General features: G+C 49.4%; 2 protein-coding genes across 5 annotated transcripts in view; both read left to right on the forward strand.

Moving 5' to 3' along the window:
• The first annotated feature begins 15,071 nt into the window (after nucleotides 1-15,071).
• On the forward strand, nucleotides 15,072-53,363 carry LOC147100238 (interleukin-18-like). Its single transcript, XM_085968222.1, has 7 exons — nucleotides 15,072-15,288; nucleotides 28,125-28,315; nucleotides 28,869-28,937; nucleotides 37,092-37,235; nucleotides 40,203-40,229; nucleotides 45,383-45,534; nucleotides 46,578-53,363. Exons 2-7 carry the CDS (start codon nucleotides 28,312-28,314, stop codon nucleotides 46,803-46,805), a joined length of 624 nt encoding a protein of 207 aa, XP_085824348.1. The 5' UTR covers nucleotides 15,072-15,288; nucleotides 28,125-28,311; the 3' UTR covers nucleotides 46,806-53,363.
• Nucleotides 53,364-67,989: 14,626 nt separating this feature from the next.
• The window catches only part of LOC147100239 (uncharacterized), a 7,705-nt gene continuing 4,015 nt past the window's right edge, over nucleotides 67,990-71,679 (forward strand). The window contains exon 1 of one of the 4 annotated variants that reach the window (XM_085967701.1): nucleotides 67,990-68,091. The gene's annotated coding sequence lies outside the window, so the exon portion shown is untranslated. Of the gene's footprint in view, nucleotides 68,092-69,175; nucleotides 71,627-71,679 lie in introns of those variants that run through there. The other 3 variants (XM_085967704.1, XM_085967702.1, XM_085967700.1) reach the window with 3 other exon arrangements.

Consider the following 71,679-nt stretch of genomic DNA (forward strand, 5'->3'; position numbering starts at 1 on the left):
CTCTTCTCAGGTTTTACACTCCAGCTTAACTTAAATTGTAATAGGTTTTTTTCATTCTGAGGGCACAATCTTATTTGCACATTCTTAAACTTCCAAAATCCCCGACAAGACAAAGGGGTTAAATGCTTTTACTTTAACACAGAGAAGTGGGTGGAGCTACAACACACAGCAGACAGTTCTTTTTCTTAACGGACAGATTTTCAGACAAAGGAATATTGAATCCTCTTAAACATTCCTAATCAGGAAAACACCCACACTCACACATTTTTATACAAACTGTAATTTCAGCATATGTCTAAGGTTCCTTTCACTCAGCAAATCTCGTGTTTTACTTGTCTTGGTACAGATGCTAATAACTTCCATGTTGGTAAAGCTTTAAGTTTATCTTTTCCTTCCTTTTTAAATCTGTGACTCAACAGCTTTCCCTAGTTTCCAAATCCCTGTTTGTTTGTTTGTTTTTTTTTTGCTGGGGTTTCCAATTGGTTCGCCTGCAAATTAGATCTTTTTCCTTCTTTATCTCTCCCTTCTGTTTCAATTCCTTACATTATCTGTTGCCTCTTTATCTTTAGCTCCTCCCCACCAAGCCTTTGGCTCTCTGCACTGTTTTTTTTATTTTCCAGGAGTCGGGTTATAGAATCCAGGTCCCTTGAGGATTCTTCTTCCACCCTCTTATTCATAACTAACTGCTATGTTTAATGCTTAATTCACGGTATTGGTGAATTAGGTTTGTACGCTACGTTGTTCGCCCCTATAGCGTCACCTTAGTTAGTTTCTTGCTTTCTGTTTGTCACTTCGTTTCGTTAGACACACACCAACCCTTTAGTCCCGAGGTTTCGGTACTGTGGGGTCTGTAGCTCCCGGCGTCCTACTTGATCCTGGCCGTCACGTGGGACTACTGTCCTCTTAATTCAGGCTCAGGCTAGGTGCTGGGGCAGACCTCACCCTTGTCCGTTCTAACCTCTTTATGACCGTAGGGTTTTATCTCATTCACTCACCACGGTGCACCCATTCATTCAATTGTTAAGATTTCGCCGTCTCACGGATAAAGAGGATTTCCCGCCTCCCAGGGTAGGGGTCTTTCCGCCCCTGTCGGTTTGCCGCCACACGGCTAAATGAGGATTTCCCGCCTCCCGGGGTAGGGGTCTTTCCGCCCCTGTCGGTTTGCCGCTATACGGCTTAGGGAACACCTTATCCCTATCTTTTTAACCGCCTTCAATTAAGGGTGTCTTTCTCCTTATAGTTCTTTTATACGTCGATTCTGACTCAATGTCTCGCCAGCGATTAACCCCTAATTTTACAGGTGGTAATTAAAACATACTCACCCGTCTTAGGTTAACGCTGTCCGAGAGTCTGGTTCAGAACGCGCATCCCATCCTCGTCGCCAATTGATGTAAGCCCCCAAAGTGTGGACTGAGTGATATACAAAGTCAACAACACTGGCTTGTTGTAAGAAAGACAGACCCAATAATTGAGGTAAAACGGTTTATTCAGGCCTGGGGAGCTATGGCTCTTGCGTCCCAACACAAGGCTCCAACTCCACCGAATCTCTTGAGGTTTACACAGTTATACACATATTCCGAGACCTCCTACTCCAGAGGTCCAATCGATTTAAAAGTCTATACATTAATCACTAACTAGGTGTGCCTAACTTCTACAAGGTAACCAATAACATAAGTTTCACTTTTCACTGCAGGGGCCTGTGGACCCTCTGATTTCTTGGAAATGAGTCATCAGGTCATGTGATTTCTGAGAAACGAGACCCTCTCTCTCTCTTGACCACTACTAAGTTTCGTTTTTCCAGAAAAGGGTTATGTCAGTGTCTCTTTTTGTAAGTTTCATCTCTCTAAACTGGTATGGTCATTTCTGCAATTAAACATACGAATAATTAGTACATTTCATCTTTAAACATTTTGCTGCGCAATTGCGTTCTACTAAACGTGCCCTGTTACGCTCATTTTTAAATCTTACTTCAATATCTTAGCAGGTTCCCCTAATGAGGCCATATGGGTAGAACTTAAAAACAAAAAGGGGGCAAGCACTTTGCTGGGAGTGTACTATAGGCCTCCAAACATTCAGGGGGAGATAGAGGAACAGATATGTAGGCAAATCTCAGAGAGGTTTAGAAATAATAGGGTAATAATAGTAGTGGATTTCAACTTCCCCAATATTAACTGGGATAGTCAGAGTGTGAAAGGCTTAGAGGGTGCAGAATTCTTAAAGTGCATCCAGGAGAGCTTTTTGAGCCAGTATGTAGAAAGTCGTACAAGAGAGGGGGTGGTACTGGACCTAACTCTAGGGAATGTGGCCGGGCAAGTGGTAGAAGTGTCAGTAGGAGAGCATTTTGATGACAGTGACCATAATTCAGTGAGATTTAAGGTGGTCATGGAAAAGGACAGAGATGGACCGGAAATAAAGGTTCTAAATTGGGGGAAGGCCAGTTTTAATATGATAAGGCAGGATCTGGCCAAAGTGGACTGGGATCAGCTACTTGTAGGAAAATCCACATCAGAGCAATGGGAGTCTTTCAGAAAGGAAACAGAGAGAGTACAACGCCAACATGTTCCCGTAAAGGTCAAGGGTGGGACAAACAAGCCCAGGGAACCCTGGATGTCAAGGGATATACAAGAATGTATATCCCTTGACATCCCTTGATATACAAGAATTGATTAGGAAAAAAAGAGAGCTTTTGGCAGATCCAAAGGACTAAAAACAGTGGAAGCCCTAGAGAAGTATAGAAACTGCAGGGGGGTACTTAAAAAAGAAATTAGGAGAGCGAAGAGGAAGCATGAAAAAACACTGGCAGGCAAAATAAAGGAAAATCCCAAGGTATTTTATAATTATATTAAGGGCAAGAGGATAACCATGAAAAGAGTAGGGCCCATTAGGGACCAAAGTGGCAATCTGTGTGTAGAGCTGGAAGATGTAGGTGAGGTTTTAAATGAATATTTTGCATCTGTGTTCACTATGGAGAAGGACGATGTAGGCATAGAAATCAGGCAGGGGGATTGTGATATACTTGAACAAATTAGTATTCAGATTAGATTTATTTGCCATATGTAACAAGTACAATGGAATGCTTGTTCCCCGTGGGGACGCGTCAGCTATACATACATCGCCGCGTTCAGAGTCAATACAATGGCTTCCCGTGGCAGTGGGAGCACGATGTCCCTCAGCCGCTCCGTCCTCCTCTTCACCGCGGCCTCCTCCTCACTGTTGCCGACTCCACGTGTGGTGGCCTGCTTCTCCCGCTCTGGCCACCATGCCCGGCTCCCCTCCTCCCATCCGGACTGCGAGTTACCCGAAATGGAGCTGCCTAGCAGTTTTAGCAGGCTTAAAAGTGGATAAATCCCCAGGCCCAGACAGAATGTATCCCAGGCTGCTGTGTGAGGCAAGGGAGGAGATTGCAGGGGCTCTGACACAAATTTTCAGAACCTCTCTGGCTACAGGGGAGGTGCCAGAGGACTGGAGAACAGCTAACGTAGTACCATTGTTCAAGAAGGGTAGTAGGGATAAACCAGGGAATTACAGGCCAGTGAGCCTAACATCAGTGGTAGGGAAATTATTGAAAAAAATTCTGAGGGACAGAATTAGTCTCTACATGGAGAGGCAGGGATTAATCAGGGATAGTCAGCATGGCTTTGTCAGGGGGAGATCATGTCTGACCAATTAGATTGAATTTTTTGAGGGGGTAACTAGGTGTGTGGATGAGGGTAGCGCAGTTGATGTAGTCTACATGGACTTCAGTAAGGCTTTTGACAAAGTCCCACATGGGAGACTGGTCAAGAAGGTAAGAGCCCATGGGATCCAGGGCAATTTGGCACATTGGATGCAAAATTGGCTTAGTGGCAGGAGGCAGAGGGTGATGGTCGAAGGTTGTTTTTGTGACTGGAAGCCTGTGTCCAGTGGTGTACCGCAGGGATCGGTGCTGGGTCCTTTGCTGTTTGTAGTGTACATTAATGATTTAGATATGAATGTAGGAGGTATGATCAGTAAGTTCGCAGATGACACGAAAATGGGTGGAGTGGTAAATAGCGAGGAGGGAAGCCTCAGGCTACAGGACGATATAGACGGGATGGTTAGATGGGCAGAACAGTGGCAAATGGAATTTAACCCTGAAAAGTGTGAGGTGATGCATTTTGGGAGGACAAACAAGGCAAGGGAATACACAATGAATGGTAGGATCCTAGGAAGGACAGAGGATCAGAGGGACCTTGGTGTGCATGTACATAGATCCCAGAAGGCAGCAGGACAGGTGGATAAGGTGGTTAAAAAGGCATATGGGATACTTGCCTTCATTAGCTGAGACATAGAATATAAGAGCAGGGAGGTTATGATGGAGCTGTACAAAACATTAGTTAGGCCACAGCTGGAATGCTGTGTGCAGTTCTGGTCGCCACACTATAGGAAGGATGTGATTGCATTGGAGAGGGTGCAGAGGAGATTCACCAGGATGTTACCTGGGCTGGAGCGTTTCAGCTATGAAGAGAGACTGGGCAGGCTGGGGTTGTTTTCCTTAGAGCAGAGAAGGCTGAGGTGGACCTGATTGAGGTGTACAAAATGATGAGGGGCATAGATAGGATAGATAGAAAGGAACTTTTCCCCTTTAGTAGAGGGGTCAATAACCAGGGGGCATAGTTTCAAGGTAAGGGGCAGGAGGTTTAGAGGGGATTTGAGGAAAAACTTTTTCACCCAGAGGGTGGTTGGAATCTGGAACTCACTGCCTGAAAGGGTGGTAGAGGCAGGAACCCTCACAACATTTAAGAAGCATTTAGATGAGCACTTGAAATGCCAAAGCATACAAGGCTACGGACCAAGTGCTGGAAAATGGGATTAGAATAGATAGGGCTTGATGGCCGGCGCGGACACGATGGGCCGAAGGGCCTCTTTCTGTGCTGTATAACTCGATGACTCTATGACTCTAATGAGAGGTGATCTCATTGAAACGTGTAAGATTCTGAGGGGGATTGACAGGGTCGATGCTGAGAGGATGTTTCCCCTGGCTGGAGAGTCTAGAACCAGGGAGCACAGTCTCAGGATAAAGGGTCATAAGAACATAAGAATTAGGAGCTGGAGTCGGCCACTCGGCCCCTCGAGCCTGCTCCGCCATTCATTGGCCCAGAACTTGGTGTCGGGGGCTTGCCGCGCGTGCAAGCCCCCGATCTGCACTCACCCTGCGCGCCGACATCTGAAGCCCGGGCCTGCTTGCATTTCCTGTCACAGGCCCGGTTCAGCTGTCGGCGCGATGTGCTTACCTGATCCAGCGGCGTAGTTAGTGCGATGTGCTGGCTGGGATCAGGTGAGCACTGTACAACCAATCAGGGGAGGGGAAGGTTCATTCATGAGTTTGAGAGTAAGAACTGTCAAACTCATGAAAACTACGGGGGCCCAAAACACTATTTAAACTTTAAATAAAAATTTAAAAAACATCCCAATCATTAAATTAAGTATAAATAAGTTTAAAAAAATAATTTAAACAATAATTTTTTGTTTTGAAAAAAATTAATTTTTAATAAAAAGGGTCTAAAACTAAACTTACCTTATTGTAGATTCTTTAAAATAATAAACCTGTGGGGAAAAAAATTCTAAATTGCACTAAAACACCACTTACCTGTAAAAATAAATACTTACGTGTGCTTTTTACAAGCGTAAAGACCGGAGGCCTTTACACATGCGCAAATCCCCCAAAACAGAGGAAATCCAAGATGCACGCGCTGCCCCCTACAGCGCACGCGCTAGCCTCTTCACCTCTTGGGTTAGAGGAGAGGAAATGTCGGTTTTCAGCGCATGCGCTGTGCATGCTGAAAACCGGCATTTCCTCCGGCCAGACGCGTGAGTACCCCTTCCGTACTCACGCGTTTGGGGAGGAATTACTGCCCCAATAAGATCATGGCTGATCATCAACCTCAACTCCACTTTCCCGCCCGATCTCCATATCCCTTGATTCCCCGAGAGTCCAAAAATCTCTCGATCTCAGCCTTGAATATACTCAACAACTCAGCATCCACAGCCCTCTGGGATAGAGAATTCCAAAGATTCACGACCCTCTGAGTGAAGAAATTCCTCCTCATTTCAGTCTTAAATGGTCGACCCTTATCCTGAGACTCCCTCAACGTGCAGCTGGTGTGTGACCACAAGAAGGAAATTTTGCATGTTTGTGCCATGTACCCTGGCAGTTGCCATGACTCCTTCATACTGCGCCAGTCTAGTGTGCCTCCGCTATTCAGTCTGCCAGACCAACTTAACGGATGGCTACTTGGAGACAAGGGCTATCCCCTGAGGACGTGGCTAATGACGCAGTTGAGGAGGCCAGCCAACGAAGCTGAGGAGCGCTACAACTCCAGCCACATGTCCACCAGAGCCATAGTTGAGCAAACCATCGGTTTGCTGAAGATGCGCTTCAGATGCCTGGATAGATCAGGTGGAGTCCTGCAGTACTCAGCAGCCAGGGTCTCCAGAATCGTTGTGGTTTGCTGTGCACTTCACAACATGGCACAGCGTCGTGGCTTGCAGATTCCTGAGGACCAAGTGGCTCCTCACATATCCTCCTCCTCCTCAGAGGAGGAGGAGGGGGAGGGCGAAAACGAAGATCCTGCAGAGGCCCATCAACCAGCGGCACGCGACAACATTGCTGCCCGGGATGCAAGGAACGCACTCATCTTGGCCAGATTTGCTTAGCCTAGTCAATCAAACACTTTTGCTTCACAGCTTCTTACCTGAGCATCGACAATGGCCAAGCCCTGCGGATTCCTAGCTATTTGACCAGCATACTGACAAGTGCAAGTAATCCTAAGCCCTCAATGTGAAAGTCCCATTCACGAAATGACACATGCCAGAACTGCAATAGTTGCCATCAGAATTTTTATGTACAAGAACCAACTGATGGCATTTTTACAATAAACACAACATTTCACCCAAGTGACTACCCTTGTGACTACTTGTGCAGAATTTTCCTCTTACGCATGTTCCTACATAGTGCTTTCCCCTGTGGCTTCAGCAGATGTGGAGGCCCCTTGCTCACTTTCCTGCTGCTCCTGTCTCGACACCTTTGGCGGGCATCCTCTGGCGTGGCGAGCCTGTGAGGGCTCGTCAACCGTCTGCTGCTCCTGCGGCTGTGCAGGGGTTGAGACACCTATCTCACTTGGGTGTGGACTCCGGTGGGGCTCTGACCGAGGCCTCTGCAGTGGCATGGAAGTGTGAGCGCTTGGAGAGGAGCCCCCACTTCCCTGAGGTATACCACCAACCTCCCTCTCATGGGTCAGGTCCCCCTCCGCGCCTGCAAGTGCCTGGAGAGCACCTTGCTGCACATCAGGGGGGCCATGGGGACCCGTATCTGCAATGGCAGTCCTACTCAGAAGGACTTCCATGAAGTTCTGGTTTCTCTGTTCAATAGATGCCCATCGCTCCTCAAGAGATGTCATTCTATTCTGAACAATGACCATGTTTTCCATACCCTGGCGACTAAGCTCCTCCATGGCCGTAGCCCTCCTCTCCTCTACCGTAGCCCTCCTCTCCTCTACCGTAGCCATCCTCTCCTGCACGGTAGCCAGCCTTAACATGGAGGTAGCCATCCTTTCCGTGTTGATGCATTCATGCGCCAATGACTCCACAAAGCTCTGCTCATGTTCGCTATGGACTCCTCCATTCGCTCCACACTCGCAGCGACCCTAGAGACAAAACCTGCCAGAGACTCCTGCATCTGTGCCTGGAATTCCATCACCTCTGATCTTATGGATGGACCCAGAGGCAGAGGGTCGACATGCTGCTGAGCCGAGCTGGCAGAGTCCTGCGCCCTCCGACTAGGACTCTCCATTGCTGTCCCTGTCTCCACAATCTGCTGATGCTCACTTGTGAGCTGTGATACACCAGGTGACAACACTACTCTATGTCCCGAAGGTCCCCCCGAGGTGTGAGTGTCTGCGCTGGTGCTGGGTGCGCAGAATTCTGCTGACGCTACGTCCTCAGAGGTTGCAGCTTCCTCTGAGGAGTCTGGCTGCTCAGCCTCTTCTTCCTGGCTAGGGGGGACGGATGCATGTGATGGTCCTGTGGGGGAGTAAAGGAAAGAGTTACAGATGTGATGCCAAGGCTACATGCACATAGCTTTTTGCAGATGCTCATAAGTCCATCTGTTACAGCTTGACAATCATTATCAGCGACTCATGCAATGTCAGAGACTAGCTTGCTGTGTTACACCCATCTGTCCATCCCCCACGCGCGAATCATCCTCAATGCCCATGATTTCCAGGACGGCCTCCTCCCAGGGGGTCAGGTGGACTATTGAGGGTGGACCTCCTCCTGCCCTGGCTCACTCTCTTTTGTTGTGAGCTCTTTTCCTGCAATGAGGGAGACAAGTGGAGGTTGAGTGAGAATGAAGGAGTGAGTGTAGAGATTGCATAGCATAGACACTTAGAAGGAGACAAAGATGGAGTGAGGTTGCAAGACCAAGGGCCCTCCCTGTGTGTTGTCAGTTGTGTTCAAAGCATCAGAGTGATGGGGAGTGTGAGGGCTGCATGGTCGAATAGTTATGTGATTGTGAGCATAGAGAGAGAGGGTAAGGGTGCATGGATGTCAGTGTCAAGTGGGATGTGGAGGAAGAGATTGCTAAAGCTGAGTGCTGGTGAGGAAAGGCAGTGGGGATCAGATTGAGGGTGATGGGAAATTCATACTCACTTTTCCAGTGCGCTGAAGGTCATGAAATCTTTTCCTGCACTGTATCCAGGTTCTGCGGGTGACTCCCAAGGAGTTGACCTCCTCAGCCGCCTGCATCCACACAGCCTTGGTCTGAGTGGGAGGCCTCTTCCTCCCTGATGAAGGGAACAGCACCTCCCTGTTGGCCCTAGCCCCATCGACTTAATGCCTGCAGTGCCGCCTCGTCAAAGTGAGGAGCAGCTTTTGCCCTCCCGCTTGTCATCTCTCCTGCAGGTCCCTCTGACACCAAATGGAGAAAGCTTGGAAGCCTGCAGAAGAAGCAAGGCTTGCTGTGGACCTTAAATGCAGCAGCAATGATGATGTCATCGGAGGGGACTTTCAGTCATGAAAAACCCATTTGCAAAGGCTTCCCACATGTTGGAAATCAATTGGCCAATTGAGTTAAAATTGCATCAATCTCCCACATCCATTTAGATTCGTATGGGAAACACGAAATTCGGATAACACGACAACAGCCCGCACCCGAGTTAAAATCACCCCCTTTGTGTTCTCCTCACAGCTTACTGTCCCACATAGTTTTGTATCATCAGCAAACTTGGATACATTACACACTGTCCCTTCATCGAAATCATTAATATAGATTGTAAATAGTTGAGGCCCAAGCACTGATCCCTGTGGTACCCCACTAGTTACAGCCTGCCAACTGGAAAATGACCCATTTATCCCTACTCTCTGTTTTCTGTCCATTAACCAATCCCCTATCCATCCATGCTAATATATTACCCCCAACCCCATGAGCCCTTATTTTGCATAACAACCGTTATGTGGCACCTTATCGATGCCTTTTGGAAATCCAAATATACGACATCCACTGGTTCCCTTTTATCCACCCTGCTATTTACATCCTCAAAAAACTCTAATAAATTTGTCAAACACGATTTCCTTTTCATAAAACCATGTTGACTCTGCCTAATCATATTATGATTTTCTACATGCCCTGTTACCGCTTGGTGGTTACACCAGGCTTGGAGCCAGAGTCACATCCCGCACAGAGAGAGGAGGCGAATGTCAGAACTGTCACTTGTCCAAATACTCAGCTTGGGTGCAGAGTCCCAGTGTGTGGAATGGGGAGCCCTCTTGTGGCAGCACACAGTAAGGGCAGGAAAAGACCCATTCGCCCCACAAGCTCATCCCTATTGATGGATCTCAGTCCCACCTCACCACCTCATCGCCATATCCCTCAGTGCCTTCACTCTGCAGAAACTCATTTAATTGCCTATTCGACTCATCTGCACTGTCCATTTCAATGTCGTTCCCTGGTAATTTATTCCACAACTCTAAATAAAAATGTTTCTCTTTACTCACAACATCCTAATTTTTAGCTTATGCCCCAAGGATTTGAATCCTTCACTATCGGGAACAACTTGCCCAGATTCAGGTTGTCAATTTCTTGACAATCCCCCCGCCCTACCCTCCACCCCCCCGGCCCCAACCCCCCTGCCCCCAATCCCCCCGCCCTACCCTCCACCCCCCCGGCCCCAACCCCCCTGCCCCCAATCCCCCCGCCCTACCCTCCACCCCCCCGGCCCCAACCCCCCCGCCCCCAACCCCCCCGCCCCCAATCCCCCCGCCCTACCCCCAACCCCCCCGCCCCCAATCCCTCCCAACCACCCCCCCATCCCCCTGCCCCAACCCCCCCGCCCCCAATCCCCCCGCCCTACCCTCCACCCCCCCGGCCCCAACCCCCCTGCCCCCTATACCCCGCCCCCAAACCCCCCGCCCCCAATCCCCCGCTCTACCCTCCACCCCCCCGGCCCCAACCCCCCCGCCCCCAACCCCCCCGCCCCCAATCCCCCCGCCCTACCCCCAACCCCCCCGCCCCCAATCCCTCCCAACCACCCCCCCATCCCCCTGCCCCAACCCCCCTGCCCCCAATCCCCCCGCCCTACCCTCCACCCCCCCCGGCCCCAACCCCCCTGCCCCCCATACCCCGCCCCCAACCCCTCCCAACCACCCCCCCATCCCCCTGCCCCAACCCCCCCGCCCCCAATCCCCCCGCCCTACCCTCCACCCCCCCGGCCCCAACCCCCCTGCCCCCCATACCCCGCCCCCAACCCCCCGCCCCCAATCCCTCCCAACCACCCCCCCATCCCCCTGCCCCAACCCCCCCACCCCCAATCCCCCCGCCCTACCCTCCACCCCCCCGGCCCCAACCCCCCTGCCCCCCATACCCCGCCCCCAACCCCCCCACCCCCAATCCCCCCGCCCTACCCCCAACCCCCCCGCCCCCAATCCCTCCCAACCACCCCCCCATCCCCCTGCCCCAACCCCCCCGCCCCCAATCCCCCCGCCCTACCCTCCACCCCACCGGCCCCAACCCCCCTGCCCCCTATACCCCGCCCCCAACCCCTCCCAACCACCCCCCCATCCCCCTGCCCCAATCCCCCCCATCCTCCCGTCCCCAACCCCCCCCCCGCCCCCAATCCCCCCCAATCCCCCCGTCCCTACCCTCCACGCCCCCCGGCCCCAACCCCCCCGCCCCCTATACCCCGCCCCCAACCCCCCCGCCCCCAACCCCCCCCGCCCCCAATCCCCCGCCCCTACCCTCCACCCCCCCGGCCCCAACCCCCCCCGCCCCCAATCCCCCCGCCCCCTATACCCCGCCCCCAACCCCCCCCGCCCCCCCATCCCCCCGCCCCTACCCTCCACACCCCCGCCCCCAACCCCCCCCTGCCCCCAACCCCCCCCGCCCCCAATCCCCCCGCCCCTACCCTCCACCCCCCCGGCCCCAACCCCCCTGCCCCCCATCCTCCCGCCCCCGCCCCCAATCCCTCCCAATCCCCCCGCCCCTACCCTCCACCCCCCCGCCCCCAACCCCCCCCGCCCCCAATCCCCCCGCCCCTACCCTCCACCCCCCCGGCCCCAACCCCCCTGCCCCCCATCCTCCCGCCCCCGCCCCCAATCCCTCCCAATCCCCCCGCCCCTACCCTCCACCCCCCCGCCCCCAACCCCCCCCGCCCCCAATCCCCCCGCCCCTACCTTCCACCCCCCCGGCCCCAACCCCCCTGCCCCCTATACCCCGCCCCCAACCCCCCCGCCCCCAATCCCTCCCAACCACCCCCCCATCCCCCTGCCCCAATCCCCCCCATCCTCCTGCCCCCAACCCCCCCCGCCCCCAATCCCCCCACCCCTACCCTCCACCCCCCCGGCCCCAACCCCCCCCCCGCCCCCAATACCCCCGCCCCTACCCTCCACACCCCGCCCCCATTCAGAAACAGGAAGATAGAGCAGATGAATGCGTGGCTGGTGTAGGAGGGAGGGCTTCAGATTCCTGAGGAATTGGAACCGTTTCTGGGGGAGGTGGGACCTCTACAAGCCAGACAGGTTGCACCTCAACGGGAATGGGACCAATATCCTCGCGGGAGGGTTTGCTAGTGCTGTTGGGGAGGGTTTAAACTAGCTTGGCAGGGGGATGGGAACCTAAGAATAGAGTGAATAGGGAAGGAAGAAAAACTGGAATTGGAAAACAAAAACATAGAAAGTAAATTGGAAGGACAGAGGAATCAAGGGCTAGATAGCAGTCAACAAGGAGGTTTGCCTGTACTAAATGGTATATACTTCAATGCAAGGAGTATAGCGAACAAGGCAGAGGAGCTGAGGGCACAGGTAGATACTTGGGACTATGATATTATAGCTATTACAGAGACGTGGCTGAAAGAGGGGCAGGTATGGCAGCTCAACATTCCTGGTTACAGGATTTTCAGACAGGAGAGAGAGAGGGAGGTAAAAAGGGAGGGGGGGTCGCGGTATTGATTAAAGAAACTATTACAGCTGTGAGGAGGGATGATATGTTGGAGGGATCATCAAACGAGGCTATATGGGTCGAACTGAAAAACAAAAAAGGGGCGATCACACTGCTGGGCGTGTACTACAGACCCCCAAACAGTGAGAGGGAGATAGAAGAACAAATATGTAGACAAATTTCTGAGAAGTGCAAAAACTGTAGGGCAGTATTAGTAGGGGATTTCAACTACCCCAATATTAACTGGGATAAAATTAGTGTGAAGGGTATAGAAGGTGCGGAATTCCTAAAATGCATCCAGGAGAATTTTTTTTAGCCAGTATGTAGCAAGCCCAACAAGGGAGGGGGCGGTTCTGGACTTAGTTTTAGGGAATGAAGCTGGGGGAGCATTTTGGTGCTAGTGTCCATAATTCAGTTAGATTTAAGGTAGTTATGGAAAAGGACAAGGATAGACCAGGAATAAAAATTCTAAATTGGGGAAAAGCAAATTTTGCTAAGCTCAGAGGGGATTTAGCCATAGTGGACTGGAAACAGCTACTTGAAGGTAAATCAGTGTCAGAGCAGTGGAAGGCATTCAAGGAGGTATGTGCCCTTAAAGAAAAAAGGTGGGACTAACAAATCTAGAGCCCCCTGGATGGGCGTCCAATCCGCTCACTGCCTGCCTTTGTTTTAACAGCGATTTATTTTTAATCGCAGGCGGGCCGCGGGGAAACCCGGAAGCTGAAAGCAGGCGAGAAGGGCTGAATCCGTGAGGTGAAAGCTTTTTCAGCGGTGCTTGTGGGCCAGGAGGAGCCGGAGTGTTCCCTCCCCGCCCGACAGGCTACCCAGTAAACCCCGCCCCCGCAATCTGTCTGCTCCCCCCGACCACCATCAGGCCACCCCGGCGATCGCCCCATCCACTCCCCCGCGATCTGTCTGCTCTCCCGACCACCATCAGGCCACCCCGGCGATTGCCCCACCCACTCCCCCGCGATCTGTCTGCTCCCCCTGACCACCATCAGGCCACCCCGGCGATCACCCCACCCACGCCCCCGCGATCTGTCTGCTCCCCCTGACCACCATCAGGCCACCCCGGCGATCACCCCACCCACTCCCCCGCGATCTATCTGCTCCCCCTGACCACCATCAGGCCACCCCAGCAATCGCCCCCCCACTCGCTCCCCCACGATCTGTCTGCTCCCCCGACCACCATCAGGCCACCCCAGCAATCGCCCCCCCACTCACTCCCCCGCGATCTGTCTGCTCCCCCGACCACCATCAGGCCACCCCAGTGATCGCCCCCACACCCCCACTGCGATCTAGAGCCCCGCCCGTGATCCGGACCCCACCCCCCACCCACCCCACAATCTCTCTCACTCCAATACACCTACTGGCTCTTACAAAAGAAAATACTGCAGATGCTGGAAATCTGAAATAAAAGCAGAAAATGCTGGAGATACTCAGCAGGTCAGGCAGCATCTGTGGAGAGAGAAACAGAGTTAACGTTTTAGGTCGATGACCTTTCGTCAGAACTGGAAAAAAGCAGGAAATGGAACAGATTTTAAAGCAAGTGTAGGGGCTGGGAAAGGGGGGAGGGGATGAAAGAACAAAAGGGAAGGTCTGTGATAGGCTTCAGCCTTGGGCACCAGCCTTTCCCGTCGGAAAGCCCTCCTGTCTGTCAATCAGGCCGCCCATGAGCGGGAACCCGAAGGGAAAAATTTAAAGAGGCCCTGCAGCGGGTAGTCAAAACTGCCCAACGCATTACTGGCACCTGGCTACCGACCATAGAGCACATATACCAGAAACGCTGTTTACGGAGGTCACGGTCCATCATCAAAGACCCTACCCACCCCAGCCACAGTCTGTTCGCCCTCCTGCCATCTGGGAGACGCTACAGATGCATTCGCACCCGTACGACCAGATTTAGGAACAGCTTCTTTCCCAGGGCTGTCATCCTACTGAACTCCACAAATAAACTCTAAAGCCTGCACATCTGCCAATGCACTTTATTATGGTTATGTTTATGTTAATGTATTACAAGCCAAATGTATGTTGAATGTTTAAATGTCTTAATCAAAATGTACACTGTCGGGAGCTGCAAGCCTACATTTCGTTGTACTGCACTTGTGCACTAACAATGACAATAAAAGTTGATTTGATTTGATTTGATCTGTTAAATTCTGCAGGACGTTCGGGAAACCCGTTCTTCTGGGTTTCCCGACCTCACGACAGCGTCCCCGCTCTCCCCACACAGAACACATCTCGCGCTCGGGTGGCCCTGGAGATGGAGCACGCGGAATCCGCCGGCACGCTCGAGGCCTTCTGCGACCGGCGGGTGCCGCGGGGACTGGAATGCATCGTCACCCCGGCCAACGCAATTTTAATTTAATTTGTTAAGTTTTAAAGTTTTATTAATTTACAGTTGATTTGATTAATCAAAAGGTTAAAAAGTTGATTTGTGCAATCAAAAGAAGCACGGAACACATCTCCAGGCTAAAATCCAGGCCCTTGAGTCCCCGGCCCGCCTCAGACAACCCAATAAATTCAGCCCCACTTGTGGTAATTAATTTGAACCATGCAATGCCACAGCTGCCCAACAGATGGCAGGCAGGCAGGCTCTGTTTAGGAAGTGTGAATGGAGAGACATGCCAGGCCAGCAGGATGTGACTCTGCTCCTGAGAAAGTTTCCACCGCTTGCGGTTAGGGAGAGGAGCAGAGTGCCGCAACTCATTAAAAGTCAAGGTCAGGTTTTTTTTCCCCAGCAGCAGCAGCCAGTAGAGGTGTAAGAGTGACTTAAGGAAGCAGCTGCCTCGGGGGAACGTCAGCACGAGCTCGCGGTTTATCGCTGCGTCTGTGGAGAGGTTAGTGATTAAAGTCAGGGGTCAGGAGGGACCGAGTGTTGGGCACCAGTGGCAGGAAGCCCCACCACCCCAGCAACAGCAACAACAACTTGCATTTATGTTTTTTTATTTGTTTATGGGATGTGGGCATCGCTGGCAAGACCAGCATTTATTGCCCATCCCTAATTGCCCTTGAGAAGGTGGTGGTGAGCCGCCTTCTTGAACCGCTGCAGTCCGTGTGGTGAAGGTGCTCCCACAGTGCTGTTAGGGAGGGAGTTCCAGGATTTTGACCCAGCGACGATGAAGGAACGGCGATATATTTCCAGTCAGGATGGTGTGTGACTTGGAGGGGAACTTGGAGGTGGTGGTGCTCCCATGCGCCTGCTGCCCTTGTCCTTCTAGGTGGAAGAGGTCGCGGGTTTGGGAGGTGCTGCCGAAGAAGCCTTGGCGAGTTGCTGCAGTGCATCTTGTAGATGGTACACACTGCAGCCACGGTACACCGGTGGTGGAGGGAGTGAATGTTTAAGGTGGTGGATGGGGTGCCAGTCAAGTGGGCTGCTTTGTCCTGGATGGTGTCGAGCTTCTTGAGTGTTGTTGGAGCTGCACTCATCCAGGCAAGTGGAGAGTATTCCATCACACTCCTTACTTGTGCCTTGTAGATGGTGGAAAGGCTTTGGGGAGTCAGGAGGTGAGACACTCGCCGCAGAATACCCAGCCTCTGACCTGTAATGCCTTTAATGTAGTAAATCTGGTAGGCAGGAGGTTTAAAGGAAGAAAGGCTAGCATTTCTAAAGCGCCTTTCACAACCTCAGGACGTCCCAAAGTGCTTTACAGCCACTACTGTTGAAGTGTAGTCACTGTCGTAATGTAGGAAATGCAGTTGATGCAGCAAGTTGTTGTGATCTGGAATGCGCTGCCTGAAAAGCCGGTGGGAGCAGATTCAATAATAATTTTCAAAAGGGAATTGGATAAATACTTGAAAAGGAAAAATTTGCAGGGCTACGGGGAAAGAGCCGGGGAGTGAGACTAATTGGAGAGCTCGTTCAAAGAGCCAGCACAGGGATGATGGGCTGAATGGCCTCCTGTGCTGTGTCAGTCTATGATTTCTAGGTGGAGTGACTGAACAACAATCTGGATCAGAGCCATGACAAAATAGGACAAAGCAGCAAATACACAACAGGACTCATCACCAGGGGAAGAGAGAAAGGCTGGTTAACAATAGATGTAAATCTTTCAGCAGAACCTGCAGATCTAAGAAAGGGCCTCTATCTGAAACATCAACTTTACTCTTTCAGATAACTCAAGGATATGCTGGCGCTTTTCCAGAAATTTGTGCCGTGGTTTCGTATTTCAGCATTTCTAGTTCCTCCTGTCCCCTCCTCCCTGGCTGAGGAAATATTCCAATTGGGATCACAGCTCCGCGAAGCATCAGCTAATTCTCCACATGTCTCCGCGCCGGGCAATGTGTTTACTCACTGGGCCAGCAGCGAATACATCATTTGATGGTAATTCGGTTCAGAGCAGTGGAACAATCTCGAGAATTGTAGGAAAAAAGAAAGATTTGCATTTCTATAGCGCCTTTCACCACCTCAGGCCAGGGGCGGGGGTGGGGGGAAGGCTCTGTTTCGGAAGTGTGAATGGAGAGTGTGAATGGAGAGACGTGCCAGGCCAGCAGGATGTGACTCCGCTCCTGAGAAAGTTTCCACCGCTTGCAGTTAGGGAGAGGAGCAGAGTGCCGCAACTCATTAAAAGTCGAGGTCAGGTTTTTTTCCCCAGCAGCAGCAGCCAGTAGAGGTGTAAGAGTGACTTAAGGAAGCAGCTGCCTCGGGGGAACGTCCGCACGAGCTCGCGGTTTATCGCTGCGTCTGTGAAGTTTTGTATATTGAGGTGCTAAGCCTGTTGTAGGCCCCCGATTGCAAATTTCAAATGGAAATGAGCGATTTATCAGTCCCAGTTCCTGAATTGTGTATTTGCGGCTTTGTCCTATTTTGTCATGGCTCTGACCCAGATTGCTGTTCAGTGACTCCCCCTAGAAATCATAAAGTGACACAGCACAGGAGGAGGCCATTCGGCCCATCGTGCTTGTGCCGGCTGTTATTGAATCTGCTTCCACCGCCCTTTCAGGTGTTGACAGGGCATCCTTAAGTTTCCTCCGGGTGCTCCGGTTTCCTCCCACAGTCCAAAGATGTGCGGGTTAGGTTGATTGGCTATGATAAATTGACCCTTAGTGTTAGGGGGATTAAATGGGAATATGTGTTGGTGTAGGGGTTACGGGGATCGGGTGGGATATGTGTCGGTGCAGGCTCGATGGGCCGAAATGGCCTCTATCTGCACTGTGGGGTTTCTGTGATTCTGTGAACAGCTTGCACTTATATAGCGACTTTAACGTAGGAAAACATCCCAAGGTGCTTCACAGGAGCGTAAATCAGATGAAATTCGACACCGAGCCACATGAGGCGATATTAGGACAGGACTGGTCGGAGGTAAGATGTTGAGGAGCGTCTTAAAGGAGGAGAGAGAGGCGGAGCGGTTTAGGGAGGGAATTCCAGAGCTCAGGGCCCAGGCAGCTGAAGGCACGGCCGCCAATGGTGGGACAATGAAAATCGGGGGATGCGCAAGAGGCCAGAAATTGGAGGAGCGCAGAGATCACGGAGAGTTGTTTTTCAGGGGCACACATTTTAAGATTTTTTCTGTGGGGTCATGAGGATCTCCTCTGGGCCCCAGAAGAATCTTCCAGCCCACTTACGACCCATTTTCATGCCCCCCCCCCAAATAACCCCTCCCCCCTTCAGTTGCCAACCCTCCAGGATTGCCCTGGAGCGTCTCCTGGAAGTAATCACTGCTGCCATTTAAATCCCGGGGAGAAAAATCACAGGGGCGGTACATAAAAATACTTTTTTTCCTATTTTCTTTGAATGCTTTTGTTTAATAGTTCTAAAAATATTCGAGAGGGGTGGGGGGAGAAAGGCAGTTCGACCGAAGGAGGTGGTGGGAGGCAGGAGGCCAAGTGACAAAGCCTCCTGGAATAGGTCTAGAGTTGGCAACCCTTGCTCCCCATGCCCCCTGCCCACGACGGGCCTCCCGTCCTATATTACGTCAGCAAAATGTCAATAAGTCCGCATTCGAAAGTCTCCTCGCCGCGTGGGAGGGGGGAAAAACTCTCAATCAAAGGATGTCAGATAAGGAAATGAATCAGCGGAGGTCTGTGGTGGGTGGTTTAAAAAGAGAGACTGCTTATCAAAGCAGCCAGACGTTTCATGGTGATCGCGCTGTGCCGAGCACGCTGCGTGTGGGCATATTCATCCAGGTCAGTTCTCACACAGGTATGTGACTTTTCTCTGAGAAAAAGCACTAAGGTTAATTTCAAGAAGGATAGAATTGAAAAGCCGGGGCACTGTGAACAGTTCTGGTCTCCATATTACGAAGAGGATATCTTCTTCTTCTCTTAGGCAGTATAGAGGCACTGGAAAAGGATGCAAAAAAAGGACTGAGAGGTTAGAACCCATCAGGAAAGATTGAACAGGCTGGGGCTCTTTTCTCTGGAAAAGAGAAGGCTGAGGGGTGACCTGATCGAGGTCTTTAAAATAATGGAAGGGTTCGATAGGGTAGACGTAGAGAAGATGTTTCCACTTGTGGGGAGACCAGAACTAGGGGCCATAAATATAAGATAGTCACTAATAAATCCAATAGGGAATTCAGGAGACACTTCTTTACCCAGAGAGTGGTGAGAATGTGGAACTCGCTACCACAGGGAGTGGTTGAGGTGAATAGTATCGATGTATTTAAGGGGAAGCGAGATAAACACATGAGGGAGAAAGGAATAGAAGGATATATGTTGATCGGGTGAGATGAGGAGGGGTGGGAGGAGGCTCGTGTGGAGCATAAACACCGGCACGGACCAGTTGGGCCAAATGGCCTGTTTTTTGTGCTGTAAATACTTTGTAATTCCATGTAGAAATCTTTTGAAAGTTACGTGCAATAACTAGCACCTTACAAAAAGCAGGCAATGCTGAAAATGCGCAGCATCTGAGAAAAGAAAGATTTGCCTTTCTATAGCGCCTTTCACGACCACCAGATGTCTCAAAGCGCTTTACAGCCAATGAAGTACTTTTTGAAGTGTAGTCACTGTTGTAATGTGGGAAACACAGCAGTCAATTTGCGCACAGCAAGCTCCCACAAACAGCAATGTGATAATGACCAGATAATCTGTTTTAGTGATGTTGATTGAGGGATAAATATTGGCCCCAGGGCACCGGGGAGAACTCCCCTGCTCTTAGAAAGAACATAAGAAATAGGAGCAGGAGTTGGCCATTTGGCCCTTCGAGCCTACTCCGCCATTCAACAAGATCATGGCTGATCTACCTCAACTCCACCTTCCCGTATTATCCCCATTGCCCTTAATATCCTTTGTTCCCAAAAATTTATCGACCTCTGTCTTGAATATACTCAACGACTGAGCATCCACAGCTCTCTGGGGTAGAGAATTCCAAAGATTCACAACCCTCTGAGTGAAGAAATTCCTCCTCATCTCAGTCTTAAATGGCCGACCCCTTATTCTGTGACTGTGACCCCGTGTTCTAGATTCCCCAGCCAGGAGAAACATTTTCCCAGCATTAGCCCTGTCAAGCCCCTTAAGAATGTTATATGTTTCAATTAGATCACCTCTCATTCTTCTAAACTAAGGAATATAGGCCTAGTCTACTCAATCTCTCCTCATAGGGCAATCCCCCCATCCCAGGAACCAGTCTAGTGAACCTTCGTTGCACTCTCTCTAAGGCAAGGATGTCTTTCCTTAGGTAAAGAGACCAGAACTGTACACAGTGCTTACTCCAGGTGTGGCCTCACCAATGCCCTGTATAATTGTAGTAAGACTTATTTACTCTTGTACTCTAATCTCTTTGTAACAAAAGCTAACATACCATTTGCTTTCCTAATTGCTTGCTGTACCTGCATGTTAACTTTCTGAGATACATGTACAGGGACACCCAGGTCCCTCTGAGTGCAAACATTTCCCAGTCTCTCACCATTCAAAAAATGATCTGTTTTTTTGTTTTTCCTACCAAAGTGGATAACTTCACACTTCCCCACATTGTATTCCATTTGCCATGTTCTTGCCCACTCAGTCAACCTGTTTATATCTCTCTGCAGCCTCTTTGTGTCCTCCTCACAGATTACTTTCCCACCTAACTTTGTATCATCAGCAAACTTGGATACGTTACACTCAGTCCTTTCAGCTAAGTCATTAATATAGGTTGTAAGTAGCTGAGGCCCAAGCACTGATCCTTGCGGTACCCAGCCCGCCAACCTGAAAAAGTCCCGTTTATTCCTATTCTGTCTTCTGTCTATTAACCAATCCTCAATCCATGCTAATATATTACCTCCAATACCATGAGCCCTAATTTTGTGGAATAACCTTTTGTGTGGCACCTTATCGAATGCTTTTTGAAAATCCAACTACACTACATCCACTGGTTCCCCCTTATCCATCCTACTACTTACATCTTCAAAACACTAACAGATTTGTCAAACACGATTTCCCATTCATAAAACCACGGTGACTCTGCCTAATCATATTATGATTTTCTAAGTGCCCTGTTACCACGTCCCTAATAATAGATTCTAGCATTTTGCCTACTACTGATGTCAGGCTAACTGGCCGATAGTTCCCCATTTTTTCTCTTCCTCCTATCTTAAATAGCGAGAATATGTTTGCTACCTTCCAATGCTGGGACTGTTTTAGAATCTAGGGAATTCTGGAAGATCCACTATCTCTGCAGCTACCTCTTAAAATCCTAGGACACAGGTCAGCAAGTCCAGGGGATTTGTCACCACTTAGTCCCATTAATTTCTCCAGTACTATGTCTTTACTTATACTAATTTCTTTAAGTTTCTCATTCTCACTAGACCCTTGGTTTTTCATTATTTCCGGAATGTTTTTTGTGTCTTCTACCGTGAAGACAGATACAAAGCATTTGTTTAATGTCTCTGCCATTTCCTTGTTGCCCATTATAATTTCTCCTGTCTCTGCCTCTAATGGGCCCACGTTTACTTTCACTAATCTCTTCCTATTTACATCATATAGAAACGTTTACAATCTGTTTTTATGTCGCTTGCTAATTTACTCTCTTTTTTCTCTTTCTTGATCTATTTCTTGGTCCTCCTTTGCTGAATTCTAAAATCCTTCCAATCCTCAGGCTTACTATTTTTGGTAACATTATAAGCCTCTTCCTTTGATCTAACACTATCTTTAACTTCTCTTGTTAGCCACAGTTGGACCACTTTTCCTGTGGGGTTTTTGTGCCTTAAATGAATGTATATTTGTTGTAAATTATGTAGTAATTCTTTAAATGCTAGCCATTGCTTGTCTACCATCATACCTTTTAATGTAGTTTCCCAATCTACCTTAGCCAACTCGCCACTCATACCTACGTAGTTTGCTTTGTTTGGATTTAACTAAATCACTTTCAAACTCAATATAAAATTCTATCATATTATGGTCACTCTTCCCTAAAGGCCTCTTTACTACAAGGTTATTAATTAACCCTTTCTCATTGCACAATTCTAGATCTAAAATAGTTTGTTCCCTAGTTGGTTCCTCAACATACTGATCTAGAAAACTATCTTGTATACATTCCATGAATTCGTCCTCCACACTATTACTGCAAATTTGGTTTGCCCAGTCTATATGTAGATTAAAGTCCCCAATGATTACTGTATTACTTTTGTTACATGCGCCTCTAATTTCCTGATTTATACTCTGCCCTACATTACAACTACTGTTTGGGGCCAAAAACAACTCCCACCAGTGATTTCTGCCCCTTGCTGTTTCTTAGCTCCACCCAAACTGATTCTACTTCTTGATTTTCGGAGCTAAGATCCTTTCTCTCTGCTGTCTTTATCCCATTCTTTATTATCAGGGCTACCCCTCCTCCTTTTCCATTCTGCCTATCTCTTCTAAAAGTTAACTATCCTGGAATATTTAGTTCCCAACCTTGGCCACATTGCAACCATGTCTCTGTTATGGCTATTAGATCAAACCTATTAATTTCTATCTGCGCTATTAATTCATCTATTTTGTTGCGACTGCTTCGCGCACTCAGATATAATGCCCTTAGCTTTGACTTTTTTCTATTTTCTCCTGATGTTACCTTAGTCACTGATGCCCTATTACCTTTGTTACTCTCTCTGTCCCTTCCTGACCCACTCAGCTTATTTTTTAACCCAAAACTCTACTCTGCTCTAGAGCCCTGGCAGGTCCTGTTGGTCAGACACTATTCTCTTCCGCACCCCTTAGACCAACAACTGCTCTCGGGATTCTACAAAAGCTGCTCTCAGGACAGAAAGCGGTGATATAATCGCAACTCAGTGTCTCCCAGAAGGAATGGATCTCTCATCCATCCAACCAACTGAGTTTGCCTGAGTTACAAACAAAGAATCCTTACCGCTGTACGTGTGGGAAACACACAGTCAAACATGTCACAGCCCAGAGCCCCACACACCACCAGATCCGTTGCATACCTGGGGGAAGAGAGAGAGGACCACAGACCTCAAATACATGTTTTACAAGGTTCTCATCACTTTAAGCAACACACTGTCATCTATTGGACTGTTCATATGGTGAGAAGGTGGGTAGAGGGGGCTGTGAGAAACATACACACAACAGGAAAATTCTCCCAACCCCATCTCCCCTCCCTATCCCCATCAACCTTTGTGATGAGAGATTATTTAAAATACTCAAACTCGCAATGTGGATTTCCAACAGGAAGCCCACCCTTGATGGTAAAACACAGCGTGGTCCAGTAGTACCACTGATCTATACACATACGTGCACACAGACACAGACAGAGCCACGCATATAGACTGTCTCGTACCCCACTCCCATCAGGTAGCGTGGCTTGTCCCGTGGGAGGTAATCCGTGCTGAGCATCACCATTCTCCAGAAATGGTCCTTCTCCTCTCCACCACTCAGTCCCCCGATGGCAAAACCAGGGACAACACGCTTGATCAAAATAGTGCCGTGGGATCTTTTACATCCACCCGAGAGAGCAGACAGGGCCTCAGTTTAACGTCTCATCCGAAAGACGGCACATTCGACAGTGCGGCGCTCCCTCAGTACTGCCCCTCCGACAGTGCAGCGCTCCCTCAGTACTGCCCCTCCGACAGTGCGGCACTCCCTCAGTACTGCCCCTCCAACAGTGCAGCGCTCCCTCAGTACTGCCCCTCCGACAGTGCGGCACTCCCTCAGTACTGCCCCTCCGACAGTGCAGCACTCCCTCAGTACTACCCCTCCGATAGTGCGGCGCTCCCTCAGTACTGACCCTCCGACAGTACGGCGCTCCCTCAGTACTGACCCTCCGACAGTATGGCGCTCCCTCAGTACTGCCCCTCCGACAGTGTGACGCTCCCTCAGTACTGCCCCTCCGACAGTGCGGCGCTCCCTCAGTACTGCCCCTCCGACAGTGCGGCGCTCCCTCAGTACTGCCCCTCCGACAGTGCGGCGCTCCCTCAGTACTGCCCCTCCGACAGTGCGGCGCTCCCTCAGTACTGCCCCTCCGACAGTGCGGCGCTCCCTCAGTACTGCCCCTCCGACAGTGCGGCGCTCCCTCAGTACTGCCCCTCCGACAGTGCGGCGCTCCCTCAGTACTGCCCCTCCGACAGTGCGGCGCTCCCTCAGTACTGCTCCTCCGACAGTGCGGCGCTCCCTCAGTACTGCCCCTCCGACAGTGCGGCGCTCCCTCAGTACTGCCCCTCCGACAGTGCGGTGCTCCCTCAGTACTGCCCCTCCGACAGTGCAGCGCTCCCTCAGCACTGCAGTAGAGTGTCAGCCTGGATTTTGTGCTCAAATCCCTGCAGTGGGACTTGAACCCACAACCTTCTGACTCAGAGGCGAGTGTGCTACCCACTGAGCCACATCTGACACAAAGGCACACATGAGGGAGTCGGCTTCTACACTCCGACAGTTCCCTACCATATCTCCTCTCCAATGCATACTGTGTATTTCCAGCATTGTCTGTTTTTATGGCAGATTACCAGTGGCTGGCGAATGCGAATCGGCTGCCCATTTCACACCAGCAGCCCAATGGGCGGTGTGTTGATTCATTATTTCCATCAGGCGCTTCTCCCTGAGATGGATTTCAGCAATTTTTTGTGTCTGACCTCACACAAATCTTGCTTAGCTTGTGTATTAGTTTTGTGGGTGAAGTGTTGCGGAGGAGAGTGATAAAGATTGAGGAGTTTTACGATACGAGAAAATCCCAGGCTACATATAGGCTTTCAATGCAATTATAAATACATTAAATGAGCCCAAATAAAATGAGCTGGGTTGGGTTTCTGTGGGCTGTATTGGTCGATCTGGCAGGTGTCTCTGTACAGTGTTTAGTTGAGTTTGTATTGGCCCAGATTTCGCAGGAGCGGGACATCTCGCGATCTGTCCCAATGGTTAGACTAGTTTGTGCACATTTAGGTTTTTTTCCCCACGAAGTCGCTGGGAGTGCGAGCTGATAACGGCGCAGGGAGGGCAACGGGGCATCTGGGGCCTCGGTGAACGACGGGACCAACAGTCTATCTCCTTAACCCATGGGATTCAAGGATTGAGAAAGAAACAGAGGAACGACGGAGAAGGAAATCGGGCGAATTAGAGTCAAATCAGGTACAGAAAGAGAAATAAAGAGGGAGAAAGGAAGATGGGATTACGAGAGAGAGAAAAAGAGACAGAAAGGAAAAGTAAGAAAAAAATAATTTATTTGTTATTTTATAAAATCTCCTAAAACAATTCACAACCTGAAGGAATCAGACTCCACACTTATAATTATTCACTTTCTGGGCCAGAGAGGTTGATTGACAGTCAATTATCATGTCCTTAAAAGGATACTTATGCTGTTAATTATGAGACTTAAATTTCTGCGGCGAGTTTAACGGGTAATTAATGCACAAATGCAGCAACTTCATGAATCTCACGGGGAAGTTGAGCACGATGTCATTTTCGCGAGGCTAACGGCAAATTGTCCAGCAACTTGTGGCATTTCGCAACTCACGGCGAATCTCTCCCTCGCCATAAGTTGCTGACGATTTGCACATTAATAACGGTGAGCGTCATCCACACAACGTTCCATTTTTCAGCAAAATCTGGGCCATTGTTTGAGGTGCATTGGCAGGGCTATTCCAATACGACAAATCAAATATGGTTGCAATGTAATCCATTTACTATGTTTGACCAAGTCATTGACACACGCAATGTCTTTGAGCAGTAGACATACGGAGAAATAAACACAACTACCCCATTTCCCTAATACGATAGCAAAATACTGCGGATCCGAAATAACAACAGAAAACGCTGGAAAAACTCAACAGGCCAGAGCAGCATCCGTGGGGAGAGAAACAGAGTTAACGTTTTGGGTCAAAACCCTTCGTCAGAACTGAGAAAAAAGCAGGAAATGAAACGGATTAAAAAGCAAGTTTGGGGGCTGGGAAATGGGGGAGGGGATGAAAGAACATCCCACGTAGAGACGTAGGGCTCGATTTTCATTGGGCCATTGAGGCGGGATTGGAGGCGTGTGGGGGGTTAAAATCCCGAAATCGGGGGGCACGAACCCATCCCGCCCCCAACCCGCCTCCATGCCAGTTTCAAAGGAGGCGGGTACCCGCCCTGTGCTGGGACCCGCCTCCCCGAGGCGGGAAGGGGATTAGTGACAATTAACTGCCTGTTAACAGGTAGTTTAACAGGCAGTTTTTAGCCTAATCCCTATTTTTATCCCTAAAGTGTGGGATTCCCGACGGCTCCAAACCACACCAAGTTAGCGAGGCGGACCGTCTGGCTGAAGGGCTTGGAGGGTTCGAGATGTCCGGTGTTCAGGTGAGTGATGTGTGCATGAGTGCAGAGGTAAGTGTGTTTGGTGTGTGTAAAGTGTTTAAATAAGTTTTACTTACCTTTACTTACCTTTACAGCCTTCCTTCCTTCAGGTCTCGGGAGTCCCTCATCTCACCGGCACAGAAAGCAGAATGGCCGTTGCAGAATTCAGCTTTCTGTTCTGGGGAGATCTCTAAATCAGCCTGAGAGGAAGGAATTAACCTGGAGTACAGATTGTCAGTGTTTGACAGCTTCAAGCACCTGTGAAACGTTGATATTTCATCTGTCAAAAGGTCTTGACAGATGAAATGTCAATCTGTGATGTCACCTGTTGCCGGGTGGCCCTTAATTGGCCTGCTGAGCCCGCTGGGCGGGCTCAACAAGGTCAATCAAGTCAAAATCGCGTGGGTTGGCCACAACTCGATGGAGGCGGGACTACAACCCCGAAAGTTGTCGTCCCGCCTCCATTGATAAAATCCAGCCCGTAACCTTCATCGATCCTTTCAATCTTGGTGCTCTCTATAAATTGTGAAGGGAAGTTCAAGATCTTTATAAGTCTGATACATTATGGCCTGACGAGTGTTATTGTGAACAAGACTTCCAGAAATGAGATCATTCCTACAAAACTCCAGATGCCAACTTGTTTATCATCCTGGCCTATTGTCCCACTTCCTATCTCAACACTGTTTTGGCAAAAAAACCTTAATCATCTGAGATTAAACCAAATCCTAATTCTACGTATATATGTACGTAAACTTGAGGTCATCCAAAACTCTGCCTCCCATATCCTAACTCGCACCAAGTCCCTAGTCAATTTCTTTCATGGGGACTTTATCAACTCTATTTCTGCCCTGGGTTGGGTAAGCTGACTCGCTTGGACCCGAGAGCTACCTGAGTCTATAACTTGCTACTGTGTCCTGCCCTGCACTATGCACAGGCTCTGGCAAGTTTACACCAGTTCTGCTGCTGGTTTCATTGAACACCCACTCGCCGCAGGAGTGTGAGATACCCCAGGTGTGCATACAACAACAACTTGTATTTATATAGCACCCTTAATGTAGTAAGATGTCCCAAGGCTCTTCTCAGGAGTATTAAAAGACAAAAAGCCTCTGGCCTGCTCTTGTTGCCACAGTATTTATGTGGCTGGTCCAGTTCAGTTTCTGGTCAATGGTGACCCCCCAGGATGTTGATGGTGGGGGATTCGGCGATGGTAATGCTGTTGAATGTCAAGGGGAGGTGGTTAGACACTTGCTTGTTGGAGCTAGTCATTGCCTTGCGCTTGTGTGGCGCGAATGTTACCGGCCACTTATCAGCCCAAGCCTGAATGTTGTCCAGGTCTTGCTGCATGCGGGCATGGACTGCTTCATTATCTGAGGAGTTGCATTTATATAGCACCTTTTCTGTGGCGAGTGTATCACCTCCTGACTCCCCAAAGCCTTTCCACCATCTACAAGGCACAAGTCAGGAGTGTGATGGAATACTCTTCACTTGCCTGGATGAGTGCAGCTCCAACAACACTCAAGCAGCTCGACACCATCCAGGACAAAGCAGCACGCTTGATTGACACCCCATCCACCACCTTAAACATTCACTCCCTCCACCACCGGCGCACCGTGGCTGCAGTATGTACCATCTACAAGATGCACTGCAGCAACTCGCCAAGGCTTCTTCGGCAGCACCTCCCAAACCCGCGACCTCTTCCACCTAGAAGGTCAAGGGCAGCAGGCGCATGGGAACAACACCACCTCCAAGTTCCCCTCCAAGTCACACACCATCCTGACTTGGAAATATATCACCGATCCTTCATAGTCACTGGGTCACATCCTGAAACTCCCACCCTAACAGCACTGTGGGAGTACCTTCACCACACGGACTGCAGCAATTCAAGAAGGTGGCTCACCACCACCTCCTCGAGGGCAATTAGGGGATGGACAATAAATGCTGCCCTTGCCAGCGACACCCACATCCTGTGAACGAATAATTAAAAAAAAGTTATTTCCTTCTTTACCAGCACATGTGAAGGACGATTGTTGAAGTCTCGGAGCCTGTTGCCTGTGGATCCACTCCCAGTATTCCCTGAAGTCAAGAGGGATACATGAAACAAATCAGAGGAGAAAATTAACGTCCCAACGAGCACACCAACTAGAGAGAGAAAACTAAACACTTGGATTTACAAAAGGCCTCATCACATCATTGAAATGGGTAAATTATTTTCCAGAACTACTTTTTTGGAGTGCAGTGACTGTTGTTATGCAGCCACAGATCTGACCAGTCATTTTACCACATGTGTCACTGACAAGACCAGATTGTCAGGGGCCATTACACCTGGACAGGTGATTCCTGGGCAGGTGATCCCCGGGCAGGTGATTCCCGGGCAGGTGATCCCCGGGCAGGTCCAGACCCTCTAACCCTGCCTCAGCTGAAGACTGCACTTGGTCCTAACTCCCTATGCACAGTGCCACAGGAGGTTGACTAGAATTAGACAAAAACAGTAAATGTACACATTTAAGCCCTCTCAGGTGGATGGAAAAGGTTCCATGGGGCAGGGGAGTTCTCCTGGCCAATATTTATACCTCAACCAACTTAAAAAAAGCAGATGATCTGGTCTTTATCCCATTGCTGTTTGTGGGCAGCTGCAGGTAGCTAGTTAGGAGCAAGAATATTCAAGGTGTTATCGACAATGAAAAAAATAGAGTCTTATTTTAATTCTTCTTGCCATTATTTTTCACTGTTCTCCTGTCTTTTATCTTACAAGAGACAGAAATGATGCATGAACTGAGACCGGTTGAATTCAAGGACGGTGTCTTGTGGCTTGAAGGTAAGTGTTGTTGATTGATTCGCAACTAGTTGCTGGGGAAGGGTAATGAAGTCTATAAACAGTGACATGAATCAGTCATTCATGAAAGAAAGACTTATAAAATAATACTGAGCAGCCTGCGGGTGGCGCTGTCCAGGGAGAGTATAAATACTCGGGCACGGGCCCAGCTTGCGCAGGACATTCTTAACAGGAACTAGTGAAGGACACAACTAGACCTCCATGTTGTAAAACAGTTGCTTAAAGCCTTGTTTAACGCTTAGACCAAGTGCCTAGTAGTTTTCTTACGTCACACAGGCTCCGAGCTCTCCCAATGGAGGGTGGGTAAGCTCACCACGCAGTGTGGTACTAAGCCATATCACCCAGACGGATCGATTCCAGTCCGTGCTGAGTTAACTGCTGCGCCAGGAGTAGGCTAGCTACAGTTTGGCCGTAGCGTCTCTGGGCTGAGGAGAGAGAAGTATTGGCCAGGGTTCCAAGTCCCGATTGCTGTCCAATGACCTCTACTAGAAAAGAAAGATTCCTACAGTGCCTTTCATGACCTCAGAATGTCCCAAAGCGCTTTACAGCCAATGAAGTAGTTTGGAAGCGTAGTCCACTGTTGTAATGTGGGAAACGCGGCAGCCAATTTGTGCACAGCAAGCTCCCACAAACAGCAATGGGATAAAGACCAGATCATCTGTTTTTTTTAGTTGGTTGAGGTATAAATATTGGCCAGGAGAACTCCCCTGCTCTTCTTCAAGATAGTGCCATGGAACCTTTTCCATCCACCTGAGAGGGCTTAAATGTGTACATTTACTGTTTTTGTCTAATTCTAGTCAACCTCCTGTGGCATTGTGCACAGGGAGTTAGGACCAAGTGCAGTCTTCAGGTGAAGCAGGGTTAGAGGGTCTGGACAACTGGACCAGAGCGCGCAGACGTAATTCAGTTGCCACTTTTAAGACACACATTCTTCCTGTGTAAACTTATCGATCTCTGACCCCAGCTCCTATCTAGTGAGTCTACACTCTGGGAGCCTCACCTCGCTCTAATGCCTATAATCTTTGCTCAGGTTCAGACGAAGGTTATGAATTACATTGAATTTACTGCACAGAAACATGCCATTCGCCCCCTACTGATCCGTGCCGGTCTTTATGCTCCACACGAGCCTCCCCCCACCCTACTTCACCTCCCCCTATCGGCATAACCTTCTGTTCCTTTCTCTCTCGTGTACTTATCTAACTTCCCCATAAATGCGTTCTATTTTCCCAGTTCATGAAGGCAAATGAATCCCATCACCAAGATTCTGCCTTGTCCTCACTGTCTAGTTCCTGCTGGTCTCTTGTATAAAGAGAGAAGTATGTGGAACAATCGACAGCAAAGATGTTAAAATAATCCTAGAATCATAGAATGGTTACAGGACAGAAGGAGGCCATTTGGCCCGTCGAGCCCGTGCCGACTCTCAGCTAGTCCCACTCCCTCGCCCTTTCCCCGTAGCCCTGCAAATTTTTTTCCTTCCGGTACTTATCTAATTCCCTTTTGAAAGCCATGATTGAATCTGCCTCCGCCACCCTTTCAGGCAGTGCATTCCAGATCTTAACCACTCGCTGCATAAAAAGGTTTTTCCTCATGTCGTCCTCTGGTTCTCGACCCTTCCGCCAATGGGAACAGTTTCTCTCTGTCTACTCTAATATCATGAACTGTTACTTTGTAAAAGTAACCAACCACTGTATTTCTAAGAGTAACGTTTCATGATTTCACTAAATTTGCTGCGTGAAAATTGGCATAAACTGACAACCTTCTGACTCAGGGGCAAGAGTTGTACCAACTGGGCCAAGCCCAACTCATGGGGGCAATTGGGTTCCTTGCAACTTAACCAGAAATTGTCCCAATGTCATGTCTTTGTTAAATTGAATGAGGCTCTGACCTCTACTGCCGCTCACAGGAAAGTGTTGAATATTTATCCGCTCTCTCTGCGTGCACAGGATGTGAACATGACCAGCTCTGGAAAAAGAGAAAATAATTAAAATTTACTGTGGAAACCCCCCGACCCCCAAACACATCGACATCTGATCGGATGTTGGGCACCAATGGAAAAAAACTATATGCAAATATGAACTGATCAGAGAAAGAAAGAGACAAAGAACATAAGAACATAAGAAATAGGAGCAGGAGTTGGCCATTCGGCCCCTCGAGCCTGCTCCGCCATTCAATAAGATCATGGCTGATCTTCTACCTCAACTCCACTTTCCCGCCTGATCCCCATATCCCTCGATTCCCTTAATATCCAAAAATCTATCGATCTCAGTCTTGAATATACTCAATGAAGAGAGAGGCACAGAGAGAGAGAGCAAGGCAATTTGGAACAAAATTAAATTAAAATTGTGATTTCTAACTTGACGAGACGGTGCTGGGTGTTTTGGGCTGCTTGGGCACTCTCTCATTTTGAGCTGGCCGAGGGGTCACGTGGGTCTGAAATGATCTCATTATATTCCAACTTGGATCAGTTCGGATTGGGATATGATTTTCTCCCTTGCCTCAGCCAGTGGCTCAGTGGGCAGCACTCTCGCCTCTGAGTCAGAAGGTTGTGGGTTCAAGTCCCACTCCAGAGACTTGAGCACAAAAATCCAGGCTGACACTCCCAGTGCAGTGCTGAGGGAGTGCCGCACTGTCGGAGATGCCGTTTGTCGGATGAGACATTAAACCGAGGCCCCGTCTGCTCTCTCGGGTGGATGTAAAATATCCCACGGCCACTATTTCGAAGTAGAGCAGGGGGAGTTCTCCCCGGTGTCCTGGGGCCAATATTTATGCCTCAATCAACATCACAAAAAACAGATTATCAGGTCATTATCACATTGCTGTTTGTGGGAGCTTGCTGTGCTACATTACAACAGTGACAGTACTTCATTGGCTGTAAAGTGCTTTGGGACGTCGGGTGGTGGTGAAAGGCGCTATAGAAATGCAAGTCTTTTTGTATTTTCTTTCCCCAGACGTCCGTGGGTTTACGCTTTAGGGTTAGTTTACTGTCCCAACGAGTCACCAGCGAGAACTTTGATTTGGATTGCTGCCTTTTACTGCTCTTTGACCATCTGACACCAGCCTCGGGCTATCTAACAGACGGTGCGAATCACCCTGTTGTGGGCCATTTCTACCACTGGTTGCCCAGGACCCCACCCGCCTCCCCCCCCCCCCCCCCCCTGCCTCCGCCGCCCCCCCCCCCCCCCAACCCATGACTAAAAAAAAAAGACAGGAACCAAAAACAAAATTCTCGCTGGTGACTCGTTTGGACAGTAAACTAACCCTAAAGTGTAAACCCACGGATTTCCTGGGCTGAACGAGAATCATAAAGATTTCTCACAATGAGTCTGAAGCACAAAACCACAAGCTGAGCTCAGATTTAAACATTGCATATTGATTGCAAAATGCCATTTAAGGTACAGAAAACATCCCATTGTTTTTTTTTTCGAAACATGTTTTCAATTGAAACGAGTAATGGCTTTATTGTTGTTACACAATGCAGTCTCTGCCCCCCCGCCCCGTGACCTAACTCGCACCGAGTCCCGTTAACCCATCACCCCCTGTGTTCGCTGACCTACATTGTTTCCCGGACCGGCAATGCCTTGAATTTAAAATTTTCATCCTTGTTTTCAAATCCCTTCACAGCCTCGCCCCTCCCTATCTCTGTAACCTCCTCCAGCCCTACAACCCTCCGAGATCTCTGCGCTCCTCTAACTCTGGCCTCTTGTACATCCCCCCGATTAATCACTCCACCATTGGCGGCCGTGCCTTCAGCTGCCGGGGCCCTAAGCTCTGGAATTCCCTCCCTAAACATCTCCGCCTCTCTACCCTCCTTAATACCGACCTCTTTGACCAAGCTTTTGGTCACCTGCCCAAATATCTCCTTCTGTGTCTCGGTGTCAGATTTTGTTCAATAACGCTCCTGTGAAGCACCTTGGGACGTTTTACTACGTTAAAGGTGCTGTGTAAATGCAAGTTGTTGTTGTTGTTGTTGTTGCAGTCTGGTACTCACTGGCTACAGCACAGAGTGGGTCAAACACCACCTGCAGCTCCCTCACCTGATGCAGTCAGTGTCAGTTAAACCCCTTCAGCCTGTCCTGTGCACTGTGTGTTTACCAGACCGAGGAAATAAGATAGAACGTTATCTTTATATTTAAGTGTCAGCGGCGGCTCATTAGGTATCACTTTCGCCTCTGAGTCAGAAGGTTGTGGGTTCAAGTCTCACTCCAGAGACTTGAGCACAGATATCTAGACTGACACGCCAGTGTAGTACTGAGGGAGCGCCGCACTGTCGGAGGGGCAGTACTGAGGGAGCGCCGCACTGTCGGAGGGGCAGTACTGAGGGAGCCCCGCACTGTCGGAGGGGCAGTACTGAGGGAGCGCTGCACTGTCGGAGGGGCAGTACTGAGGGAACGCCGCACTGTCGGAGGGGCAGTTCTGAGGGAGTGCTGCACTGTCGGAGGGGCAGTTCTGAGGGAGCGCCGCACTGCCTTTCGGATGAGATGTTAAACCAAAGCTCTGTCTGCCCTCTCAGGTGGTCGTAACAGATGCAAATTGGTTGTTCCAATTTTGTGGCATAAACAGGTAGGTAAAAAATTGATAGAACAGTGTAGCGCTCCCTCAGTACTGCCCCTCCGACAGTGCGGCGCTCCCTCAGTACTGCCCCTCCGACAGTGCGGGGCTCCCTCAGTACTGCCCCTCCGACAGTGCGGCGCTCCCTCAGTACTGCCCCTCCGACAGTGCGGCACTCCCTCAGTACTGACCCTCCGACAGTGCGGCACTCCCTCAGTACTGCCCCTCCGACAGTGCGGCGCTCCCTCAGTACTGACCCTCCGACAGTGCGGCGCTCCCTCAGTACTGCCCCTCCGACAGTGCGGCGCTCCCTCAGTACTGCCCCTCCGGCAGTACGACACTCCCTCAGTACTGCCCCTCCGACAGTGCGGCGCTCCCTCAGTGCTGCCCCTCCGACAGTGCGGTGCTCCCTCAGTACTGCCCCTCCGACAGTGCGGCGCTCCCTCAGTACTGCCCCTCCGACAGTGCGGTGCTCCCTCAGTACTGCCCCTCCGACAGTGCGGCGCTCCCTCAGTGCTGCCCCTCCGACAGTGCGGCGCTCCCTCAGCACTGCACTGGGAATGTCAGCCTGGATTTTATGCTCGAGTCTCTGGAGTGGGACTTGAACCCACGACTTTCTGACTGAGAGGCGAGAGTGCTGCCCACTGAGCCATGGCTGACAATACATAACATAGTTTTATTTTATAATTAATTTTGGAATGTAATCACTGATGATAATTATGAACAGAATCAATATTGAGAGACAGTCAGACTGCTGCTGTGGCTGGGATCGGAGGGACGGTGGTCAGTGTTTCACTAATTCTTTTTTTTTCTTTTGTGACCTGCGCTGAAACATGAAGAAATTGCAGGAGGTAAGATATGGAAATTTTCAAATATTCTAATGTTAAAGGGGATATATTCCTGGTTCGATTCTGTAACACTGCTGGGGATTTAATTCCCTCTCTTGACATATCTGCAGGAAGTAGCTTTTCTCCACTATTCCAGTGCAGTTGATTTTCCGTTTAAATTAGATGTAAACACGTTGAAGAATGATTTGCTTTTATATAAAACCTTTCACAACTTCAGGGTGTCTCAAAGCGCTTTACAGCCAACTAAGTACTTTTTTTGAAGTGTGGTCACTGTTGTAATGTGGGAAACGCGGCAGCCAATTTGCGCACAGCAAGCTCCTACAAACAGCAATGTGATAATGACCAGATCATTTTATTTTAGTGATCTTCGAAATAGTGCCATCTGAGAGGATATTGGGGCCTCAGTTTAACGTCTCATCCAAGATGGCACCTCCGACAGTGCAGCGCTCCCTCAATACTACCCCTCCGACAGTGCAGTGCTCCCTCAGTACTGCCCCTCCGACAGTGCAGTGCTCCCTCAGTACTGCCCCTCCGACAGTGCGGCGCTCCCTCAGCACTGCCCCTCCGACAGTGCGGCGCTCCCTCAGTACTGCCCCTCCGACAGTGCGGCGCTCCCTCAGTACTGACCCTCCGACAGTGCGGCGCTCCCTCAGTACTGACCCTCCCACAGTGCGGCGCTCCCTCAGTACTGACCCTCCGACAGTGCGGCGCTCCCTCAGTACTGACCCTCCGACAGTGCGGCGCTCCCTCAGTACTGACCCTCCGACAGTGCGGCGCTCCCTCAGTACTGACCCTCCGACAGTGCGGCGCTCCCTCAGTACTGACCCTCCGACAGTGCGGCGCTCCCTCAGCACTGCCCCTCCGACAGTGCGGCGCTCCCTCAGTACTGCCCCTCTGACAGTGCGGCGCTCCCTCAGCACTGCCCCTCCGACAGTGCGGCGCTCCCTCAGCACTGCCCCTCCGACAGTGCGGTGCTCCCTCAGTACTGCCCCTCCGACAGTGCGGCGCTCCCTCAGTACTGCCCCTCTGACAGTGCGGCGCTCCCTCAGCACTGCCCCTCCGACAGTGCGGCGCTCCCTCAGCACTGCCCCTCCGACAGTGCGGTGCTCCCTCAGTACTGCCCCTCCAACAGTGCGGCACTCCCTCAGTCTCTAGAGCGGGACTTGAACCCACAACCTTCTGATTCAGAGATGAAAGGTCTCACCACTGAGCCACAGCTGACACCTCATGACTGAGCAGAATAGAATCGATACAAGAATGATGGTGTCATTCGGGGAGGGGAAACAGAGAACAGAAGCAAACAGAGATGCCTGCGGGGTGGGGTGGGGGGGCGGCAGTTTATGCGAATGAGCCCGAGAGATGCCAACCGCACAATTTGCAGCCCTCGCCTGTTATTAGGGTTGCCAACTCTGGTTGGACATATTCCTGGAGTTTTCATCACATGACCTCCCGCCGCCCCGCCCCCACACTCCCGCCATTGGTCGCCTGACACGTCCATCCTCGCAGGGCCCACGGCCAATCGGAAAGTGTACAGTCTCTTCGTTATCCGATTGACTGAGAGTCAAAAATCATCCAAACAGCCATTTTCCCATCTCAGATATTTTTATTTACTAATAACCAAAGTGTTCAAAGATTTGTTTTTTAAAAACACAATTTTTTAGAATGCCCTCTCTATGATTTTTCTCCCGAGTGTTGCTGGCAGCAGTGTCCTGGAGATTAATCTTTAGTTCCTAGAGACTCCAGGGCAATCCTGGAGGGTTGGTGACCCCACGTGGTGCGTGAGTGACCCGCGTGCTTTATTCTGTGTTAAACACCCCCCAGATTGTGTTCTACTCCATGACTGACCAAACCTGTGGGCAGGTCCCGTCCCTCGCCTATGAATCCCAGGGCCGCTCAGTCCTGATTGCGTTTATATTTTTCACTCGCTGGTTGGCCCTTTTAGTACAAATTAATTCTCGGGATGTGGACGTCACTGGCAAGGCCGGCATTTATTGTCCGTCCCGAGTTGCCCCTTGAGAAGGTGGTGGTGAGCCTTCCTCTTGAACCGCTGTAGTCTGTGTGGTGAAGGAATGGCGATATACTTCTAAGTCAGGATGGTGTGAGACTTGGAGGGGAACTTGGAGGTGATGGTGTTCCCATGCGCCTGCTGCCCTTGTCCTTCTAGGTGGTAGAGGTCGCGGGTTTGGGAGGTGCCGATGAAGAAGCCTTGACGAGTTGCTGCAGTGCATCTTGTAGATGGTACGCCGGTGGTGGAGGGAGTGAATGTTTAAGGTGGTGGATGAGGTGCCAATCAAGTGGGCAGCTTTGTCCTGGATGGTGTCGAGCTTCTTGAGTGTTGCTGGAGCTGCACTCATCCAGGCAAGTGGAGAGTATTCCATCACACTCCTGACTTGTGCCTTGTAGATGGTGGAAAGGCTTTGGGGAGTCAGGAGGTGAGACACTCGCCACAGAATACCCAGTCTCTGACCTACTCTTGTAGCCACAGTATGATATATTTCCAAATCAGGATAGTGTGTGACTTGGAGGGGAACTTGGAGGTGGTGGTTCCCATGCGCCTGCTGCCCTTGTCCTTCTAGGTGGTGGAGGTCGCGGGTTTGGGAGGTCGCGGGTTTGGGAGGTCGCGGGTTTGGGAGGTCGCGGGTTTGGGAGGTGATTCCTGTTTTGAATTTTGCGTGACTGCTGGTTTTGCGAAAGGCCGTACCTGGCGCCGTCACCTCTTTGTAAATAAAGGTTTATTTCTGTTTAGACTTTGTGGAAGATTGTCTTGTGTTTTCCCACAAAGACACAGTGATTGTGCGGAACAGACAGCAGCACGTATTGATATTCTCGAGCAATGCAGCATATAAACCAGCAACCTTTCATGACCTGAACAGCAAACAACTAGCTGAAGGTATTGTTTCTTTGTTTGTAGCTGAATTTAACAACTGAATGATTAATGTGCGTTTTGTATCCAAGTCCTAGTCAAGATTGTATATTTAATTTTTTTAGGGATCTAAGCACACACTAAGCAGTTGAAAAATCTCAATGCTTTAGTGCCCACAATCGATGTACGGATTTATCCTGTATGTCTAGGGTTTAATGTGTGATGCTGCATTTGGCTCGTTGGGTCAACTTACATTTGCCAATCCAAATGATATTAAGCAACCTGTACCCCTGAGGCCCACTTGTCCATTACCCCTGTCCTTGTTGGCACAGCATCTGTTTTGGGAATGGGTGCTGATGGGGAGACACCAAAGAGGAAGAAAAAAATGACCTGCCTGGTATCCCCTGCCCATTGCCAATCCCGTCCCTGTGCCCCACCTGCCGAGTGTCCCAGCCAACACTGCCTCCCCCCCCCCCCCCCTGTAGTGATCAATAACATGTCATTCTGTGGTGGACACTAGGTGGAGCAGTAGAGCTGTATAGAACTGTATGTATAAAACTACACTACCCAGCTGTATAGATATTAAGACTACGTTACCCATGAGGCTAGGCTACCCACAAGGCAACAGTCAAGATGGCAGCCTGCACACAGGAGCACAAGGCTGCATCTCTACAGATACTGTACCAAGTCCACATGGCTCAATAAAGTAACTAGCAAAAGCTAGCTGTGTTCATAATAAGAATGTCTATTTATTAATGAACATAACACCCCCCACCCCCCCACACCGCCTCAGCCCCTCCTCCCAACACCAAAACATCCTGATCGGGCAGCCAATCGTCCCGAAAATTCCAGCCCCCATTCCTCGTCTCCCCAACCCATCGACCTGGCGTAACCGACGTTCCCTCGGCTAGAACAATACTCATTCCCGCACAGGCACGAGAAGCAAAGTGCAAAATGCCCATCAGGTGTCAACTGCCTTTTGAAAGAATCTATCAAACTGTACAAAGTCCCTTTAGCGCGGGAAAACACGGGTCTCGCTGCCGGTGAGATGAATTGCAAGGATTTTGTTTTCTCCTATTTTTGGGATCCGTGTAACAAATTACATTTTACACCTACTTAATGATGTGTGAGAGATGGAGAGGGGAGAGAGGAGGGGCGAAGGCTGGTGAGGCTAAGACAATAATTCATCTTGAAATGTAAACTGCAGGTTGATTTCAATAAAAACTGAATCAAGAACAGTGTAAGGGCGTATCAAGCAACATGTCACACCGAGCCACAGAAGGAGATATTAGGACAGGTGACCAAAAGCTTGGTCAAAGAGGTTGGGGTTTTTAAGGAGCGTCTTAAAGGAGGAGAGAGAGGTAGCGAGGCGGAGAGATTTAGGGAGGGAATTCCAGAGCTTGGGACCCAGGCAGCTGAAGGCACGGCCGCCAATGGTGGATCGATTAAAATCGGGGATGCACAAGAGGCCAGAATTGGAGGAGCGCAGAGATCTCGGGGGGTGGGGTGGGGGGGGGGTGTTGTGGGACTGGAAGAGGTCACAGAGATAGGGAGGGGGGCGAGGAGGCCATGAAGGGATTTGAAAACAAGGATGAGAATTTTAAAAGGGGCTGCTGATTCGCTCCTCTCCCATTAGATCTTAACTTTTATATTTGCCTCTTGCTCTAAAACCCAGTACTCCATTCTCGGGCGACTGTCTGTGTGGAGTTTGCACATTCTCCCTGTGTTTGCGTGGGTTTTCTCCGGGTGCTCCGGTTTCCTCCCACAGTCCAAAGATGTGCGGGTTAGGTTGATTGGCTATGATAAATTGACCCTTAGTGTTAGGGGGATTAAATACGTGGGGTTACAGGGATAGGGTGGGATATGTGTTGGTGTAGGGGTTACGGGAATCGGGTGGGATATGTGTCGGTGCAGGCTTGATGGGCCGAAATGGCCTCTATCTGCACTGTGGGGTTTCTGTGATTCTGTGATTCTATGGCCTAATCCATTTGAGGTGCTGCTTTTAATGTCTTGTGAACCTGGTCTCCCCAAATCCACCAGCTCTGCCACATCCCCCAGCTCTGCCACATCCCCCAGCTCTGCCATATCCCCCAGCTCTGCTACATCCCCCAGCTCTGCCACATCCCCCAGCTCTGCCACATCCCCCAGCTCTGCCACATCCCCCAGCTCTTCCATATCCCCCAGCTCTTCCACATCCCCCAGCTCTTCCACATCCCCCAGCTCTTCCACATCCCCCAGCTCTTCCACATCCCCCAGCTCTTCCACATCCCCCAGCTCTTCCACATCCCCCAGCTCTTCCACATCCCCCCAGCTCTTCCACATCCCCCAGCTCTTCCACATCCCCCAGCTCTTCCACATCCCCCAGCTCTTCCACATCCCCCAGCTCTTCCACATCCCCCAGCTCTTCCACATCCCCCAGCTCTGTCACATCCCCCAGCTCTGTCACATCCCCCAGCTCTGTCACATCCCCCAGCTCTGTCACATCCCCCAGCTCTGTCACATCACCCAGCTCTGCCACATCACCCAGCTCTGCCACATCACCCAGCTCTGCCACATCACCCAGCTCTGCCACATCACCCAGCTCTGCCACATCCCCCAGCTCTGCCACATCCCCCAGCTCTGCCACATCCCCCAGCTCTGCCACATCACCCAGCTCTGCCACATCACCCAGCTCTGCCACATCCCCCAGCTCTGCCACATCCCCCAGCTCTGCCACATCCCCCAGCTCTTCCAGATCACCCAGCTCTGCCATATCCCCCAGCTCTGCCATATCACCCAGCCTATCCCCATTCAAAGTATCATTACTACTTATTATTAATTATAATTTTTTTTTAACGAAAATGTCCCACCTCACATTAAAGGGGCCATGTGACCACAGGCTGTAGTCTGGCTCATTCTGTGACCGGTTCTAGGCATCTTATACACAAGGTTACCCGCCGATTCTCACCTTAGTCACTAACTTGTGTTTTTTTCCAAAATTCCTTTTGTGACTAGCAAGGAAACCTGACAACTTAGTGAACGGTAAGTTATTGAATTGTTTCGGGCCTGAATATTCCTGACAAATTACAATTAGCGGGCAAACTGATCGCTCCAAAGCGCTTGCACGTGCAGGTTATTCCAATCCTGGTTTCTGCTGACATTTAGGGGGGGGGGGGGTTTATTTTAACCTAACCCGGCAGGAAGGAACAGGGCGGGTTCGTGGGGTGTTGGGGGGGGTGTCAGTCGGCCAACTTTAACCCCGCCCAATTTCACGTTCCATTGAAGTCAATGCTCCCCCCTCCTCCCAAGGTGTGCAGCCGCACGGCACGAATCACGAGGTCCCGCGCAGGCCGCTCACCAGCTCCTGCCACTGGAGAGGACACCGCGCATCTTTAAAGGGGCCGTGCACGAAAAAAATTAATTGGAGGCTGACGTAAGAGAACTACTAGGCACTCGGTCTAAGCGTCAAACAAAGCTTTAATCAACTGTTTTACAACATGGAGGTCTAGTTGTGTCCTTCACCAGTTCCTGTTAAGAATGTCCTGCACAAGCTGGGCCCGTGCCCGAGTATTTATACTCTCCCTGGACAGCGCCACCCGCAGGCCACTCAGTATTATTTCATAAGTCTTTCTTTCATGAATGACTGATTCATGTCAGAGGGAACATTGCCCAACACTCCATTTCCCTGCCAGGTGGGCTGATTCGGCTCCCGTCCCCCCCAAGGAGCAGGGGACTCAAAATATCAACCTTTGTCGTGTTAGAGAGTTTGAACACACGTCATTTAAAAGTTGGGGGAGCTGGTCTCGAAGATATGTTCCACATGCTTTATTAAATTCGGAATGGGTGTTCGGAGACGGTGGTCCTGGACTTCTGGAGCTTTTTCCCACCTATTTTCTGGCGGTTTTGGAGTCAGGTGATTGCAGGAAATCCTGGTGGCCAGCACTGCTATGGCAAAATGGAGGGCAGAGGGGGGGGAGGATTTAAAATGTTAACGAGCAACACAGACTAGTCAATTAAGCCAAAAGCCCAGTCCTCACCCTACAACCTCCCACAACCTTCGGCCAAATCTAGATTACAGCACTGTAATGATGGAATCATAGAATCATACCGCACAGAAGGAAAGAAAGACTTGCATTTCTATAGCACCTTTCATGACCTCAGGACGTCCCAAAGCGCTTTACAGCCAATGAAATACTTTTTGAAGTGGAGTCACTGTTGTAATGTAGGAAACGCGGCAGCCAATTGCACACAGCAAGCTCCTGCAAACAGCAATGTGATAATGACCCGATAATCTGTTTTAGTGATGTTAATTGAGAGATAAATATTGGACATGACACCCCAGGGGAGAATTCCCCTGCTCTTCTTCAAAATAGTACCGTGGGATCCATCTGAGAGAGCGGACGGTGCCTCGGTTTAACGTCTCATCTGAAAGAGGGCACCTCCGACAGTGCGGCGCTCCCTCAGTACTGCCCCTCCGACAGTGCGGCGCTCCCTCAGTACTGCCCCTCCGACAGTGCAGCGCTCCCTCAGTACTGCCCCTCCGACAGTGCGGCACTACCTCAGTACTGCCCCTCCGACTGTGCGGCGCTCCCTCAGTACTGCCCCTCCGACAGTGCAGTGCTCCCTCAGTACTGCCCCTCCGACAGTGCGGCACTCCCTCAGTACTGCCCCTCCGACAGTGCAGCACTCCCTCAGTACTGCACCTCCTACAGTGCAGCACTCCCTCAGTACTGCACCTCCGACAGTGCGGCACTCCCTCAGCACTGCCCCTCCGACAGTGCAGCACTCCCTCAGTACTGCCCCTCCGACAGTGCGACACTCCCTCAGCACTGCCCCTCCGACAGTGCGACACTCCCTCAGTACTGCCCCTCCGACAGTGCGACACTCCCTCAGTACTGCCCCTCCGACAGTGCGGCACTCCTTCAGCACTACACTGGGAGCATCAGCCTAGATTTTTGTGCTCAAGTCTCTGGAGTGGAACTTGAACCCACAACCTTCTGACTCAGAGGCGGGAGTGCTACCAACTGAGCCCTGGCTGACACAAAGAGGTCACTCAGCCCTTCGAGCCTGTGCCGGCTCTTTAAAGGAGCTTCCAACTAGCTCACCTGGGCAGATTTCCTGATAGCTAGAGGGTAACTGCAGCATGTAGTGTAGTACTGAGCCCCACAGAGTAGGCCTGGTGGTTGATGCTGTGTCTGTACTGAGTTAGATCGCAGTCACAGAGTCGTAACCTAGATCTTAGACAACCCTCAATGTCCTGAGGCTAGGCCTCAACACCGGCTCACGCTCGTTCTACAGCCGCTCTCCAGCAACTCACCCAAACAGCACGTGAGCCTGGGTAATGAGCATGGAAAGGCTATTCGACCTCAAGAAGCATCATAGACCAGCCAAATCGTAATCTCACCTGGCCCGCACACCACCTTGGGGAAGGGGGGTGGGGGGGAGAGGGTAACTGCTGCAAAATTCGCCACAGTGCAGATTGACTGGTGATGGAGGTGGAAGATAAAAAAAAGTTTGAGAATTAAGTTCTTGTTTAACAATCGGTTGCTTTTGGATTAATTGGACTAGTCTATGATGGCCTTTAAAAAAAATGTTTTATTTGTTCCTGGGGTGTGGGCGTCGCTGGCAAGGCCAGCATTTATTGCCCATCCCTAGTTGCCGCTCAAGAAGGTGGTGGTGGTGAGCCGCCTTCTTGAACCGCTGCAGTCCATGTGGTGAAAGTACTCCCACAGTGCTGTCAGGGAGGGAGTTCCAGGATTTTGACCCAGCGACGATGAAGGAATTGCGATATATTTCCAAGTCAGGATGGTGTGTGACTTGGAGGGGAACTTGGAGGTGGTGGTGTTCCCGTGCGCCTGCTGCCCTTGTCCTTCTAGGTGGAGGAGATCGCGGGTTTGGGAGGTGCTGCCGAAGAAGCCTTGGCGAGTTGCTGCAGTGCATCTTGTAGATGGTACACACTGCAGCCACGGTTCGCCGGTGGTGGAGGGAGTGAATGTTTAAGGTGGTGGATGGGGTGCCGATCAAGCGGGCTGCTTTGTCCTGGACAAACATAGGTGGAAAAAAGCTCCAGAAGTCCAGGACCATTGTCACCAAACACCCATTTCCGAATTTAATACTCCCGCAGAATGCATCTTAGAAACGGCCTCCCCCAACTTTTAAACGACGTGTTCAAACTCTAACACAACAAAAATTCTATTTTTGCCACAATGAAGAATTCTGAAGTTGACACATTAATTTAAACTGTGAAGTAGGAGTCATTGCTCAAAAGAATTGCTGTCATTTATCGTCATATTTTTTGCCCCAATTTATTATTGAACTTCCCAGTGGAATCGCGACACAATCAGGGATAGGATTGCCAGTTTATTCATCATTTTTCTGCCTCCTTTCTAATGCCCTGTGTTGTCAGACTGCTTGTTCAACATCCAGTCTCCTTGTGTGTGACTCTGGACAGTGAGAGTCACTCGGCTGTTCACCCGATAACCTCCCACGAGCACCTTCGGTCAAATCTAGATTTCAACACTGTAATGATGGAATTGAATCATAGAATGACACAGCACAGAAGGAGGCCATTCGGCCCATCGTGCCTGTGTCGGCCCTTTGAAAGAGCTCTCCAATTAGTCCCACTCCCCCCCTGCTCTTTTCCCATAGCCCTGTAAATTTTTCCTTTTCAAGTATTTATCCAATTCCCTTTTGAAAGTTACTATTGAATCTGCTCCCACCGCCCTTTCAGGCAGCGCGTTCCAGATCACAACAACTCGCTGCGTAAAATCATTTCTCCTCATCTCCCCCTCTGATTCTTTTGCCAATTACCGTAAATCCATGTCCTCTGGTTACTGACCTTTCTGCCACTGGAAACAGTTTCTCCTTATTTATTCTATCCAAATCCCTCATAATTTTAAACACCTCTATTAAATCTCCCCTTAACCTTCTCTGCTCTAAGGAGAACAACCCCAGCTTCTCCAGTCCCTCCACATAACTGAAGTCCCTCATCCCTGGTGCCATTCTAGTAAATCTCCTCTGCACCCTCTCCAAATCCTTGACATCCTTCCTAAAGTGCGGTGCCCAGAATTAGACACAATGGGCTGGATTTTGCCAATGAGGAGCTTTTGGAGGCGGGACTCCCACTTGTCGGGTTTTAGTCCCGCCTCCATCGACTTCTGGCCAACCCACGCTATTTTTCCTTGATTGACCTTGTTAAGCCCACCCAGCGGGCTCAGCAGGCCAATTAAGAGGAAGCCGGTTACAGAGAACGTTTTGACAAAACAAAAAATTTTTGACAGATGATTTGTCATCGTTTGACAGCTCTGTGAAGCCGTCAAACACTGACATTCTCTGTTGTTTGATGAATCCTTGTATTCAAGACTCCTCAAACCTCTTTTGTGAGCAGAAATCAGATGGTTGTTGCATCGGAGAATGCAGCAGCCATCTGTCACCTCCGCCGGTGAGATGCGAGGCTCTCCGCATCCCCAACCGTTGAAGCCTGCAGGAAGAAACAAAGGTAAGTAAACTTTTTCTATCACTTTTCACTCACCTCACATACTTACCACTTCACACTTGCACCCATCACTCACCTCCACAGCGCACTTTTGCACCCCTCCGACCCCCGCAGACCCACTGCTCGCCTCGGTGACCCTGGCGAGAAGCCCGCACCTCTGGTGGAAAAATGGGGATAATCCTCTTAACTGCCGGTTAACTACCCGTTAACTACCTGTTAACAGACAGGTAAGTGGCTGTAATCCCCTTCCCACCTCCAGGAGACGGGTCCCGGCGCGGGTCGGCTACCCGCCTCCTGGGCAGATGGCACGGAGGCGGATTGGGGCGGGATGGGTACCCACCCCCAGAATTTAACATTATCCCGCCAGTCCCGCCTCCAAACTCGCATCCCCAGGGCTGGAAAAATCCAGCCCAATACTCCAGCTGAGGTCTAACTAGTGATTTATAAAGGTTTAGCATAACTTCCATGCTTTTGTACTCTCTACCTCTATTAATAAAGCCAAGGTTTGCTTTTTGTTAACAGCTTATCAACTTGTCCCTCCACCTTCAAAGATTCGTGTAGGGACTCCCCCGTGTTTCCTGTAACCCCTTTAAAATTGTAGCATGTAATCAGAATCTAAATCTAGCTCATGACGCAGGTTGCAGATTCTATTGCTCATGATGTTTCCAGATTTCATGCTTTGTTTTTGATCTTTTCATAGGCATCATATTTGACCTCATTTCCTACGAACCAACAAACTGCAGCAGAAATTGTAACTTCAAGGACTCTCCATTTCCAGTTGCTTTCGTAGTGCAGTGCAACTCCAAGAAGTATCAAATGTCGTGCAGCAAGTCCAACAGTATCGAGTTTCTGGTGGGTGCAGTCCTAAAATGATGACATTCAACCCTTCCTGCAATAAGAGGCCTCCCTCCCCCCCCCCTCGCCAGTGTCCCCAGTCCCGTCCCTAGTAACGGTTGTACACGGGCATTGGACAAACCCAATCGCTGTGAGGGATAACAGGGCTGTAAAACAGAACACGTTCCCCCTTCTCCCTACTCACTATCAGCACCAAAGGTTCCTGGTTTGGGTTGAGTGCAGTAAAGCAAAGATTGCAATAAGACGCAACCTGATGACAGCAACCAGTTGCAAAGCCATACGGGATGGTCCCAGGTTCAACCCCCGCTCTGTGCTGAGTTAGTTCACCTCACCTGTGGTGTAGGTAGGGGTGCTACAATTAGCCTCAATGTACCTGGTGTCGGCTGGGGTCAGTGGTAGCACTCACCTCCTGAGTCATACGCTTGTGTGTTCAAGTCCCACTGCATCTGGTAACGAGTTCCACGTTCTCACCACTCTCTGTGTAAAGAAATTCCTCCTAAACTCTTTATTTGGTCAGTTACTGGCTATCTTATATTTAAGTCCCTTTGTTCTGGACTCGCCCACAAGTGGAAACAGTTTCTGCACGTCCACCCTATCGAACCACTTCATCATTTGAAAGACCTCCATCAGGTCTCCTCTTCACCTTCTCAAAAGAAAAGAGCCCCTGCCTGCACAGTCTTTCCTGACAGTTCTGCATCCTCCCAATTCCAGTAACATCCTTGTAAATCTCTTCTGCGCGTTCCCCAGTGCTTCAATATTCCTTTTGCAGTACGGAGACCAGAACTGCACACAGTACTCCAAGTATGGTCCAACCAAGGTTCTACATAAATTTAACATGCTTTTGTATTCTCTTCCTCTAGAAATGAACCCCAGTACTCTTTATCAACTTGTGACGCTACTTTTAGCGATTTACCTATCTGCTTTCTCCGTTTTCTTCTTTCTTCTATCCCAATTAGTTTCTTAGCGGAAGTTTTTTGTTCTAGAATTAGAATAAATGTCCCTGGATACGCTCTGACGATTTTGATTTTTTTTAAATTCAGGAGCAGACTGTTTCAGAAGAAGTAATGATGGATGGCAGCAAACGCAACTTCATATTCTACAAGAAGGCTGTCCTGAGCCAGTTCTCAATGTTTGAATCGGAGTTAGCACGCGGTTACTACCTGTGTACAGAGTTCGAAAATGGACTTTTTAAATTAGCGTTAAGGAAATGCAACGACAAAATCGATGAAGGAACACAGATCGAAGTGTCATCAAGCGCGCCAATCTAGAGCGGCCGGACCGTTCCCGAAAAATAAGCCAACACCGCCCCCAAAAAGCTGACAAGTAAAGAACAACTCTCGGAATAAGCCAATGATGTGTAGTTAGTGGCCTGTGCTTTGTAACTTAAGCTGTAGGTATACCCGGCATTCCATCACTTTTTTTTGGGATGTAAAAAAAATCGAAGTACTAGAGAGTTTGAAAGAAAAATGTAAATATTGAAGGCAGAAAGACTTAATTCACCGCCCATTCCCACTCAGACCTCACCGTCCGCGGCCTCTTGCATTGTTCCACGGAAGCTCAGCGTAAGCTCGAGGAACAGCACCTCATCTTCCGATTAGGCACTTTACAGCCTTCCGGACTCAATATCGAGTTCAACAATTTCAGATCATAACCTCGGCCCCTATTACATTTTTATATATTTTTTATCCACACCTTTGGTTTGTGCCTTTTCCTTTTTCTCTCTCCCACATGGCAGCTGTCTCTCACTCTGCCAGCGCATTTCACACTTCATCTCGAGCCATCCTTTGTCTCTTTACCTGTCCTATTACCATCTCGTCTCGCCTTGAATATCTCTTAATGTCTCTTCACCTCCCAGACCTTCCCTTTTGTTCTTTCATCCCCTCCCCCATTTCCCAGCCCCCAAACTGGCCTTTTAATCTGTTTCATTTCCTGCCTTTTCTCTCAGTTCTGAAGAAGGGTTTCGACCTGAAACGTTAACTCTGTTTCTCTCTCCACAGATGCTGCCTGACCTGCTGAGCATTTCCAGAATGTTCTGTTTTTATCTTATATTGATGGCCTCTAGTTTTGCTCTTCCCCACGAGTGTAAACATTCTCTCTGTATCCACTCTATCAAAACCTTTCATAATTTTAAAGACCTCTATTAGGTCGCCCCTCAGCCTTCTCTTTTCATCCTTTCCTGATGGGTATAACCTCGCATTTCTGGTATCACCCTTGTAAACCTTCTCTGCACCCTCTCCAGTGCCTCTGTATCCTTTTTATAATATGGTGACCATAATTGCACACAGTACTCCAAGTGTGGTCTAACCAAGGTTCGATACAAGTTTAGCATAACTTCCCTACTTTTCAATTCTATCCCTCTAGAAATAAGGTGGTTAAAAAGGCATATGGGATACTTGCCTTCCTTAGCCGAGGCATAGAATATAAGAGCAGGGAGGTTATGATGGAGCTGTACAAAACATTAGTTAGGCCACAGCTGGAATACTGTGTGCAGTTCTGGTCGCCACACCATAGGAAGGATGTGATTGCATTGGAGAGGGTGCAGAGGAGATTCACCAGAATGTTAGCTGGGCTGGAGCGCTTCAGCTATGAAGAGAGACTGGACAGGCTGGGGTTGTTTTCCTTAGAGCAGAGAAGGCTAAGGGGGGACCTGATTGAGGTGTACAAAATTATGAGGGGCATAGATAGCGTAGATAGAAAGGAACTTTTCCCCTTAGTAGAGGGGTCAATAACCAGGGGGCATAGATTCAAGGTAAGGGGCAGGAGGGTTAGAGGGGATTTGAGGAAAAACTTTTTCATCCAGAGGGTGGTTGGAATCTGGAACTCACTGCCTGAAAGGGTGGTAGAGGCAGGAACCCTCACAACATTCAAGAAGCATTTAGATGAGCACTTGAAACGCTACGGACCAAGTGCTGGAAAATGGGATTAGAATAGAGAGGGCTTGATGGCCGGCGCGGACAAGATGGGCCGAAGGGCCTCATTCTGTGCTGTATAAATCTATGACTCTATCAAATAACTTTTAGTGATTTGTGTATTTGTACTCCCAGATACCTTTGTTCCTCTGCCCCAATTAGATTCTTATTTTTCAAGTAATATGTGACCTCCTTATTTTTCTTAACAAAATGTAATACCTCACACTTATGTTGAAATTAACTTGCCAATTATATGCCCATTTTTCAAGTTTATTAATGCCGCCTTGTAATTTGTTGCAGTCCTCCTCAGTGTTGACTGTCCCTCCCAATTTGATGTTGTCCACAAATTTACAAATTGTGTTTTTGATTCCAATGTCTAAATAGTTAATATAAATTGTGATCAACAGTGGTCCCAGCACTGATCCTTGTGGGACCCCATTTCTCACCTTCTGCCACTGTGAATAGCTACCCTTTACCCCTACTCTCTGCTTTCTGTCTTTCAGCCAGCTAGTTATCCATTCTGCTAATTGCTCACAAAATTATGAATGGGTTGGACAGGATAGATGTAGATAGTTACTAATAAATACAATAGGGAAATGAGAAGAAATTTCTTTGCTCATAAAGTGTGGTTAGAATGTGGAACTCGCTACCAGAGACAGTGGTTGAGGCAAATAGCTCAGATACTTTCAAAAGGAAACTAGTCGAGCACATGAGAGAAAAGGGAATAGAAAGATATGCTGAAAGGCTGAGATGAGGTAACTGGAATGGGAGGAGACCGTGTGGAGCATAAACACCAGCGCAGACTAGATGGGCCGAATGGCCTGTTTCTGTGCCGTATATTCTATGTTCCATTTAATGGACTTTGAAATGGAGACTGAATGACATTTGTACCCGCTGGTCCAATTATTCCCTGCCTTCTTCACCTGACGACTAGGTGTGGTCTTGACTCTCTGTGTGTATAGGCTCTCATGAGTAATGGTTACTTAAATGAGTTATTGAGTAGTTGACCTTGGGAAACTGTAGCCCAGCAAAAGGTCACGGTTTGCTAAGGAATTAACCTAACATTTTAATAGGTTAAAGGTGCTTTAAAAAAGCGCAAGTTGACTTTTTTGTAGAGAAGGGACAGGTTAACATTTTGGTTGGAGACTCTTCATCAGAACCAAGGAATTATATTATACTCAATTGTTACGTCAATTAATCTTAAACATTATATACAGGAAAATGTCTGTAATCTTACTCCACTGTAATATATTATATTTATACGTTTATTTTTCCTGCTCTTTTTGCGATTGCATAAACATTTGCAAATATTTTCAAGGCTGTAACAGTTTTGTTGAAAATTAAAACTATTTAGAAAAAGAGGTTTATTGCAAAAGTGGTTCAGAGGGGTCAAAGTAACATTCGCGCCACACCAGTGCCAGGCAATGACCATGTCCAACAAGAGAGAGTCTAACTGATGTGGAGTATTTATTCAACACTCGACACAAGTCTGTCAGGTACAAATCAACAGCCTTTATTACACCAGTGGGGAGACAATCTCTTACTGGCGTACCAGGAGACTTCTCCAAATTGATACAGTAAGCGTTACATATTTATGCGTTCAAAAGTCATGGTAGCCTCGTGCACAATCCCGTTACACTGTTTTAATTGGCTTAAAGCCCGCATGCACAGTTGCTGATTGGCTAATTCCCTATCTCGCGTTGAAAGGATAATTACTAGTCCTAGCCCCTGTAGGGCTACCCCGGATCAGGCGTATTCCCCAGACATTCACTTTCAACTAAAGTTAGAGGTAGCCAAATCCTAAAGACACTTAATTGGGTCTAAAGGTCCAGACTATCTCTCCTTAAAGGAAAGGAACAGCCTGAAGATATTACCGTCCTCCAGATAGCACTATTAATAAGTTTAGCTAGACTGTAACCTTCCGGATATTATGAGGGTCCAGAAAACTCCCCCAGAATTCTGCAACTCCTCACCAGAGTGTACAGAGATTGAGTTTGCGAGTTTGATACAGAAGTACTATGTGAGACAATTCTAAAAAAAATATAGATTTATTAAAGAATTGACATGCAGTTTACAGCTGGTGATTCAATCGCAACATTAACAGTTCCAAATACAGAAAACTTACAATTCTATGATCAGAGATCCTTATTCTCAAATCTTAACTTCGTTACATTTTTACATTTCTTAGTCTTATTCCAGGATATCCACCAAAATCAATACCTTACAATACCTTGATCCCCGAGATACAAAGAGTTGAAGACTTGCAGAGCTTGCCTCTGAAGCCTGAGAATCGCTTTGCCCCTTCCAGCGAATCTATCTTCCCATTTGAAAGTCCAATTTTTATACTCTTTTCTCAGTGGTATATCCTTCGAAGTTTTCTGCTGATGTAAGCTAATTATCTCTAGTCATTCTTCTGTTGACTTCTTCTATTCTTACAGTCAGTTCAGCTGTAGCAAGCAGACTTGTGTCTCTACCTTTAGGTGTTCAAAACTTATCATAAAAACAATGTGATGGCTGTGCATCTATTTGATGTCATTCTTATGAAGGTCTTCTGTTTGTATCTTTTGCATTTAGAACACCTCAGCTGGTTGCACCATTGTCTTTTTAGTTACCTCAGTTGGTTGTATTACAGACTCATGTCTCTGTGTTTCATTGGTGTCATTTTTACAAAGGCATATGTTTGTTTAATTTTATGTGATTCTTTCCGAAGTGTTGGTTTAAGACACTTTAGCATTGTGTTCTTTCCAAGCTTCAGACTTTCTGGAACCTCTAACCTTCTGCTTCAATAAGGCTATTGATTCAGTGTCAACAACTTATCTTATCTCAATATCCTGCATGCTGTTCACAGCTTTAGATTGTTGAGGCTTCCGACTTCCAAACCCAGTTTGTCATGTTTTAATAAGGCTTTTCTTTCTAGGAAGGTGTATTTTTCTGAATATGGCATATTCCTTCACAGCGTCACATGACTGTTCGCCTATATTTATTGTCACATGATCTTTATGATCTCACCTGTTGTTCTAATTTTGTAACCTTTAGTAATACCACATGTATGTATTTCCATAGTTTGTGGTTAATCATAGATGATGTTTCTGAGCTAATTTCATCTAATCTTGCAAAAGCATCGAGACCTTGTGGTCAGCATGTCTGAACTATCTCCGCCGGTCTCTGTCTCAACCGTTTCTAGTGTGCAAGCTGCATTGTTAATCCCTTAATTCCTGAAGGGCGCCGATGCCCCACTTCACTAACCACTGCCCCTTGACATTCAACGGCATTATCATCGTCCAATCCCCCATCATCAACATCCTGGGGGTCACCATTGACCAGAAACTTAACTGGACCAGCCACATAAATACTGTTGCAACAAGAGCAGGTCAGAGGCTGGGTATTCTGTGGCAAGTGTCTCACCTCCTGACTCCCCAAAAGCCTTTCCACCACCTACAAGGCTCAAGTCAGGAGTGTGATGGAACACTCTCCACTTGCCTAGATGAGTGCAGCTCCAACAACACTCTAGAAGCTCGACACCATCCAGGACGAAGCAGCCCAATTGATTGTCACCCCATCCACCACCTTAAACATTCACTCCCTCCACCACCGGCGTACCATGGCTGCAGTGTGTACCATCTACAAGATGCACTGCAGCAACTCGCCAAGGCTTCTTCGGCAGCACCTCCCAAACCCGCGACCTCTTCCACCTAGAAGGACAAGGGCAGCAGGTGCATGGGAACACCACCACCTCCTGGTTCCCCTCCAAGTCACACACCATCCTGACTTAGAAATATATCGGCCGTTCCTTCATCGTCGCTGGGTCAAAATCCTGGAACTCCCTCCCTAACAGCACTGTGGGAGCACCTTCACCACACGGACTGCAGCGGTTCAAGAAGAAGGGGACTCACCACCAGGGATGGGCAATAAATACTGGCCTTGCCAGTGACACCGGCATCCAGAGAGTTAATTATTTTTTAAATCCCTTAATTTTGTCAATAGAATTATTTGAACTTTATGTGGAGCATAAATGCCAGCAGAGACCAGTTGGGACGACAAGCCTGTTTTTGTTAATTCTATGAATCATAAATTCCTGTGCAGTGAGTTATTGATTTTTCAGGCCAAATTACACCATCTACCCAGATTTTTCTGCAAAGTTTACACTCAGAAATCTTCCCATATAGGGCATGATTTCCATAATTTTTTTTAGAATTATTAGGAATTACAATGCCAGAAGTTTGAAAAATAGTGCAACACAGTTGAAGGTTTGCAAGCAATTGTCTGACAGGAATTGCTTCACATCTCACTCTGAACTCTTGATAAATTATCAAAATTTTGACGCAAATAGTTTAAGGAGGGAACAGGAATCGACCCGCAGTGTGAGAATTAAGGACCCGACAGCCTCTGCCATGTTGGCAACGGTTATATTGGAGAATTGTCTTCCTCTGCAATCTGCTAAATGTGTTGCTCATCTCATGTAGATGCTAAGCTAATCATGTCACTTGTAGCTGCAACATTGCATCCTACGCTATCATAGTGATGAGTATTTTGTTTTTTCCATTCCATTTGTGGCTGAATGGGTGGCACTCTTGCATCTGAATCGGAAGGTTGTAGGTTCAAGTCCCAGTCCAGAGACTTGAACACATAATTGTGGTAAACCACTTTTATCGTTCACTATCGTTACACTATGGTTATCACTGTTTATATCGTTACACTATGGTTATCACTGTTTACACTGTTGTATCACTACACAAGGTCACCTCTTGTCACGCTGTTATACCTGGGCTGACCACAGCTGACTCCGCCCATGACTCCGCCTGCTTGCCCAGGTATAAAGGTGGTCGACTGGCTGGTATTCCTCCTTGTTGGACCCGATCACCCACGAGGGTGGGCTCTGTTATTTAGCCAATAAAAACCTATAGTTACTATCTTAACTCGCCGCTTTTCATTGGATGAATTGATAGGTATATCAATTTTATTGGCTAAATTTTGAAATGAGTGGATCGGAGCAGCCAAACGACCAGCCAAACGGCCAGCTACAACAGCCACAGCAGCCGGCCTGGCTGCGAGCCCTCCGACCGCCGTACCTGGATCTAAACCCACAGGCAGCGAACTCAGCCCTCGACTTCAAACACTGGCTGAGCTGTTTCGAATCCTACCTGGGAGAATCCGGCGTGCCTCCGGGATCCAAACTAAGAGTTCTGACCACCCAAGTGAGCCCTAAAGTATTGCACTCATCCAGGACCTTACTACATACGAGGACGCCCTCAACCTGCTGAAAGAGCAGTACCGGAGCCCGGTAAACTCTATGTATGCCAGACATCTCCTAAGATCCCGCTCGCAACAGCCAGGAGAGTCTGTAGATGAATTTTTACGGGCGCTACAAACACTCAGCAGGGACTGTGACTTTAAAGCTGTAACGGCTGCAGAAAATACTGAAGGGAATATCCGCGATGCCTTCGTGAAAGGCCTTCGGTCCGACTACTCACGGCAAAGACTGCTCGAATCAAAGGACCTCGACCTGAATACAACTGCAGCCCTCGCTCGCTCTCTGGAAGTGGCCCATCGGGACCTCGAGGCGTATTCCAGGTACTGTGCTGCGCGACCCTGGGACTCCGGCCCGACCCCGGCCGCAATACCCCTCGCACCGCCGCCTCTGGGACCTACCTCAGCGTCGGCGTCCCAGAACCGATCGGGACCGCCACCCCCGGTACCGGCTGCAACATCGGAGCCCCGCGATCGGGCCGCCGGCTGCTTCTTCTGTGGCCAGGCGAAACACCCGAGGACGCGCTGCCCTGCAAGAAATGCGACTTGCTCCGATTGCCACAAGAAAGGCCACTTCGCTAAGGCCTGCAGGGGGAGAGCCACAGACGCCAGCAGTGCCTCATGCGAGTTGTGGGGGCGGCCATCTTTCATCAAGGCCACAGATGCCAGTATCCCCTCATGTGAGTCGTGGGGGCGGCCATCTTTGATCAAGGCCACCGACGCCAGCAGTGCCTCATGTGAGTTGTGGGGGCGGCCATCTCCTCCGCCATTTTATTCAACCTCGTGGGCGCCGCCATTTTGTCCACCACACTCGACCGCCACCTTGTCTCCAGACCCGACCACCGCCTCACCCGTAGACTACAGCAGCTCGCTCAGCCATACACTAGCCTCCGTCACACTGGACCAAGCTCGCCCGCATCACCTGTCCAAGTCCATGATGGACATCAAAGTAAACGGCCACGCCACGACCTGCCTGTTCGACAGCGGAAGCACGGAGAGTTTCATCCATCCAGACACGGTGAGCCACTACTCCCTCACTGTCCGGCCAACGCGCAACCGGATCTCGATGGCGTCGAGGTCCCATTCTACAGACATCAGCGGATACTGTGTTGTGACCCTGTCGGTTAGGGGCACGGAGTATAAAAATTTTAAACTCCTCGTCCTGCCCCAGCTCTGTGCTGCCGTCCTACTAGGGCTGGACTTCCAATCCCACCTTCAAAGTGTCACTTTGGCATACGGTGGACCCCTCCCCCCACTCACAGTCGACAACCAGCAGCCTTTAAACCGCCCACCGCATACCACCTGCGGCCTATCCACCCTCAAGGTCCCGCCCCCCCTCCCTGTTCGCTAACCTCACCCGCGACTGTAAACCCGTCGCCACCAAGAGCAGGCGGTACAGCGCCGGGGACAGAGCTTTTATTAGCTCTGAGGTGCAGCGTCTCCTGAAGGAGGGCATCATCGAGAGGAGCAACAGCCCCTGGCGTGCCCAGGTCGTAGTCGTTAAGACCGGCAATAAAAACCGCCTGGTCATCGACTACAGCCAAACCATAAACCGGTACGCCCAGCTGGACGCATACCCCCTTCCCCGCATATCTGATATGGTCAATCAGATTGCACAGTACCGGGTATTCTCCACCATCGACCTTAAGTCGGCCTATCACCAACTCCCTATCCGCCCTGAGGACCGCCAGTATACCGCCTTCGAGGCGAATGGCCGCCTCTACCACTTCCTTAGGGTTCCCTTCGGCGTCACCAACGGGGTTTCGGTCTTCCAAAGGGAGATGGACCGGATGGTTGACCAGAACGGGCTGCAGGCCACGTTCCCTTATCTAGATAACGTCACCATCTGCGGCCGCGACCGGCAGGACCACGATGTTAATCTGGAGAAATTCCTCCGTACGGCCGAACGGCTGAACCTCACTTACAATAAGGAGAAATATGTGTTTAACACCTCGCGTCTCGCCATCCTCGGCTGCGTAGTAGAGAACGGGGTCATCGGCCCCGACCCCGAAAGAATGCGCCCCCTCATGGAGCTACCCCTCCCCCATTGTCCAAAGGCGCTGAAGAGAACCCTGGGGCTCTTCGCCTACTATGCCCAATGGGTGCCGAATTATGCGGACAAAGCCAGACCCCTCATGAAGTCCACCTCCTTCCCCCTGACGGCAGAAGCGTGCGCAGCCTTCTCCCTCATAAAGGGAGACATTGCTAAGGCCACGATGCACGCGGTGGATGAGTCTATCCCTTTCCAAGTGGAGAGCGATGCATCCGACTTCGCCCTAGCAGCAACCCTTAACCAGGCGGGGAGACCTGTGGCCTTCTTCTCAAGGACCCTCCAGGTGTAAAGTCTGTGGGTTGTTTAGTTAATTAATACACAGACTACCAGAGTAACTTAAAACAGGACTTTACTATTCGAAGGTCAGGGCGAATCTGCCCAATAAATCCTGACACAGCACTTATATACCGGTGTGGTCACCGTCGGTATTACAGTATACAGAAGCCAACAAAGTAGTGCAACACCTAAAGTAGTTCTCTTAAAGGTGGACGGTTACATACAATAGTTCTCTTAAAGGTAGACGGGTACATACACTACAATCCTCCCTTTTTAGCTTACAACATACTGATTCCCCATTAAACATACATTATAACATATATACAACTTTATGCAAGACAGTTCACAGATTCAGTCTCTCTGGAGGTTTCCGGACTCTGTCCGGATAACGCCTCGGTGGTGTCGTAACTCCCGGCGGGGTAGTAGGTGCTTCTGGCAAGGTCGATTCGGCTTGAAGGACAGTGTCAGGTTCATCTGATTCCAGTATTACCAGATCGGAGGTAGGTGTTCTGGGTATCTCTGTCTCAACATTAACCGTGTAAGGTGGTGGAGTAGGTTGGCCATTTGTGGCTGACCCTATGATCTGGTCAACATGGCGCCTTATTATACTGTCCCCAATGTCCACCGTATACATCAACGGCCCTAGCCTTTTTCCAATAGTTCCAGGCTGCCATTTCTCGGTACGGTAGTCCCGGGCCAAAACTTGTTGACCTATCTGAAAAGATCTAGTTGGCCTTTCATTCATGCCCTGGAATTGCCGGTTCTCTACGTCCCTTCTGACGTTTGGCTTAAGCAAATCCAGCCGGCATCTTAGTCGTCTATTAAAAAACATCATGGCGGGAGTTTGATTTGTGACCGCATGTGTTGCATTCCTGTACGCCAACAAGAAGCTATCCACCTTATGTTGTAAGTTAATGGCTTCATTACCCATGGCCTTTATGGCCTTCTTGAAGGTCTGGACAAACCTTTCAGCCAATCCATTGGAGGCAGGATGGTATGGGGCTGACGTGTAGTGCTTAACCCCATTGCTCTTTAAGAATTTCTTGAATTCTTCGGACACAAATTGCGGTCCATTATCAGAACAGATCTGTTCCGGCAGCCCATTCCTAGCAAACATGGTCCTTAACACTGTGATGGTTTTTTCCGTGGTGGTGGTGGACATCTTTATTACCTCCGGCCACTTGGAGTGTGCATCCACCGCTATTAGAAACATTGAGTCCATAAATGGACCAGCAAAGTCGATGAGTACCCTTTGCCAAAGAGATGAGGGCCACTCCCATGGATGCAGAGGAGCCTGTGGTGGCGCGTTTTGGACCTTCTGGCATCCTAGACAGCTCTTAGTGATTTCTTCGATGTCCCCATCAATGCCTGGCCACCACACAAACGCTCTTGCTAGGTTCTTCATTTTCACTCCACCCAGATGTCCCTCGTGCAGCTCCTTTAACACCTTCTGTTGAAGTTTGGGTGGAATCACCACTCTAGATCCACACATCAGGGTTCCTCGACACACTGACAGCTGTTCTTTTCTCTGCGAAAATGCTGGCAGCGTTGGTTCGCCCTGTGCTGGCCATCCCTCCACCGTTAAATCATAGACTCGTGAGAGAGTCGGGTCATTTCTTGTTTCGTTTTCGATCATCGAACTTGTTACTGGTAGACATTCCACTATGGATGAGTGGAACATCTCTACCGGGTCCACTGTAGTCGCTTCTTCTACTATCGGCAATGGCAAGCGCGATAACCCATCAGCATTTCCATGCTGTTTGGACCTTTTGTATTCGATGTCATATTGGTGTGCCCCAAGTAACACGGACCACCTCTGTAACCTTTGCGCTGTCATGGTGGAAACGGCCTTGTTAGGGTTGAATATGGACACCAACGGCTGGTGGTCTGTCAGTAATGTGAACTTCTTGCCTTGCAGGTAATGACTGAATTTCTTTACGCCCCACACAAGGCTGAGGGCCTCCCTATCTATTTGAGCATAATTTCGCTCCGCGGAGGTCAATGATCGGGACGCGAATGCCACTGGCCTTTCCGAGCCATTTGGTAACTTGTGTGAAAGTACTGCTCCAATTCCATAGGGGGAAGCATCACAAGCTAGACGAAGAGGTAACGTTGGGTTGAAATGAGCCAACACTTCTTCAGAGGTAATCAACGCCTTGCTTCTGCGAAAGGCCTTTTTACATTCCTCACTCCACTTCCATGGTACTTCTTTCCGCAACAGAGCATTCAGCAGATGCAGCACCGTGGATAGATTCGGCAGAAACTTGTGATAATAATTAATCAACCCCAAGAATGATCTTAACTGTGATACGTTTTTTGGAGCGGGGGCCTTCACGACAGCTTCTATCTTGTCAGGTGACTTGTGCAGCCCCTCTCGGTCAATGACATGACCGCAGTACGAGATCCGTTTTTGGAAGAACTCACATTTCTTGCGATTAACTCGAAGGCCATATTCCTTCAACCTAGTGAGCACCAGTTTCAAATTTGTGAGGTGTTCTTCCTCGTCTTCTCCCGTAATCAGGATATCGTCTAAGTAACACTGCGTGCTTGGAATTCCTTGTAATACCTGCTCCATGGCCCTCTGCCAAATTGCTGGAGCCGAAGCTACCCCAAAAACCAGTCTATTACAACGATACAAGCCTCTGTGTGTGTTGATGGTGAGGTACTGACGCGACTCTTCCTCGACTTGCACTTGTAAGTATGCCTGTGCCAGGTCTATCTTGGTGAAGTGTTTCCCTCCAGCCAACGAAGCAAAGATATCTTCAATCCGCGGAAGCGGGTATTGTACCGTGCGAAGCACCGGATTCACTGTGATCTTGAAGTCTCCGCAGATGCGGACCTTCCCCGGTCCCCCTGGCTTGTTACTTGGTGAAGACTTCATGACGGGAACAATGGGTGTGGCCCACTCACTCCAGTCCACTTTTGACAGTACCCCTGATCGTTCAAGTTCTTCCAGTTCTGCCTCCACAGCAGGTCGTATCGCGTAAGGTACCGATCTGGCTTTGAAAAATTTTGGGCTTGCATGTTCTGCAATCTTAACCTTTGCTTTAATTCCTCGCAGTGTTCCCAGTCCTTGCTGGAATACCTCTTTAGCTTCGTCCAATATTCTGGACAACCGTTCAGGTTTGACATCTTCCTTTCCGGAATCTACCGTCATGGTGTTTAGTGAATGCCAGTCTATCTTTATTTTCCTGATCCACTCCCGTCCCAGAAGTGGTGGACCTCCCTCAGGCAACACATACAGGTCCATCCTTTGGTGATCTTTGTCCTTGTATCTCACCTTGACTTCTATCTTTCCGATGGGGTATACTTTGTGCCCCGTGTATGTCTGCAATACTAGTTCCGTATCCCGTAGGGGAATATGCTTGAATAACTTTTTATAATCATGCTTATTCATGACCGTCAACGCTGATCCGGTGTCCACTTCCATTTTCACTTGGACTTTTGCAATCTGTAGTGTGATCCAGATAGCTTGTCGGTCAGCTTCATTACTCACATTGTGAATTCTCAGACTATCCAGTTCCTTGCAGTTGGAGTGTGAGTCCGAATTCTGTTCTTCCGGACTCTTCCTAGTCACCTCATGTACCTTTCTGTACCTCTTTTGTGGTGACTCATTATTGTTGGTCTTCTTTCCTGACCGGCATACCTTAGCTATGTGACCGAGCTTGCCACATTTCCTACATTCCTGGTTTTTAAACCAGCATTGGTTCTGGTCGTGTGTTGTCTTCCCACAACGATAACATTTCGTTGTACCCGAAGTAATTTGCTGCACACTGAGTGCCGCTGCCTTTAGCTGCATTTCCGCCGTTCCTTTCGCTGCGGCTTCGTTCGATGCAGCAATAAGGACAGCCTTATCAAGTGTAAGATCGTTCTCTTCGAGCAGTCGTTTTTGTGTTTCTTCCTTCGACATTCCGCACACGAATTTGTCTCTGAGTGCCTCTGCCAGATTTTCCCTAAACTGACAGTGTTTCGCTAGCCTACGCAGTTCAATCAGGTACTCCGCGTTGCTTTCCTCTTTCCGTTGCGTTCTCGCGTAAAATTTGGATCATTCCACTAACATCAGTGGTGCAGGGTTAAAATGATCCTTCAGGACAGCAACAATATCATCGAAAGTCTGATCCGTCGGTTTAGCTGGTGCTAGTAGATGCTTCAAGAGCCCGTATGTCTTCGCGCCCATCGAGTTTAGCAAGGTTATAGCTTTGTCATCTTCTTCTATTTTATTGGCCTCACCATAGATCTCAATGCATTCCACATACGTGGCCCAGTCTTCTACCTTGGAATTAAAATCGTTGATGTTACCACGCTTAGGCATCTTCCTCTCTTCCTGATAACACCATGGATTATTTCTTTAAATTTTCTTTCTTTTTTTTTCTTCAAGATGGCGGTTTCCCGTGCTTATCTTCTCTCCCCGCCCACTTCAATGGCGGTTCCCCGCTTCTGTCTTCTTCTCCGCCTAATGGCAGCTTCCCGCGTTTCTTCCCCTGGCGGGAGGGGTACACTTTCCCCATGGGCGACGGCCGCTGGCTTTCAGGTTCACAGCCTGCGCGTCGGCTTCAGTGCTTTCCCTTTTCTCGGCAGGGCAACCGGCGCTGGGTACACCCCGTTGACGGCGAACAGTTTCAGCCGCTGGGCTGGCTCTCGCTCAGTTCCCCTTGCTCGGGCTCTGTCTCTCTCCCGCTCGCTCGGCTCTACCGGCACTGGGTACACCCCGTTGACGGCGAACAGTTTCAGCCGCTGGACTGGCTCTCGCTCAGTCTCCCTTGGTCGGCTCTGCCTCTCCCGCTCGCTCGGCTCCCAATCGCGCCTCCCAGCCCTCTCGCAGTCCGGTGCTTCCCTCCCCGGCTGCGGCTGAGTTTTTATATCTTCCCGCGCCTACGCTCCCGGTCGCAGCGCTTCGTGGCTTCGGTCGCTGCCCGGCCTTTTTCGCCGGTCGTGGTCTAGCTGTCTCACGACGCCGTTGTGTCCCCAGCCTGTCTGTACCGCGGCTTCCTTGCTCCACGCTGCCCCAGTCTCAGCGCCTCTGGGCCCGACTTCTGTCCGGCTCCTTTCCCCCTCGACCGTGGTCGAGTGCACCGCCCTTATCCTCCGGTTATTCTTTTTACTTTTCCCTCACTCACAGTCACCGTGGCCGGCTTGCTTCTCGTGCTGATCGGCTCACTCCTCACCATGGCAGAAGGGACAGTCAGTGCCTGTTGCTGATGGAAGTCTTTGTCTCTGAATTCTTCCTCCTTTCCAGCTCTGCAGACTCGAGTTTTCTCCCAGCAGAATGACGAGGGCGGTTGCCTCTTCTCGACGCTCGTTAACTGCTTCGGAAGTATTGTTGCCGCAGGGTACGATCGGACTCGTCGCCACTGTAAAGTCTGTGGGTTGTTTAGTTAATTAATACACAGACTACCAGAGTAACTTAAAACAGGACTTTACTATTCGAAGGTCAGGGCGAATCTGCCCAATAAATCCTGACACAGCACTTATATACCGGTGTGGTCACCGTCGGTATTACAGTATACAGAAGCCAACAAAGTAGTGCAACACCTAAAGTAGTTCTCTTAAAGGTGGACGGTTACATACAATAGTTCTCTTAAAGGTAGACGGGTACATACACTACACCAGGGCCCTGAGATCCGACACTCTTCGGTCGAGAAGGAGGCCCAGGCGATCGTGGGGGCAGTACGACGCTGGAGGCATTACCTGGCAGGCAAATGATTTACCCTCCTCACCGACCAGCGTTCGGTCGCTTTTATGTTTAATAACAAGCTGAGGGGCAAAATCAAGAACGACAAGATCTTGAGGTGGAGAATCGAGCTCTCCACCTATGATTATGATATCTTGTACCGGCCTGGTAAACTGAACGAACCCCCAGATGCTCTATCACGAAGTACATGCGCCAACGCGCAAATTGATAGACTGCAGACCCTCCACAACGACCTCTGCCACCCCGGGGTCACCAGACTTTACCACTTCATTAAGGCCCGCAACCTGCCCTACTCCATCGAGGAGGTCAGGACCATGACCAGGAACTGCCAAACCTGCGCCGAATGCAAACCGCATTTCTTTAGGCCGGACAGAGCAAGCCTGATCAAGGCCACCCGCCCCTTCGAGCGCTTGAGCATCGATTTTAAGGGGCCCCTCCCGTCCTCTGACCGTAATGTGTACTTCCTCAACATCATTGATGAGTACTCCCGCTTCCCCTTTGCCTTCCCCTGCCCAGACATGACCAGTACCACGGTCATCAAATGCCTGAACGACCTCTTCGCCTTGTTCGGGTTCCCGAACTATATACATAGCGACCGGGGCTCATCCTTCATGAGCGAGGAACTTCGCCAGTTCCTACTAGCGAGAGGCATTGCTGCAAGCAGGACCACCAGCTACAACCCCCGAGGGAACGGCCAGGTGGAAAGAGAGAACGCGACTGTCTGGAAGGCCGTTCTCTTAGCCTTAAAGTCTAAGGGCCTGCCAACCTCTCGCTGGCAGGAAGTCCTCCCGGCAGCGCTGCATTCCATCCGGTCACTGCTTTGCACGGCCATTAACGCCACCCCCCATGAACGAATGTTTGTTTTCCCCAGGAAGTCGACTACGGGAACCTCGCTACCAACATGGCTGACTTCTCCGGGGCCCGTCTTGCTGCGAAAGCACGTGAGGGCCCATAAAACGGACCCCCTGGTCGAGAGGGTGGACCTCCTGCACGCCAACCCCCAGTACGCCTATGTGGCATACCCAGACGGGCGGGAGGACACAGTCTCCTTACGAGACCTTGCACCCTCGGGCACCCCTGAGACACCACCGTTACCCCCCACCACCCCCCCAAATCCACCCCAGGTAGACGGCATGCCGGAACCCCACGAGCCTTCGCCGACCACGCAGACACCAGCATTAACATCGGATACTGCATCACCGCCGCCGCTGCTGCGCCGATCAGAGAGACTTACGAGGCCTCCGGACAGACTGACATACCCGAACTGGTAGTAGACGTCACCCCGCCGGACTCAAATCTAAACAAGGGGTGAATGTGGTAAACCACTTTTATCGTTCACTATCGTTACACTATGGTTATCACTGTTTATATCGTTACACTATGGTTATCACTGTTTACACTGTTGTATCACTACACAAGGTCACCTCTTGTCACGCTGTTATACCTGGGCTGACCACAGCTGACTCCGCCCATGACTCCGCCTGCTTGCCCAGGTATAAAGGTGGTCGACTGGCTGGTATTCCTCCTTGTTGGACCCGATCACCCACGAGGGTGGGCTCTGTTATTTAGCCAATAAAAACCTATAGTTACTATCTTAACTCGCCGCTTTTCATTGGATGAATTGATAGGTATATCAATAATCTAGGCAGATACTGCAGTGCCGTACTGAGGAAATGCTGCACTGTCGGAGGGGCCGTACTGAGGGAGCGCTGCGGTGTCAGAGGGGCAGTATTGAGGGAGCGCTGCACTGTCGGAGGGGCAGTACTGAGGGAGCGCCACACTGTCGGAGGGGCAGTACTGAGGGAGTGCCGCACTGTCGGAGGGGCAGTACTGAGGGACTGCTGCACTGTCAGAGGGGCAGTACTGAGGGAGCTTCCTCTGCACTGTCAGTGGGGCAGTACTGAGGGAACTCTGCAATGTCACAGGGGCAGTACTGAGGGAGTGCCGCACTGTCGGAGGGGCCATACTGAGGGAGCGCTGCACTGTCGGAGGTGCAATACTGAGGATGCGCTGCACTGTCGGAGGAGCAGTACTGAGGGAGCGCCGCACTGTCGGAGGGGCAGTACTAAGGGAGCGCCGCACTGTCGGAGGCGCAGTGCTGAGGGAGCGCCGCACTGTCGGAGGGGCAGTACTGAGGGAGCGCCGCACTGTCGGAGGGGCAGTACTAACGGAGCGCCGCACTGTCGGAGGCGCAGTGCTGAGGGAGCGCCGCACTGTCGGAGGGGCAGTACTGAGGGAGCGCCGCACTGTCGGAGGGGCAGTACTAACGGAGCGCCGCACTGTCGGAGGCGCAGTGCTGAGGGGGTGCTGTACTGTCGGAGGTGTGGTCTTTTGGATGAGACATTAAACCGAGGCCCCGTCTGCTCTCTCAGGTGGACGTAAAAGATCCCATGGCACTATTCGAAGAAGTGCAGGGAAGTTCTCCCCGGTGACCTGGGCCAACACTTACCCCTCAATCAACATCACTAAAATAGATTATCTGGTCATTTATCTAATGGCTGTTTATGGGATCTTGCTGTGTGAAAATTGGCTGCCATGTTTCCTACATTACAACAGTGACTACACTTCAACATTACTTCATTGGCTGTAAAGCACTTTGGGACGTGAAAGACACTATATAAGAGCAGAATATTTTTTGAACGGTGAGAGACTGGGAAATGTTTGCACTCAGAGGGACCTGGGTGCCCTTGTACATGAATCACAGAAAGTTAACATGCAGGTACAGCAAGCAATTAGGAAAGCAAATGGTATGTTGGCCTTTATTACAAGAGGATTTGAGTATAAGAGTAAAGAAGTATTCCTACAATTATACAGGGCATTAGTGATGCCACACCTGGAGTACTGTGTACAGTTCTGGTCTCCTTACCTAAGCAAAGACATACTTGCCTTAGAGGGAGTGCAGCGAAGGTTCACTAGACTGGTTCCTGGGATGAGGGGATTGTCCTATGAGGACAGATTGAGTAGACTAGGCCTATATTCTCTAGAGTTTAGAAGAATGAGAGGTGAGCTAATTGAAACATATAAAATTCTTAAGGGCTTGACAGGGTTAATGTTGGGAAAATGTTTCCCCTGGCTGGGGAATCTAGAACACGGGGTCACAGTCTCAGAATAAGGGGTTGATCATTTCGGACTGAGCTGAGGAGAAAACTCTTCACTCAGAGGGTGGTGAATCTTTGGAATTCTCTACCCCAGAGGGCTGTGGAGGCTCAGTCGTTGAGTATATTCAAGACAGAGATCGATAAATTTTTGGGAACTAAGAGAATCGAGGGATATGGGGATCGGACGGGAAGGTGGAGTTGAGGTCGAAGATCAGCCATGATCTTATTGAATGGTGGAGCAGGCTTGAGGGGCCGAATGGCCGACTCCTGCTCCTATTAATGTTCTTATGTTCTTTTCTTTCTTTATCTAATAAGTGCAAACAGAAAATTGTGCATCTCTTAAAAATCCTACATCTGTGTGCACTTCCTGTCAATGGTTTTCTATTATAAATTCCTATAGCCACATTTACAATGAAAGCTGTCTCTGTAAACCAGCCACACCGTAATTGGACTCTCCCACCAGTGGCGGCATTGCAGCGTGACAACTTTACAGACATTTTCCATTATAAATATGGACATCAGAATTTATAATGGTGATATATAAAAATCAGGACAGAAGCTGTAACTTTAAAATAGGGATTGAATTATGTCTGTGTGCCCTGGTCCAATTCTCCCCCCCGCCCCTCTTTAACCCTGTTTGACCCGAAGACTACACTCGATTTCCCATGTACAAAACCACACGGGATGTAAGAGGTCTCATAGAAACACAGAAGATAGGAGCAGGAGTCGGCCATTCGGCCCCTCGAGCCTGCTCCGCCATTTAATGAGATTATGGCTGATCATCCAAACCCAGTACCCTGTCCCTGCCTTCTCCCCATATCCCTTGATCCCTTTAGCCTTAAGAAATACAGGAAACTCTTTGGTATCCGGCACCGACGGGACCGGCGTGTTGCCGGTTGATCAAAAATTCCGGATGACAGAGAAGGTTATCTGCTTAAAAAAGAAAAAAATCAAGAAATGTGCAGTATACAGTAATTGGGTACTCACCTACAGAATGTTGTGTTAAATGGATGGTGGAAGATGCTTGATTAAGTACAATACTGCCAGTGGAGGGTAATGCAATGCAGTGACTACCAGCAGCGTGGGAGACACACAGTACCCCTGTAAAATGACGGATCAGAAGAGACTACCGGCAGTGCGGGAGAGTCAGACTCCTGTTACAGGGGTATTGAGGTGTTCCGACTTCCGACAGCGCCAAGAAGCCGAGTAGTGGCAGTTTGGAGAACTACCCCCACTGACTAACTCGGCCACCACAGGAGACTCGGACTCAGCAACATTGCCGGTTATTGAGGTGTTATTTTTGGAGTGAGAATTTTGCCGGTTAATAGAGAATACCAGATATATAGGTGCCGTTTGAACAAGAGTTTCCTGTATATCTAACTCCTTCTTGAATATATTTAATGAATTCTGTCCCTTCAGAGCAATGGCATTGGCCAATAGTAATATTGTGACATGTCCAATTGTCAGTGTTGCTTTCTCGGAATCTTGTGGTGGAGTCCAAAACTAGATATCATCAATATAAGACAGTCACTAATAAATCCAATCGGGAATTCAGGAGAAACTTCTTTCCCCAGAGAGTGGTGAGAATGTGGAACTCGCTACCACAGGGAGTGGTTGAGGCGAATAGTATCGATGCATTTAAGGGGAAGCTGGATAAACACATGAGGGAGAAAGGAATAGAAGGATATGCTGATAGGGTGAGATGAAGTAGGGTGGGAGGAGGCTCGTGTAGGCTCTGGGGGCAATTTTAACCAACGCGCTGGGCAGAAAACTCTCGGGATCAGGCGGAACGCCGGTTTCACACCCATCCAATATTGCTCTCTGTTGTACAGAGACGTGGCAGGATGGTATGCAATAATATTTTTCTTTAAAAATCATAAGCCTCCGAAGCTGGTGAAAACACCGAAACTATGCAAACAGTCTGGCCTAATTGAACTTTGTGGACACTGCAAACAAGGCACTTAATCAAGTAAACAATGTGAGGTGACCTCAGGGTTTGCTAACCACATCATCTCCCAGCAGATCAGCGAGTGCTCGTGCACACAGGGTCCCTATAAAAAGTAATGAATTCTGAACACAGACTGGGAAACACCGCATCCTGCCGGGTGAATCGGACCCAATGACCTACACCCAACTCAGATTGATCAACTGAGGGTGATTGTATGTATTGGCTAAACGCGTGTACGGGCACAAATATTGCAAAATAATCCATAGTTAAGTGCATAGTTATTGCAAATATTATTGATCGAATTCAATAAAGTACCGTTTGACTGGATCTTGTTTGACCTCAATAAGTCTTGGGGTGGGAACACAGAAGTGAAGTCTTACACTGTCGATTAGGGGGTCGTTCGGCCCGATTGCCTGCCTCTCTTCCGTGGCCATGTTCACGCCCGGGTGGCCCTGGAGATGGAGCACGCGGTGTCCACCAGCACGCTTGAGGCTTTTCGCGACCGGTGGGCGCCGCGGGGACTGGAGTGCATTATCAATCCGGACAACCAAATTCTAATTTGATTTGTTAAATTTTATTTGAAGTTTTAATAATTTACAGTCAATTTGTTTATGTATTTAATCAAAAGAGTACACTGTCGATTTCCAGGCGGGGGTGAGACCCGATCCCGCAGATTCCTGACGTGCTGGTTAGATTAAAATTGCCCCCGTATCACATGATAACAAGGAAGGCCCTCACCATTGCAGAGTGACATTATGCAATAGTTTGAACTTATTTTAGACTTGGGGATTTCGATATGGAAGGACAAGTTCCTCAACAAAAAATATCCACGTGGGTGTCTAGGTTTTTTATAAATCGGGACATCCGAGTGAAAAATCAACGGGATAATTATTCTAAACCTACACAACGCCTCGCCAACCCTCCCGGATTGTCTGGGGAGTCACCCGAGCGCTGCTGTGAGCAACCCAGGAGAAAACACAGAAGCTGGTTGATGCTATCACACCTGGTGCTTGACCTCCCTCCTATATTGCTTCAGCTTGGCGCTGGGCAACCAGTGGTGTGATAGGAAGAGCCAATTGTCATTTCACTGTTGCAGAATTGCACATTTTAAGAAACAAAACAGTCCCGAACCCATTCCTCAAAGGCTATTAAGTTTTCATTAGCGGATTATGATTGGTTAGAATGGCTTGGCAACAGCAGCAAGTTCATATTTTGATTGGCTCTTTTCCTCTTCCCTGTGATAGATTGGATTTTCACCAGTCGGACGTGGGAGTGAGTTGGCTGTATTGGACGTCTGAGCAACGAGAAGTTGTGTCTGTGAGAAGCTGAAGGTATGTTTTATTATTGTTTCAAGAGGGGTGTCTGAGATTTTGCCCTTCCACAGCTCAGGCTAAGGGTAAGGCTAATTGGGGGAGAGCACCAGGGAATTGGGGGAGAGGGCACCAGTAAATTGGGGGAGAGGGCACCAGTAAATAGGCTCGAAGTGTCAGTCGTGGTTTAGTGGGTAGCACTCTCACCTCTGAGTCAGAAGGTTGTGGGTTCAAGTCTCACACCAGAGACTCGAGCACAAAAATCCAGGCTGAAACTCCCAGTGTTGTAGCGCTGAGGGAGCGCCGCACTGTCGTGGGGGGGGGGGGGTGCCGTCTTTCGGATGAGACGTTAAACCGAGGCCCCGTCTGTCCTCTCGAGTGGATGTAAAAGATCCCACTATTTCAAAGAAGAGCAGGGCAGTTATTCCCGGGGTCCTGGCCATTATCTATCCCTGAACCAACATCATTGGAAAATAAAAAGATGATCTGGTCATTGTCACGTGGCTGTTTGTGGGAGCTTGCTGCACACAAAGCAGCTGCTGCATTTCCTGCACTAAAACAGTGACTACACCTGAAAAGGATTTCATTGGCTGTAAAGCACTTGGGGACATCATGAAATGCTAGTCAATAATGGCCCAGTAATTCCTGTCACAACGCGTGAGTACGGACGGGGTACTCACGCGTGTGCCCAGAGGAATTGCCGGTTTTCAGCATGCACAGCGCATGCGCTGAAAACCGGCATTTCCTGTCCTCTGACCCAAGGGGTTAAGAGGCAGAGCGCGTGCGACTGCACAGGCAGCGCGTGCGCAGTGAAATTCCTTTTTTTTTCCCCAGAGTTGCCCGAGTGTAAAGGCCTCCGGTTTTTACGCGTGGAAAAACCAGACGTAAGTACTTAGTTTTACAGGTAAGTGGTCTTTTAGTACAATGTAGAAAAAAAAATTCCACAGGTTTATTATTTTTAAAGAATTTACAGTAAGGTAAGTTTAGTTTTAGACCCTATTTTTAAAAAATTTATTTTTTTCAAAAATTTGATTGTTTAAAATATTTTTTTAAACTTATTTATAGTTAATATAATCAGTGGGATTTTTTAAAAATTTTATTTAAAGTTTAAGTAGTGTTTTGGCAGCCCATACTTTTCATGAATTTGACAGTTCTTACTCTCAAACTCATGAATGAAGTTTCCCCTCCCCTGATTGGCTGCACAGTGCTCACCTGATCCCAGCCGGCACATCACACTAACTACGCCGCTGGATCAGGTAAGCACATCGCGCCGACATCTGAACCGGGCCAGTGACAGGAAATGCAAGCAGGCCCGGGCTTCAGATGTTGGCGCGCAGGGTGAGTGCACATCGGGGGCTTGCACGCGCGGCAAGCCCCCGATCCTAATTTCAGGGCCATTTAGTCTCAAAACCAGTAACTGCACTACAACAATGTACTTGGGAATTAAATCAATTGGTTCATCCCCATAGGTTTTAATCTGTCTCCTGTGGGGCCCAGACCTTTAACTTTTCAGTATGGCGTGGCAGTAGATGAGGATGTGGGATGTGGTTGTCGTGATATGTCATTCTAAAATAGCACAGGATTCCATATGTGGAGTGTTATTGTCTAGTCTGTCTGCACGTAATGCAGAGCAACTCGAAACTGCCAACCCTCTCCAGTCCGAGATTGCAATGGGTCACCTGAACTGTGTTGCCCATTCCAGCAAGTACACACTGGGAGCTGGGGAAGTTAAGAACATAAGAAATAGGAGCAGGAGTCGGCCATTCGGCCCTTCGAGCCTGCTCCGCCATTCAATAAGATCACGGCTGATCTTCTACCTCAACTCCACTTTCCTGCACTATCCCCATATCCCTTGATTCCCTTAATATCCGAAAACCTATCGATCTCCTTCTTGAATATACTCAATGACTGAGCTTCCACAGCCCTCTGGGGTAGAGAATTCCAAAGATTCACCACCCTCTGAGTGAAGACATTTCTCCTCATCTCAGTCCTATTTATTGCCCATCCCTGGTTGTCCTCGAGAAGGTGGTGGTGGGCTGCCTTCTTGAACTGCTGCAGTCCGTGTGGCGATGGTGCCCCGACAATGTTGTTAACTAAAGAAGGGATGAGGGACTTCAGTTATGTGGAGAGACTGGAGAAGCTGGGATTGTTCACCTCGGAGCAGAGAAGGTTACGGGGAGACCGAATAGAGATATTCAAAATCATGGGGGGGTTTTGTTGGAGCAAGCAGGGAGAAACTGTTCCCACTGGCAAGTGGGTCGGTGACCAGAGGACACAGATTGAAAATAATTGGCAACAGAACTAGAGGGGAAATGAGGAGAGATTTCTTCACACAGAGGGTTGTTAGGATCTGGAATGTGCTGCCTGAAAGGGTGATGGAAGCAGATTCCATGGGAACCTTCTAAAGGTTTATATAGAAAGGCATGAAAATTTTGATGGGCCTGCTCCACTGAGTTCGGTGGAACATGCCTTCATTGCGCCCATGCGCAAAGGTGCAGATCCTGTCCCAAATCCTGAGGACAGGGCCATCCGCATGCTTGGGGCAGGTGGCATCCATCCCAGTGGCTTCCTGGAAAATCGGAGCAGCACGCTCCCTGGTGCAATGTGGAAGGCAGAGGACTAAGCAGTAATGTTCAAAAATGTTTCTCTTCACCCAAGGGGACCCCAGGTAGGCCTCTGAAGGTAATCAATCACCTTTGGAATCAATTTACCTTTTCCCTGAGGCCTTCGGGGCCCCTTGGAACACCCGTAATGGAACCCACATCAGCTCCCAGCAGGGTTCTGTTAGGCGTATCGGGTGTCGTGCTGGGCAGGATTTCCCAGGGATGTTCCAAGATGTAGTAGTGTGGGCGGTAGATTCGCCCTTCACCCCCCCCCATAATCTTCAGGGCTCCTCTCCATGGAGCTGAATCTTGGAAAGACTGGGTTCGGGCCCATTCTCTGCCCCCTCCCCCCCCCCCCCACCTCTTGCAGTTAATGCTAGGGATGCACCCAAGCCCAGGATGGAATTTCGGGCATATGGTCTTTGCCTCAATAGCCACTTGTGGTACAACATTCCCTGTTCTGGTAACTCGCTGTGTGAAAAATCTTCAATGAAGATCAAGCGAGCAGGAATTGGAAATGGGGCAATAGGGTTCGATCCTCTGAGGTTGGCCTTAGGACACATAGTTGGGGCAGAGCAGAGGAGCGTGCTGGCCGAGGATATACCTGAGCTCACCCACAGCTGATCATCAAATCATATTTGACGAACATAAGTTCCCCAAAGCGGAAATACGTTGGTTTCTCAGCACTGATTTTCCTCGCCTTGATCAGCACCATAAGTTGTGTACATTATTGCAAAAAAAAACAACTATATGTGGTGTTTGGGAGTGCACTCAAGGCTGTAAGACATGCCCAGAGATTCAGATGATGTGAAGAATTATGACCCGATCTCCAGCCTCCGGTATTGACCCTCTATGCCTGGTATACAATTACTACAGAACTGTTTCATAGCGACACTGACTGCATTTTCCCTTCTGTTTCCATGTGATACTCCATGAAAATGGCACAGTTGGAGGTACAGTAATTCACTTCAGAGTCTCTGCATGATATTGTCCAGACACTAAATTG

This window comes from Somniosus microcephalus, chromosome 26, assembly GCF_052327205.1.
Source record: "Somniosus microcephalus isolate GS21.2 chromosome 26, FLI_Smic_1.0, whole genome shotgun sequence".
NCBI classification, from domain to species: Eukaryota; Metazoa; Chordata; class Chondrichthyes; order Squaliformes; family Somniosidae; genus Somniosus; species Somniosus microcephalus.

Coding starts and splice junctions, on each gene's coding strand:
- LOC147100238 (XM_085968222.1), top strand. Junction 37,236..40,202: donor CAGCAAACAACTAGCTGAAG/GTATTGTTTCTT, acceptor TTTTGTGACTAG/CAAGGAAACCTGACAACTTA. Junction 45,535..46,577: donor CCAACAGTATCGAGTTTCTG/GTGGGTGCAGTC, acceptor TTTTAAATTCAG/GAGCAGACTGTTTCAGAAGA.